This window comes from Mauremys mutica, unplaced genomic scaffold (assembly GCF_020497125.1).
Source record: "Mauremys mutica isolate MM-2020 ecotype Southern unplaced genomic scaffold, ASM2049712v1 Super-Scaffold_100274, whole genome shotgun sequence".
In the NCBI taxonomy this organism is placed as follows: domain Eukaryota; kingdom Metazoa; phylum Chordata; order Testudines; family Geoemydidae; genus Mauremys; species Mauremys mutica.
Genome location: NW_025423301.1, coordinates 204578 through 273341, shown reverse-complemented (window position 1 = coordinate 273341; position 68764 = coordinate 204578). Strand labels below are relative to the sequence as shown.

Below are 68764 nucleotides of genomic sequence, written 5' to 3'. Positions count from 1 at the left end.
CCGGGAGCCTGGGGTATCCGGATTCTAGCTGGAGCTCCACCACCTGCCCAGGGGTGACAGCAAGAGCTGTGAGCTGGGCACAGGGTTCACAGCGGGGATGGGAGCCTACCAGCCTTTCTTGTCAATTCCATGGCTGCAGCTGTGAGCTCCCTGCTGCCCAGGAGCCCTGAACTTGAAAAGAAGAACAGCCACACACCCATGTAAGCCATGCGCTGCCCTAAGTACGCTGACATAAACCCTACGCTTGTCGTGGCGGTGGAGTTATTATAGCGGTGTAGTAGGGCCCTTACATCAGTGGGAGCAAGGCTGTAGTGGAGACACGGACATGATTAGTTTGACGTAAGCTGCTTTACATCGGCTGAACTCTGTAGTGTAGACCAGGCCCTAGTCTTCCCTTTCCCCAAGCTCCTCCACACACCCCATGTGGTCAGGAGACCAAAGAAAATAAATCCATGACCCAAGGTCGGGGTGGGCAAACTACAGCCCGCGGGCCAGATACAGCCCGCCAGCCATTTTAATCCGTCCCTCGAGATCCCCCTGAGGAGCGGGGTCTGGGGCTTGCCCTGCTCCAGCGTTCCATCCAGGGAGCAGGGTCGGGGGCCTCTCCACGTGGCTCCCAGAAGCAGTGGCATGGCCCCACTCCGGCTCCTACACGTAGGGGCAGCCAGGGGGCTCCTGTCTGCACGCTGCCCCCGCCCCAAGTGCTGCCCCTGCAGCTCCCATTCGATCCTGGCCACAGCCAATGGGAGCTGCAGGGGCAGTGCCTGTGAACGGTGCAGTGTGCAGAGCTGTCTGGCCATGCCTCCGCATAGGAGTTGGAGAAGGGACATCCCGCTGCTTCCAAGAGCTGCTTGAGATAAGCGCTGCCGGAACCTGCACTCCTGAGCCTCTACCAGCTCCCCAACCCCCTGTCTCAGCCCTCCAAACCCCTCGATCCCAGCCTGGAGCACCCTCCTGCACCCCAAACCCCTCATCCCCAGCCCCACCCCAGAGCCTGCACACCCAGCTGGAGCCTGCACCCCTTCCCACACCCCAACCCCCAGCCCTGATCCCCCTCCTGCCCACCTGAACCCCTTGATCCCAGTCCGGAGCACCCTCCTGCACTCCAAACCCCTCATCCCCAGCTCCACCGCAAAACCTGCATCCCCAGCCAGAGCCTGCACCCACCCCAGAGCCACCCCACAGCCCTCGGTCATACCCCCTTTCTTTGTTTCTTACATCTCAGTGAGTCAATAAAAAAAAAGATTGAAGAAAAGTGGGTGGCCATATTCCTCAGTTCTTGAGGATCCCCCGCCCCTGCCTGGAAGCGCTTGTGCAGAGAGAGGGAGGAGGGGTAAGTAAAATGGCGGCTGAAGCAAGGGGAGGGGGTGTGGAGCTGGGGATGAACAACGATTGCAGAATCAGTTCAGTAGAGAACATGATAGTGGAGTGAGCCCTTAGGGCAAGGGCCATCAATTCTATTTTGTTTCTTGGTTAAGGTCCAGACTCCAGAGAAAATAATATAAAAAATAACAATATTGATAATAACAAGTACATACAAAGATGCTGGGGTCTCTTCAAAAGCCTCTGGTGGTCCAGATTTGGCCTGTGGTTCTCCTCTAGACTATCCCTGCCTTAGGGCATGGGCAGGGCCGGCTTTATGCGGGGCCCGATTCGAATACCTGGTGGCGGTCCGGGTCTTCGGCGGCGGGGGGATCTGCTCTGGGTCTTCCGTGGCACCGAAGGACCCCGTGCTTTGGAAATGCCGCCGAAGACCCGGACCCCCGGGTGCTGGGTGAGTAAAAAAATTAAAAAGGTGCCTAAGGCGCGGGGCCTTCTTAGGCGCGGGGCCCTCTTAGCCGCAGGGCCCGATTCCTGGGAATCGGGGGAATCGGCCAAAAGCCGGCCCTGGGCATGGGAACCCCTGCAGTCGAAGAGAGGGAAGGCTGGGGGAGAGTCCACCCCCAGCAGATTCAGAAGAGGTCAGAGGGCTGTGTGGTGCCATGAAAGTTAGTCTGGAAGAGGGGGAAGCTTGTAAATCCCAGACCACTCTCATTTGCTTTTCTTTATTAACAAACACATAGCCAAAAACTAAACCCATTACTGTCCACGTGTTTTACCCCCTCACAGTTCTAGCTGGTATATGGGTTTGCCAGTAGGTGGCAGTATGCTTGTCATAGGGCATTGCCTTTTGGAAAGGGTTAATTGAAGGGGTCCTTTTGCAGGCAGCTGATGATAAAGCAGACAGTGGTATATAACTAAAGGGCATCCTATCCTGGGCACATTTTTACTTAACAGATGCTGGGTGAACTTGAGTGTTGTTTTTTTTTAAACTTCTCCCATGCCAAAGCCTACAGTGTGGTTTATCTCAAAATTCATTCATGTGGCCAAATAAAATGCAGCTAATGCAGAATGTATTTGTGCAAATAGTGCATTGCCAAGACAGGAAAAATGTTTTTAGTGTAAAATAATCCTGCCCCTGTATATGGCTTTTAAATGGCTGGGCAGTCTAATAATTTAGCAGGGAAATGTTTGACTTTGGGCTTTTGGATTAAGACACGGAGAAAAATCCAGAATGCTAAAAAAATCCTCTCATGTAGAAAACCCACCTGTAATTGCAAAGAAGCCCCGTTCAGTTCTAAGCACAGTTTCTCAAATGTAAATGAGTGGATCCATATGACCATCATCCTAAACTTGATGACAAGTCTTCTGTTTCAATGTCTCTTTAATGGCTGTGACTGGACAGCTTTCTGTGAGGCAGCACTTCCTCCCAAGAGGAGCTGTCTTCTTGGCAGTAGCCCAGAGCACCGTCTTACTGAGACTCTCACGCTGGAACAGCTTCACATTCCGCATCAGAACAAATCCAGCAACTGTTTACTTTTCTGGCTCCTTTTTGATCAAGCAAGGGAAGAGTTGTGACATTGTGTGTGCGCGTGTGTGTTTGTGCACGCGCCCACGCATGTGTGTTCTGTGCCCCAGTTTGATGGTTAAAGTATAAATTAGGGCATTTTCTCTAATACTGTTTCCTCTAGTGTGTTTATTTGGGTTGCACCTTCATGTGTCCTCCTATTGTACAGCTTGAAAGTGCAGAAAACTGTCTGGTTTAGGGTTCTAAAATTAATTTTGCAAAGATCCCCACTTATTGTGTCTGGGTGTGAGTGTATGCACTATCTATCTCCATCTATCTGTAGATAGTACATGCCACCTATTTTTATCCTCAGTTACTGCATTTTTGCTTTTAGTGCATACCTTGAACACTAAAAAACCTATGGATTGCCGTTTGTCCTGAGAATCCACACAGATATGTTACTAGTTTTTAAATGTCAAGGTCCTGTATGAATATTTTTTGTCGAGAACAACTTACTTTCTTTATCTTATATTTTGTATTTCTAAAGATGAGGAAGAGGATGAAGTGGAAGACATTGAGGTTCTGGCAGAGGAGAAAAGACACTCTTCCTCCAAGAAGACTGTTATGACTATTATTCTAAAGCATTGCACCCCGATTCACCAGCATTATTACTACGCTGCCACTTCCCCATACATTGAAAGTGAAGATGCCCTGCCGCAGGAAAAGCTAAAACATGAGGTGCCCCATGTCACAGATCCCATGATCCAACCAGAGTCTAAGAGTTCAAGTCCTCAAAATGTAGAGTCAGAGGTTAGCAAACGTCTACGCCTCAATTGTCTGGAACGTCAGCGGAATAAGGATCTGCGCTCTAGTTTCCTCACGTTAAGGGATCATGTACCTGAACTGGTTAAAAATGAGAAAGTTGCAAAAATACTCATCTTGAATAAAGCCACTGATTATATCCATTCCCTTCAGGCAGAGGAACACAAGTTATTGCTAGAAAAGGAAAAATTGCAAGTCAGAAAACAGCAGTTGCTAATGGAAATAGAATACATGGAGACGTGTTAACTTTTTTTTTACCTGACCTGGACGGTCACTGCCACTTTGCACATTTTTGATTCTTTAAAAAAAATTGTGTTTTCTGATGTTAATGTTGTTTTCCTTTCGATCCAATCCTTGAACTAGCTGACGAACTGTATTATCCGGGTAGAGAGTACATGGATGTTTTTGCAAGGAGTTCAACAGACTGCCAAACAACGATGCACTGCCCTCGTATTGCTTAAGAACTATAGATGTTCTTTAAAAGTTGTGAGCATTTGGAGCTACTGATGGCACCTAGTTGACTTTAAAAACATTGATTCCTAATTTTGAATGGTGCTTATGTTCTACCAGATGTAACTTCAGGGGTTACCATTTGTACTTCTGTGGGCATTTTCTGTAAACACGATGTACACACTTGCCTTTTGTACATGTCTTGGATTATGAGAGGTGGAGAAGTTCATACCTAAGTTTGGTAATACCTCAATGTTTGAGGAGCATGTTTTTGTATACAAATATATTGTTAATCTCTGTTATACAGGCAGGGTAAGAATTAGTACAGTATGTACTTTAGTATGATGCTGAGACAACTACATTTGATACTTATATTTTCATGTGAAAATGAGTTCTGAAAGTTGGCCGTGGATATTACTGTATCTCTTTTTTGAACTAAGAAAACTTTTGTAAAGGAATTTACTAAATATGCCTTTTCTTAGACTGTTTCTTCCAGTTGATGTATTTGTTAATGTTTGGTGCATAGAACTGGGTAACCGCAAAGTTCCATTTTTAATTTCTTCCAAGGATGTACATTTAGTGTGTTTCTTATAACATTTTGAAATACCTTGTGTTTATGAAAATAAATAGCAGTTACATGATGTGCTCTTCAATATTTATTTTTCAACTTAGTTATTCTTTTTTATTATAAATGCTATTACTTTAATGGTGCCCATGAGACATAAAGACACGATTCCAGCTCCTATGCATTTACAATCACAGGATAGAGCTTATATTACAGGAGGGATGAAATGCCAGCGAATTACCATTTCTCGTAACAAAGTAATTGTAATGGGAACAATTGTAATGTACTCCTGTCAATCCACATTCAGCGCTCTCCTTTGATACAGTGATCTTTCTAGGGCAATGGTTTTCCACCTATGGGCTTGGCTACACTTGCAAGTTGCAGCGCTGGTAGAGGCTTTCCAGCGCTGCAATTAGTAACCGTCCACACCTGCAAGGCACATCCAGCGCTGCAACTCCCTGGCTGCAGCGCTGGCTGTACACCTGGCCGGGTTGGGGTGTAGCGATTGCAGCGCTGGTGATCCAGCGCTGCTCATCAAGTGTGGACACACACCAGCGCTTTTATTGGCCTCCAGGGAATAAGGAGATATCCCAGAATGCTTTTAACTAAATTACTCCCTTTGTTTTGTTATGCAGCCTCTCTTTGTTTTGTTGTGAACCTCCGGAGCTCCGTTTCTACCGGAGCTGTTTATCAGCTCCTGTTTGCTGTGATCAATCTGTGAACAATCAAATGAGATCCTCCTCCCTGTTGTGAACGAGCTCTGTGGAGCTCCTCCGTTGCCGCTGCTGCTATCTAAAAAACAAACAAAGCTCCTGTTTGCTGTGATCATCTGTACCTGGCTGTAAACAATCAAATAGAGGCAGGCAGGGAAACAGTGGGGAGTCCTGTTGCCTGCAGGCTGTTTGCAATTAAGAGTTAAGACTAAGGGGTCGGAAAAATGTTCTGATTTTTCAAGTCAGGAAGCTAACACACAGTGTTGGCTCCAAAAATCCACTCTCTCTCCCCCCGCTCCCTGTCACACTAGACCCCACTCCACCCCCCTCTTTTGAAAAGCACGTTGCGGCCACTTGAATGCTGGGATAGCTGCCCATAATGCATCACTCCCAACAGCGCTGGAAATGCTGCAAATGTGGCCACACACCAGCGCTGGTAGCTGTGAGTGTGGCCACACACCAGCGCTGCTCCTACACAGCTGGATGACCAGCGCTGCAAACTACCAGCGCTGCAAACCGTAAGTGTAGCCAAGCCCTATGGTCCGTGGACCCCTGGGGTCTGCAGACTATGTCTAAGATTTCCAAAGAGGTCTGCACCTCCATTTAAAACTTTGTAGGGGTCTGCAAATGAAAAAAGGTTGAAAACCACTGCTGTATGGGCCTTATGCAAAGCCCATTAGGACTCTCGTTGACTTCAGCAGGGTTTGGGTCAGTCACTGAATGCACAGCACTCTCAGGGCTAGGATGCATTGCTGATTTCCACCAGCTGGTGATCTGGCTCCCATACCTGAGGTATCATCATGAGAGCAGAATATTAGTGGAAATAATTGCCCTAGGAAGGAAAGAGAAGTGTTTGTGTGGTGAACCAGGATCTTAGGAGCTGAGTCTTACTCTTGAATTCTGTTCTTTCTTAATGTATCAAAGGACATAACCCAAAGGTTGGTCACCATTTGTTAGGAGAGTCGGTATAACCCCCTTGCTCATTCCCCATATTTTGAGAAGGATTCATAGCAACAGTTTCCCCTTCAAAACCTGAAGCTGCCTGTATCTATTGGGTTTCTGGGAAACTGGCCGAGCGGAATTCCGCCCAATGCTAAAGGACCCCCCCGCCCCAGCCTAAGGGGAGGATCTACGGGACCTCAGAAACCCACTAATTTCGGGGGACAACTAGTAAAAGAACAGGGACAGGAGTGCAGTCAAAGGGTCATAAGAAGGGAGCCTGATGGGGACACCGAGCAGAGAACCCTGGACAGCGCCCACTGCTCCTCGAAGGCGTCAAGGGAACCAGTGGATGCCGCCCAGAGGAACTCCGCCCGGATACATGAACAGACTAAGGACCGGAAACAAGCCCCACAGTCACAGGAGTCTCCATTGGCCAACTGCCTCTCCCTGGTCACGTAGATGGCCATTAGCGGAGTGGTTACCTGATCCAGCCCTGACAAGGTAGAAGCCATCCCTGGGAGAGGCCTAGGGGCTAGGAGAAAAAGCTCAAGCTGATTGGGGAAGGAGCCATACCTGGGCCATGCCCCAATCAGGGCAGCTGGGCCTTATACGAAGGCCAGGGCAGCCAGAAGCAGAGCAGAGTCTCTCCTCTAGCTGTGGAGGGAGACTGGCCTGGCTGCAGGGGAATAAGAGGGTACCTGGGAGTGAAGCAGGGCTGGGGAAGAGCCAGAGGAGCAGGGGTGCTCCAGTCTGGTGACTCCCCAAGCTGCAGGGCCTGGTTCCAGGCCCATAGAGGTACTGGGTGGTAGAAGAAGGCAGCAGGTCAAACTGCCTTGCCAGTGATGAGTGGCTTTTCTACTGCAGTCTGCCCCAGTGAGTGGGGGCTTGGTAAGGACTGGCAGTAGCCCAGACTGAGGTGAGGTGGGGGGAAGTGGGTGGGGGCTCCCTGGGGAAGGGAGACCCATAGAGATTGTTGGGGTATTGCCAGGGGGCAGCACCCCAGAGAAAATAGGCACCAGAGTCTGGGAGGGACATGGGGTGGCCAAGCTGTGGTGGATCACAGGCCTGCAGAGGGTGCTCCAGGCTGGGAGCTAATTCCCTGAGAGACCAGCAGGTGGTGCTGCAGGGGTGAGTCCACATGCTTACAAGGCCGCACGTTTGAAAAGGGGGAAAGAAGCACAATCTGTGGTTTCATATCAACATTTGAAACCTGTTTATCCATTTATTAGCCGCCCTGGCCAACCATTCACACAGGTGGAGATAGCCCTGGGTGACATGGGTGGCAAGTTTGTAGAAATTTTGGTGGTGCCCAGAACTCGCCCCCCAACTCCGCCCCCCCAAACTCCGCCCCCACCTGCCTAATGCTCTGGGAGGGGGCTCGGGAGGGGGAGGTCGGGTGCAGATGCTGGGCTGGGGATTAGGGTGCAGGAGGGGTGCAGGGTGCAGGCTTTGGGATGGAGTTTGGATGCTGGGTGCAGGCTCTGGGCTGGGGCAGGGGTGGGTGTGCAGGAGGGGGTGAAGGTGCAGGCTTTGGGACGGAGTTTTGGGTTGGGAAGGGGTATGTGGGAAGGGGAGGGGGTGCACCTTGTGGGGAGGGAGTTTGGGGATAGGAGGGAATACAGGGGTGAGGGCTGTGGGGCTGAGGATGAGGGATTCATGATGCAGGAGGGGGCTCAGGGCTGGGGCAGAGGATTAGGGTGCAGGGGGATGAGGGCTCTGGCTGGTGCTGAGGGGTTCATGATGAAGGAGGGGGCTCAAGGCTGGGGCAGAGGATTAGGGTGCGAGGGGATGAGGGTTCTGGCTAGGGATGAGGGGTTCATCCTGTGGGGAGAGGCTCAGGGCTGTGGCAGAGGATTAGGGTGCAGGGGGATGAGGGGTTCATGCTGCACGGGGGGGGCTCGGGGCTGGGGCTGAGGATTAGGGTGCGGGGGGATGAGGGGTTCATGCTGCGCGGGGGGGCTCAGGGCTGGGGCTGAGGATTAGGGTGCGGGGGGATGAGGGCTCTGGCTGGGTCTGAGGATTAGGGTGCGGGGGGATGAGGGGTTCATGCTGCACCGGGGGAGCTCAGGGCTGGGGCAGAGGATTAAGGTGCAAGGGGATGAGGGGTTCATGCTGCGCTGGGGAGTCAGGGCTTGGGAGAGGTATAAGGTGCAAGGGGATGAGGGCTCTGGCTGGGGCTGAGGATTAGGGTGCGGGGGGATGAGGGCTCTGGCTGGGGCTGAGGATTAGGGTGCGGGGGGATGAGGGCTCTGGCTGGGGCTGAGGGTTTGGGGCGTTGGAGAGGCTCAGGGTAAGGGCAGCTGCCTTGCCATTAGTGGTGGGCAGGCACTAGGACCCTGGGGCAGCAGACAGACGTTCTGCCAGGAGCCGCTCTACTCCGGCAGCAGGAGCAGGCAGGGGAGAGGTGCGCGCTGCTTTTTGTCAGGCAGGGACGCGGCACGGCGGGGGGCGGGGGACACGCGGCGGGGGCTGGGACCTGCTCCAGGCAGAGACGCGACGGGGCAGGCGGGCGGGAGACCTGCGGGGGCCGGGGCCGGGGCCCCATCCAGGCAGGGCCAGGGGAGAGACCCAGCTCCAAATATTGCTGGAGCAGGGCACCCGGCCCTGAATATTCCTCGAGCCCGGGCACCGCAGGTCTATATAACCTGCCGCCCATGCTGGGTGATGCTTCTTTAACAGGAGAATGGATGGCATGGAAGAGCCAAAATTAAGACATTTCGGTGCCCCGTGACTTGCACATAATGGCCAACAGAAACCCACCGCAGAGGCGAATACATCTCAGCACTGGGGGGAGCAACCCCTCACAGAGACCATTCGTCATGCGGGTTTGGGATACTGCTGGTGAACATAGCGAGGGGCTAATACATCAGGGTGGGGATTCTCAGCCACTCTGGGCACTGCCTGGGCAGAAAGGAGCCAGTCACAGCTGGGAGACACCTCCCCCCCCACAAAAGGGGGAAGCCTCTGGCTTTGTGTATTAAATATGGGGCAAGTCATTTTCTTCAGCAAACATTTTAATGGAGATAAAGAAATGAGCATCAAATGAGACGAGAAAGTTGACCATTTAAACCCCTGTAACCGCCAAGATGGAGAATGGCTCAAGGCAACACATTCCCTCCAAAACAGGAGAACTTGCTGCAACTAAACGGGAACGTCTCAAAACTCCCAATGCTTTTTAACAGACATTTGATAATTACTCAGAAAAAGGCAAAATCTGACAGCTGATATCAATGTTCAGTCTTTAAAGAGAGAGAAGGGTGGAAATCTGGAGAATTTTGGATCAATTTTCACAAATAAGAGAGGAAAATGGAACAATGTGTGGGACTTTATATCGATAGTCAATAGTAGGTAGAGGTTACATTTGAGTGACTTAGGGTAGGTCTATACTTACCGCGCGGGTCGACGCGGTGAGTTCGACTTCTCGGAGTTCAAACTATCGCGTCTAATCAAGACGTGATAGTTCGAACTCCCCACGCGCTCCGGTCGACTCCGGAACTCCACCACCGCGAACAGCGGTGGCGGAGTCGACCTTGGAGCCGCGGACTTCATTCCCGCGGCGTCTGGACGGGTGAGTAGCCCGAACTAAGGTACTTCGACTTCAGCTACGCTATTTGCGTAGCTGAAGTCGCGTACCTTTGTTCGACCCCCCCCCCCCCCTTAGTGTAGACCAGGCCTTATATTGTTATTTGACAACTCAAGAGAAAAAGGGCAACATCTGCAAAGATTTTCTAACATATTCAAGAATTTGGAAAAGGTCAATCAGATTTTGTTAATATTTTATAATTAGAGAGAGAGGGGAAAAATCTCAGGGAATATTAAATAAGTAACAGATACCTAGAGAGGAAGTGGGGCAAAATTTTAGGATATTCTCCTGAAGAGCTCCATGTAGCTCAGAAATTTGTGTCTCACCAACTGAGGTTGGTCCAAGAAAACATACCACCTCAACCACGTGTCTCTATAAATGCAAAGCAATGCACTATTGGAGGGGAAAAGTGATCATTTAACTATCAACTCAAGAAAGGGAGCTGCATGTTGCTGTAGCCAGCTCAGTGACAAACTGCACTCAGTGCGCGGCTGTCATCACAATGGGGCAAAATCTGAGGAAGAGACTAGAAGAAGGGTCAATAATTGGAGAGAAACCTGACTGGATTTTAAGTATCAGGGGGTAGCCGTGTTAGTCTGTATCCACAAAAACAACAAGGAGTCTGGTGGCACCTTAAAGACTAACAGATTTATTTGGGCATAAGCTTTTGTGGGTAAAAAACCCACTTCTGCAGATGCCACCAGACTCCTTGCTGACTGGATTTTTATGCCCCGTCGGTGACAATCACAGAGACACGAGGGAGAATTTTATATTTTATCACTATCGGAGACAGAAGTGACACTACAGCCGTGCCAATAAAAGGTGAGCAGTGTAGCCCCTCATTGTCGGCAGGAGAGAGCTCTCCCACCGACACAATAAATCCACCCCCAGCCAGAGGCAGCAGCATTGTGACAAAACCAACCCCCCGAATGACAAACGCTTTACTGAGGAAAAGCACAGGTGAGGACAGCGATCTGTCAGCCGGAGAGTTCCCCCAACAACAAAATAAATCCACCCCCAGCCAGAGGCGGTGGCCCTGGCTGACGGTGAGCTCTCCTCCCCCCACCGACAAAGCATTGTTCACACTAGCGTGTTTTGTCGGTAAAACGCTTATCGTTGGGGTGTGTGTATTGGGTGGGTTGTTTTTTCACACCCCTGAACCAGGAAAGTTTTACCCACAAAAGTGCCGCGCGGACAAGGCTGCGGAGAGGATTTCGTATCCCCCGCCCCGCGGCACGTGGAGACCCCCCGCCCCGCCCCCAGCTCCGGCGGATTCCCCGCCCAGACACACGAAGGGGAACCCCCTGAGTCCAGCCCCTCTCCTGCTGCCCCCGGGGCTGAGCCTGGCCGAGCCGGGGGCAGCGGCTCCATCACTAGCCAGGCCCCTGCTCCAGCCCCCGCGCGTCCCGTTTCCCACCCGGGAGTAGATCCCCCCACCAGGGGCTGCGGCCGCCAATCAGAGAGCGTGAGGGGGAAAGAACTACGCTTCCCAGCATGCCCCGGGAGAGGGAGGGCGGGCAGACAGGGTTTCTTCCGCTTCCTGCGGGATGGAAGTGCCCGTTGCTGGGGCAGCCGGTCACGTCACTTCCGGTCCGAGGCGCTTCAGGAACTACACCTCCCAGCCTGCCCTGGGGCACTTCCAGCCTCTCGAGCTCAGGTAAGGGAGGGACCCGGGGTCACCCTGGCCCTCCGCGCAGAGATTCCCCCGCCGGCCCTGCGCCCCGCTGACGTCATTCCGGGAGCAGAGGCCTGCGGCGCCCTCAGCCCCCCTCCCGCCCTGGCGGCCAGTGTTGGCAGAAGCGGGATGGGGGCAGGGCCCTGCCTGCTGCATCTTCCCCCTGCCACCAGCCTTGCGCGCCCCCCCCCCCCCCCCCCCCCCCCCCCCCCCCCGCTGGGCGGCTGCGAGCAGGGATCCAGCCAGCAGCAGGACCCACCAGCACTGGACAATTTGCCTGTTTTTAAGAAAAAGCTGGGACACCTGTGGGCAGTGATGAGCTGCCAAAATCGTAACAACCGGTTCCCTATAAAAAGTTCTGATTTAAGGGGGGGAGGGGCAGGGGGAGATATACTCGTGGGGCTGCGGGCAAATTGCCCCACTTGCTCCCTTGGCAGCCCTAGGGCTTGCAGCCCCCTCCCCCCCTTACCTTGCCGGCAGCTCAAAGCAGCAGGACGACTCCGGAGCTCAGCTGAGCTGCCCAGCAGGTGCCGGTGTACACCGGCCAGAGAGAAGCGGCCCTTTGAAGGGGAAACCGCCGCTTCTCTCTGGCTGTGCGGCTGCCCCTGCTCCTGTTGAGTCCTCCGCCCATGTTTGCGGGGCCACATTCCGAAAGGGGCTGGGGGGGGGGGAAGATGGATAAGGGGTAGGGTCCTGGAAGGGGGCGGTCAGGGGCAGGGGGTCCTGGAAGGGGGTGGTCAGGGGGTGGGGGTGTGTGGATGGAGGGGGGTCGGTTGGGGACAAGGGGCAGAGGGGTTGGATGGGTTTGGAGGTTCTTAGGGGGGCAGTCAGGGGGCAGGAAGTGGGAGGGGGTGGATAAGGGGTGGGGGGCAGGCTGTTTGGCAGGGGGCACAGTCTTCCCTACCTGGCCCTCCATACTGTTTTGCAACCCCAATGTGGCCCTTGGGCCAAAAAGTTTGCCCACCCCTGGTCTATAAGGTGCCACAGGATTCTTTGCTGCTCCTGTAAGACAGAGTCCAGCCTTGGAATTGGTAGCAGCTAAGGAGTTAAAAGCTAGTGTCTGTGTTGATGTAAATTACCTGGCTGGCAGGGAAAAGAAAGACTTGCTAATAGCTGTTAGCACAGAGAGCCCACCCCATCAGCCCGTGACTTCTGTTAGGCAAAAGCAGATCCAATCCACGGTTGTTCTAACCAAGTTTTACCTTGAGTTTGTAAAGAGATTCAATCATGTTATTGAACATGACTTTGATAAACCATTTCTGTTATACACTGGTACGGCCTCTAGCCCAACACTAGCTGCAGTGAGACAGACCCAAGGAGGGGGAACTCTTGAGATGCAGTCAGTGATGTTTGTGTCATCCCTTCCTGCATCAATTTTGTGTTGGGGGTGTGACGTTATTGATGTAAACTGGGACCATATAGAACATGGTTTGCAACCCAGGTCCTGTATTGGCACCAAATCTTATGTAAAGGCTGTCATATAAGGTGTCTAAGACCAGGTTATGGGTTGCTGGTTATGATTATGCTGTCTGTATGCATGTGTCATTTTGTAGTTGAAGTTATGAGTATTGGCTCTATAGTGTCTGTATTTTGTATTTGTGCTCTGCTTCTGGGTGACACCCGCAGACAAGTTGGTGTCAGCTCTGCCTAGCCTGCTTGATGGCCCATTAAGGACCATCAGCTACACAACTGACCCATGGAGAGGAGGCAGACACACCTTAACGTGTTCTACTTTGCTACAAGCTGATGCGAATAATAATAGGAGATTGTTACCAATCTCCTAGAATAGACCTTGAAAGGCCCTGCCTTCACTAGCAGGACCAATTTTTGCCCCAGATCCCTAAGTGGCCCCTTCAAGGATTAAACTCACAGCCCTGGGTTTAGCAGGCCAATGCTCAAACCACTGAGCTATCCCTCCCCACAACTCTGAACACAGGACTGACTGACCCATCCCAGTGGGGGATGTTCCAGAGACTTGATTTAAACATGCAGTTTACTCCATCACTGCTACAAGCCTGAACTAAGGACTTTGCCGGACCACAAAATAACTGTTGGGGATGTGGAGATGCCTACAGTGATCCTCGGGGACCCAGCCTACCCGCTAATGCCCTGGCTCATGAAGCCCTACACTGGCGCCTTGGACAATGACAAGGAACTCTTCAACTACCGGCTGAGCAAGTGTAGAATGGTGGTGCAGTGTGCTTTCGGACGTCTCAAGGGGAGATGGCGGAGCTTACTGACTCGCTCGGATCTCAGCGAAACCAATATCCCCATTGTTATTGCAGCTTGCCGTGTGCTCCACAATCTCTGTGAGAGCAAGGGGGAGACCTTTATGGCAGGATGGGAGGTTGAGGCAAATAGCCTGGCTGCTGATTACGCCCAGCCAGGCAGCCATGCGATTAGAAGAGCCCAGCGGGAAGCGCTGTGCATCCGGGAGGCTTTGAAAGCTAGGTTCCTCAGGGAGCAGGGTAACCTGTGACTGTTAAGTTTGTTTACAGAGAAGCTGAACCTGCCTCCGTTTCTTTACCCAGTTAATGTTGACTATCCTCTGCAGTTACATACCCCGTTCACCCCCTTCCAACACACGTTTAAAAATAAAATACATGGAACTTTGTTAATTAACACCGTTTTCTTTATTACTGATTTCGCGGTAAAGGGTTGAAACTGGGATGCAGACTGTGGTGGGTAGGGTGTGTAGTGATGTAAAGACCGCTTTTAAACTCGAGGAATGACAGGCTCCTGCTCCTAGAGCGGTCCGCAGTGGCGGACTGGTTGTTTCAACGGAGCCTGCCACCTCTCCTTTTTGGGACTCTGTGTGGGGGGGCTATGTGACTTTGTGGCGGGGGAGGACGGTTACAGATCCTCTGCTGCGTGGCTCTGTGATCCAGGATAAGGACCGCTGCATAAGATCTCTAACCGCCCTCCCCCGCCACAAAGTCACATAGCCCCCCCCCGCAAAACAAAACATGAAAACCACCTCCCAGACTGACCAGGGTGCCTAGTGACTGCACTGTGTGTGTGTGACCTGCTGCTGAACCTGCCCCCGTGTCTGTACCCTGGTAAAGGTGACTGACCTGTCCAATTACCAACCCCCTTCCCCCCTTGAAACACAGTCTCCTCTAAAAGAACAGGACAGAAACAGTAATTAACAGAAAAGTATTTTTTATTATCAGCTAGACAGTTAGGGGATGAAACTGGGATGGGGGCTTGGGTGAGGCGGGAAGGAAAGGACTTATCAAAATTTTGGGAATGAGAGCCTTCCTGTAATTGAGCACTCTGCAGGGGTGGAGTGACAGTTTTCACGGCCCCTGCTGCCCCTCCTTCTTGGTACTTTGGGTGAGGGGGGTATGGGACTTTGTGGCGGGGGAGGGCAGTTAGACATAGACTGCAGTGGGGCTCTGTCCTCCTGCCTCCGGACCTCCACAAGGTGCCGGAGCGTGTCCGTCTGCTCCCTCATTAGTCCAAGCAGCGTTTGAGTTGCCTGCTGGTCTTCCTGCCGCCACCTCTCCTCCCGTTCGCTGTGTGAGCGCTGGTACTGCAACATGTTCTCCCTCCACTGGGTCTGCTGGGCCGCCTCGGCTCGGGAGCAGCCCATAAGTTCCGAGAACATCTCGTCCCGTGTCCTTTTCTTTCGCCGCCTAATCTGCGCCAGCCTCTGTGAGGGGGATGCCGGGGTAGGTCGGGAGACAGTCGCAGCTGTGTGATGGGAAAAAGGGAGTGAATTCCTTACAAAGATACATTTTTGCGAACAATGAACATAGTCTAGTCTGTCTCTGCGAACAAGACCATGCACAGCACCTATCTCATGCGCACTCAGGACAAGTTTGAATTTTCGGCCTTCGCATTCTGTAGGAATGTTACACTTCTCAAGCACTAAGGAGGTTGGAAAACCGCCCCCGGATTTAGAGCGGCTGAAGTGGTTCCCACACTCGATCAGGAGACACATAGATTAAGCGCCGACCAGGTGCATACCACTGGAGTACGCAGTGCATAAGGCACCAATCAGGGGAGGGGGCGAAGTAGTTGGATTATGTTAGCACATGCGCATAATAGAATGATTTATGTAACCATTATAATAAAAGACGTGGAAAACCCCCGCTTGGGGCGCGCTCCACGGGAACAGACTGACGGACTTGGCTTCATTCATTGCTACATCTGGTGACCCCGACGTGATTCCCCCTGCTCACCGGCTGGAATAGCCTTCGATGCATCGACCCTCGCTGAATAGCCCCGTTTCGTGAGTATGGGGGGGAAATTTTCAGCTCAGCAGAAGGTTCATGCGAAAGAGCTGCAGGATATCATACAACAGACTGGCAGGCCAGTTTCCCTGGGTCAGTTAGAAAAGCTACTAATTGAAATCATTTGCCAATGTCCTTGGTACCCGGATCACGGGTCACTGTCAGTAGATGATTGGATAAAGATAGGGGTGACACTGCACGCGGAGCCTAGAGCCGCGGTGCAGTGGCTCCTGCTTTGGCAACGATGTACAGAGGCTCTGGAAACAATCAGGGTTGGAGCGTCATCCAGGGCTATCCTTCTCGCCCCCGCGCCTTCGGCCCCCCCTCCTTACCCTCGGATCTTGCCCCCTAAGCCGCCTGAGGCGGTACCCGAATGCCATGATGCATGTCCGGGTACGGATGGCTTTTCACAGCCGACTTCCCGGCTGTCCCCTTTTCAGGCAATGATACAGAGGGAGGAGGGAGAATTGAAAGGCGAGCAGATAGGAGAGTTATTGGCTGCGTTCCCAGTGACACATCGCCCAGGCAACGCAGCGGGGGAAGCTGAAGGGGAGATCACAGCCCTCCCCTATTCTGTTCTCCGAGAGGCGAGACGAGCGGTTACTGAGTCTGGATTGGAATCCACCTTTACCCGAGGCATGTTAGAAAGGATTGCAAATGGGTATAGCATGCTCCCCCAAGATTGGAAGGATCCTTGTAGGATGCTTTTAAGCCCCGCGCAGTATGTTATTTGGGATAGTGAATTTCAACAGGAAGCATTACAACAGAGGCAGGCATTGGGGGGGGGCCTATACTCCCGAGCAATTGTATGGAGCAGGACAGTTCGCTGCTATACGAGAGCAGGCAGATAATCCTGATGCCCAGTGGGAATTAATGAGGAAACTCGCTTATCGGTATCCCCCTTGAGGGACTGGTAGATATTGGAGCTGACGTTACAGTCATCTCCGCTTGGCAGTGGCCATTCACCTGGGACAAATCCTAAGTGCCAGCCATTTGGGGAGTGGGCGGATTGCAGGCTGCTCAACAAAGCACCCGATGGATTGCTATAACTCTGAGAGAAGGGGGAAAGGAGATTCTCCTTAAGCCCTATATCATGGGTATTGCTGTATCCCTATGGGGAAGAGACTTGTTAAGCAAATTTGGATTGCATCTTACCATTTATGATTGAGGCCAGTGCTGTTAGTGCCTGGCCAAGTTTTGCCGCTTTTGCTTGGGTGTAGTTAGGCCCCCCTTTCTTTTGGTTGTTCGCCAAGTTTTAGTAGCTAGTGGTGTTTTTGACTGAGGCCAGTGTTTTATTTTCAGCCTTTTTAGTTAATTTATTTTGTTCACATTTTACCATTCATGACTGAGTTTACTGCCCTTTCCCTTGTGTGGCTAACCAGTACCCCTGTGTGGGTGGAACAGTGGCCACTGCCACAGGAGAAGCTTTTTGCATTGTATCACTTATATGAGGAACAATACCAGGCGCGCCATGTGGAAAAATCCACTAGCCCCTGGAATTCGCCAGTCTTTGTTATCAAGTAAAAATTTGGTAAATGGCGAATGCTCCATGATTTTAGAGCGATTAACGCCTGCATTTAACCCATGGGACCCCTGCAGTGTGGAACCCCAAATCCCAATTTTATCCCATATGATTATTGGCTTAGGATAATAGATTTTAAAGATTGTTTTTTTATAATCCCTTTTTGTTTTAAAGATAGGGAGCTTATTTTCCCCGGGGAGGTGGTGGTGGTTTTTATTTAATTTTTTGGACCCCTGCCCCCGGGCACGATGGGGCTAATCCTCCCTCGTTCCCATGCCGGGAAATATGGCATTTAGATAGTCCCCGGGGTAATAGATAGTGATTATATGGGAAGTATTTATGTTTAAAATAGGGCTCTTATGCCAAAACAGTTGCACCAAGGGGACTCCTGGGCCCAGATGGTGATCCTTCCCTTTTTGACTAACACATTCAGTTAGTGCCTGGCCGAGTTTTGCAGCTCTCATAGTTTTTGGGCCCAGCCAAGCCCCCCTTTCTCTTGGCTGTCCGCCAAGTTTCAGTTGCAAGCGGTGTCCTTGACTGGCCAGCGTTTTTTTTTTTCTTTAACTTTTTCAGTTAACTCATTCTGTTCTTTTCGGATCCCATTGATAGTCGTGCATTTTTTTATTAAAACGCTAAATTTTTAGTGAAGCATTTTAAGATCCCCCTAATCCAAGCCCAACATATTGTTTGAACCTGTAATTATTGTGCAAGTCTTCATCATTACCCCGAACTGGGTGTTAATCCCCGCGGTCTTCAATTCAAATAAATTTGGCAAATGGATGTTACGCTTTATCCCCCTTTTTTTTCCCTGGAAATATTTACATGTTACCATTGATACCTACTCTCATTATATTTGGGCCACCCCGCAACGGGGCGAACAGGCCAAACATGTGATTAATCATGTTCTTGCTGCGGTGGCCGTTATGGGCCGCCCTCGACAGATAAACACCGATAATGGCCCCGCCTACATTTCTCACAGATTTGCGGATTTTTGCACGCAGTGGCAAATAATCACGTTTTTGGCTTTCCGTATAATTCCACAGGTCAAGCCATTGTGGAATGCACCAATAGTACACTTAAAGAGTACCAAAAAAAGCAAAATAAAACAGTGGGGGATGATGGGCCAACCCTGGGCGCCAAGCAAAATCAATTAGCGATAGTATTGTTTACCCTAAATACTTTAAATGCCTTTCAGAATTTTACAGCCACTGAACGACATTTTAAGACGGAAACCCCGCTCCCACGCCCATCTGTCAAATATAGGCAGAGCCCAGACCCTAATTGGTATGGCCCCATTCCATTGATAACCTGGGGACGAGGGCATGCCGCTGTGCTTACTCCCACAGGTCCGTTGTGGGTCCCTGCCAAGAATGTGCGACCGTGGCACAATGACGTGGCATCAAAGCCTCAAGAACCCGATATCCAACTTCAATCTGACCCTAACCGAGACCTTTCCAGTGTGCCGAGCCACAAAGACGGCACCAAAGGTTACCTGGGGGCAGGTGAAACGACTGGCGCAGCAGGCTCAGCAAACGCTGGAGAATAACAAGGCCAAGCCTACCCCCGAGAATTTTACTGTTGCTATCTTTGCTTGTTTGATTGCTAATTCTTTTACCATATTGTTGTGTTGTTTTTGTGTGTTACAGGCTAGGGCCGAACCCGAATTGCATAGCCGCATGTGTTATAATATATGGGCTTGACTTGTGATCCTTGCCAATCAATCCTCCTTTTGTTTACAGCAGGCCCCTGAGATGCATGGCCTGTTGGGCATCTGCCTGGTCCCAGTATGTAAGGCGCCGGGCAGTGCTGCACATGCAACGGGGATGTTTAATTTTATAAATGTTACCGAGATTCAATATTCTTCAATGAGCCTATGGGGCCAGGCCACTTATGTGAAACCCGCAAGTGCCTTGTCCCTTTTTACCCCATGAGTAGCCAATCACCAATAGCTTAGTTGATTGGCATGTGCCTTAGCGAAAAATATTAATTATATGTCTGCCGCCTTGGCCTTGCTGAATTAAGTATAGGAGGAGCTTTGTAATGCCATATTAGATAATTGAGCGGCAATTGATTACCTGCTATTGCTCAGCCATGTGGGATGTGAGGAGGTATATGGCATGTGTTGTTTTAATCTGACAGACAATTCTAAACGGATTCATGCACACATAGATAACCTCCAAGAATTGGCACAACACATTCAGCAGGACAGGAACCCATCATGGTGGGATGACCTCTGGGGGTGGCTGCCATCCATGGGATGGGTCCGAATTGCTTTGCAATATGCTTTGATTGTTATCGCCTGCTTGATTGGTTTTTGTTGCTTTGCTCAGTGTATTCCTAATATAATTAGGATGTGTTTTACACCCTGTCGGCGCAAACCCCTGCCTACATTCCAAGCCGTCATGTATGCACATAGAATCATGAAACATGCGGACCAGGCACGGGTCGACAAAACAGAAAAGGAGGGGATGTAGGAATGTTACACTTCTCAAGCACTAAGGAGGTTGGAAAACCGCCCCCGGATTTAGAGCGGCTGAAGTGGTTCCCACACCCCCACACTCGATCAGGAGACACATAGATTAAGCGCCGACCAGGTGCATACCACTGGAGTACGCAGTGCATAAGGCACCAATCAGGGGAGGGGGCGAAGTAGTTGGATTATGTTAGCACATGCGCATAATAGAATGATTTATGTAACCATTATAATAAAAGACGTGGAAAACCCCCGCGTGGGGCGCGCTCCACGGGAACAGACTGACGGACTTGGCTTCATTCATTGCTACAGCATTCAGTGCCTGGGGTCTTGCAGTGGAGATCAGACAAGCGGGGCAGGACAGCAGAATTCATGTAGCAGGCAGACATGGTAAGCCGTAGACTTTTGGCTGCTTAAAACTTAATTTATAGCAGTGCCCTCCTTTCACGGTCAAAGCAATGCTCCTAGCGTTGGCCAGTTCCTGCTGCCGGCAATCCGGAAAGCATGAACTCTGCCCCTGTCCCACCCCCTCGTGGCTGTCCCCAGGAAAGATCCCTGTATGCTGCCCCTGTCCCGCCTCCACCACATGGCTGTAAACCGCCGGTTATAGTTATGTAAAGGAACTGGCAAGCAGTCCCAATACTAACATTCCCCTAATTCAAAGCAGGTCACCATGAGCGAGATCACCCTGCTGAGGATCAGTGAGACAGATAAAGACCGCATGCTGCGTGAAAGCCAGCAAAAACCAGGGCCCTATGCCGCCATGCTCTGCGAGGCAATGATACCAGATTACCTGCTGATAGCCTGGCGCGGAAAAGTGTGCTACCACAGAGGACGCAATAAGGCCGCTCTCCCCAGGAACCTCGTGCGGAGGCTTTTCGATTACCTCCAGGAGACCTTCGTGAAGATCTCCCAAGAGGATTTCTGTTCTATCCCCGTTCATATTGACCGTCTTTTCAGATAGTTAATATTCCTGTTCTGTTAAAAATAAATGTTTACATGTTTAAAGCACTTACCGACTGATCCTTCTCCTGATTCAGGGTCCGGGTTAACGGCTGGGGAGGGTTGGTAGGGGATCTCCGTGAGGGTGATGAAGAGATCCTGGCTGTCTGGGAAATCAGCGTTGTAAGCGCTGTCGACTGCCTCGCCCTCCTCATCTCCTTCCTCATCTTCCCCGTCCGCGAACATCTCCGAGGAACTGTCCGTCGACACTATCCCATCCTCAGAGTCCACGGTCAGTGGTGGGGTAGTGGTGGTGGCCGCACCTAGAATGGAATGCAGTGCCTCGTAGAAGCGGCATGTCTGGGGCAGGGATCCGGAGCGTCCGTTTGCCGCTTTGGTCTTCTGGTAGCCTTGTCTCAGGTCCTTGATTTTCACGCGGCGCTGCGTTGCATCCCGGCTGTATCCTCTGTCTCTCACGGCTTTGGAGATCTTCTCGTAGATCTTCGCATTCCGTTTTTTGGAGCGCAGCTCCGAAAGCACAGACTCATCGCCCCACACAGCGATCAGATCCAAGACTTCTCGGTCAGTCCATGCTGGGGCCCTCTTTCTATTCTGAGATTGCATGCACACCTCTGCTGGAGAGCTCTGCATTGCTGCCAGTGCTGCTGAGCTCGCCATGATGTCCAAACAGGAAATGAGATTCAAACTGGCCAGACAGGAAAAGGAATTCAAATTTTCCCAGGGCTTTTCCTGTGTGGCTGGTCAGAGCATCCGAGCTCAGACTGCTGTCCAGAGCGTCAACAGAGTGGTGCACTGTGGGATAGCTCCCGGAGCTATTGGCATCGAATTCCATCCACACCTACCCTAATTCGACATGGCCACGTCAAATTTAGCGCTACTCTCCTTGTCGGGGAGGAGTACAGAAATCGAACTAAAGAGACCTGTATGTCGAACTAAATAGCTTCGTTGTGTGGACGGGTGCATGGTTAATTCGATCTAATGCTGCTAAATTCGACATAACCTCCTCGTGTAGACCAGGCCCTAGAGTCATTTGTGGGAGAGAGAGAGAGAGAGACCGTGAGCGTGAGAAGGTCTGTATAGTCATGTGGTTAGAGCACTCACCCATTTTATTATGTATTTGAGATTCTTGAAAATATAAATAAAATGGGGGGAAAAACCCTCCAAAGCCAACCAAAACTAAACCTGTTTTTCTTTTGTTAGGAACAAATTCAGAGACATTTGGAGAGTTTGAAAAAAGAGAGAGACGAGATTCTGTCGTATAAATCGAGTGGGGAAAATACAAGCCAGGAACTACTGGTAGGTGCCGTTCTTACTCAGAGGCAACCGTGCACTGGGACGTTATTGATACTCTGCTTAGTCTAACGGAAGAAGAACAATGAGCAACATCTTCCCTTCCATGAAAGATTATTGCTTATTTATTCTCATTGTAAAGAAAAACTGTTCTGCTTTAATCGAGTATAAACAGGAAAATGGAGCATTAAGGAAAGAGTTTTAATAATCCAAATATTTCCATTGATAATGTGAATGTAATTTGTTTAGCTAACAGTAGTTTCTCCCTTAGTCTTTCAGCTAGAGCTGGTCGAAATTTTTCAATCAAAAAAATGTCGTGTGGCAAAATGGGATTTAGTAGAAAACACTTTTTTTTCCCCTGGGAAACTGTCTTTTGCAAATAAATAAATAAATAAAAATCAGTTTTTTGACAGGAAATTTCAGAATGAACAAAATGTTTATTTTCATTTCAAATTGAAGTTTTCATTTTGGTTGTAAAAAACAACATTTTTTTCAAAATTTTAAATGTTTTTTTTATTCCTTTGTTTCCCCATTTACTCCTTTTTGCCACTGATACAATCACATGAATAATTTCCAGGTTTTTTCTCCTAGTTTTTCCTTTTTCTTTTTGATAATTTTTCTAAAATGGGGGAACTTTTGAAGAGTTCCAGACAGAGTGGAATAAAAGGAACAAATGGGGTGGTGGTGGAAATGGACGTTTATTTTATTACATTTTAGAAAAAAGGGGAAACAGAAATGTGAATTTTTTTCAAGTTATTTCATGATATTTTTCAAACAAATTACAAGTCCCATTTTGAACACTGAAAAATGGAAACAACTTCAAAATTTCAAAATTTTTTGCAAATTCCTCCCCCATTTTTTGGCTTTACTTTCAACAGACAGAAAAGACGGTTACTCACCTGTAGTAACTGGTGTTCTTCGAGATGTGTTGCTCCTATCCATTCCATGTAGGTGTGCGCGCCGCGCGTGCACGGCTTCTCCGGAACTTTTTCCCCTAGCAACCCCGGCGGGCCGGCTGGCGCCCCCTGGAGTGGCGCCGCCATGGCGCCTGTTATATACCCCAGCCGGCCCGTCCGCTCCTCAGTTCCTTCTTGCCGGCTACTCCGACAGTGGGGAAGGAGGGCGGGTCTGGAATGGATAGGAGCAACACATCTCGAAGAACACCAGTTACTACAGGTGAGTAACCGTCTTTTCTTCTTCGAGTGATTGCTCCTATGCATTCCATGTAGGTGATTCCCAAGCCTTACCTAGGCGGTGGGGTCGGAGTGAGACGTGGCGGAGTGCAGTACCGCTGAGCCGAAGGCTGCGTCGTCTCGAGACTGCTGCACCAACGCGTAGTGGGAGGCGAAGGTGTGTACCGATGACCATGTAGCCGCTCTACAGATGTCCTGGATGGGGACATGGGCCAGAAACGCGACCGACGAGGCCTGGGCTCTTGTCGAGTGGGCTGTTACGCGGCCTGTCGGGGCATGAGCGAGCTCAAAGCACATTCGAATGCACGCCGTCACCCAGGAGGAAATCCGCTGCGAAGAGACCGGCTCGCCCTTCATGCGGTCGGCGACTGCTACAAAGAGCAGGGACGAACGCCGGAAGGGCTTCGTGCGGTCTATATAAAAGGCGAGGGCCCTGCGGACGTCCAGGGTGTGAAGCTGCTGCTCCCTAGTCGAGGCGTGCGGTCTCGGATAGAAGACCGGGAGGAAGATGTCCTGGTTGATATGGAAGGCCGAAACGACCTTAGGAAGGAAGGCCGGATGTGGTCGAAGTTGTACCTTATCGGCGTGGAAGACGGTATACGGGGGCTCCGCGGTCAAGGCACTAAGTTCGGACACTCGTCGAGCAGATGTAATAGCGACGAGGAAGGCCGTTTTCCACGATAAGTAGAGTAGGGAACAAGTCGCGAGAGGCTCGAAGGGTGGTCCCATAAGCCTGGTCAAAACCAGGTTCAAGTCCCAGGCCGGGGTGGGGCGTCGCACCGGCGGGTACAAGCGGTCCAGGCCCTTGAGAAAACGAGAGACCATCTGCGAGGAGAAGATGGAGCGGCCGTCCACTGGTGGACGAAATGCTGACACAGCCGCCAGGTGCACCCTCAAGGTGGATACCGCGAGGCCGTGCTCTTTAAGGGACCAGAGGTAGTCCAAGATCACAGGAATAGGGACGAGAAAGGGGTTAAAGCCTTTCCGGTCGCACCAGAGAGCGAAGCGCTTCCACTTCGCGAGGTAGGTAGAACACGTGGAAGGTTTCCTGCTTTCCGTTAGGACCCGCTGCACCGCCTGCGAACAGTCACGCTCCGCGTGAGTTAACCAATCAGGAACCAGGCTGTAAGATGCAGGGAGCGAAGGTCTGGGTGGCGAAGCCGGCCGAAGTCCTGAGTGATTAGGTCCGGCCACAACGGAAGAGGAATGGGTTCTCGGACGGAGAGCTCGAGCAGCAGGGTGTACCAATGCTGTTTCGGCCAAGCCGGGGCCACCAGAATGAGGCGAGCCTTGTCTCTCCGGAGCTTGAGTAGAACTCGGTGAATGAGTGGGAACGGAGGGAAGGCGTAAAGGAGGTGATCCGTCCAGGAGCAGAGGAACGCGTCCGACAGGGAGCCTGGAGAGCGACCCTGGTAGGAGCAGAACCGGTGACACTTCCTGTTCTCCTTGGAAGCGAAAAGGTCCAGTTGGGGAACTCCCCACCTCTGGAAGATTGTAAGGGCCACGTCTGGGCGAAGGGACCACTCGTGGGCAAGGAACGACCTGCTGAGGCGGTCGGCGAGCGTGTTCTGAACGCCAGGGAGGAAAGATGCCGTCAGGTGAATCGAGTGGGTTATACAAAAATCCCACAGGCGTAGCGCTTCCGTGCAGAGCAGGGAGGAGCGGGCGCCGCCCTGCTTGTTGACGTAGTACATCGCCGTGGTGTTGTCGGTCAGCACTGTGACAGAGCGCCCGCGTAGATGGGTGTGAAAGGCTTGGCACGCCAAGCGAACTGCTCTGAGCTCCCTGACATTGATGTGCAGGGAAAGCTCTGGCGGTGACCAAAGTCCCTGGGTGTGAAGGTCGCCTAGGTGAGCCCCCCATCCGAGGGCTGAGGCATCCGTGGTCAAGGTGGCTGAGGGGGACTGAGGGCAGAACGGTACCCCTGCACACACGACCTGAGGGGCTAGCCACCAAGTGAGCGTATCGAGCGTCGGCCTCGGGACAGTGACGATCATGTCGAGTGGGTCGCGGTGCGGGCGGTACACCGTGGCCAGCCACGTCTGGAACGGTCGGAGATGCAGCCTGGCGTATGCGGTCACGAACGTGCAAGACGCCATGTGTCCCAGGAGACGTAGGCAGGACCTCACTGTCGTCGCCGGAAACAACTGGAGCTCCCGAATACCGGCCACCAGTGTCCGGTGTCGCTCGTGCGGGAGACAGGCCCTGGCCAACCGGGAGTCCAGGACTGCCCCGATGAACTCTACCCGTTGAGATGGAGACAAAATGGACTTTTCGAAGTTCACGAGTAGGCCCAGGCGCCGGAAGAGTGCCACGGTCTCGGCTACGTGGCTTGCTACCAGCTGTTGGGATGAGCCGCGGATCAACCAGTCGTCCAGGTACGGATAAACATGAACCCGACGTCGACGGAGGGCTGCGGCCACCACTGCCATGCATTTTGTGAAGACTCGCGGCGCAGTGGATAGGCCGAAAGGGAGCACTGCAAACTGGTAGTGCCTGTCGTTCACCACGAAGCGGAGAAAACGCCGATGTGGAGGGTAGATGGTGACATGGAAATATGCGTCCTTCATGTCGAGGGCGGCAAACCAGTCTCCCGGATCCAATGAGGGAATGATGGTCCCCAAGGTTACCATGCGGAATTTGAGTTTCAGCAGGTACCGGTTGAGCTCCCGGAGGTCTAGGATCGGACGAAGACCCCCTTTCGCCTTGGGGATGAGGAAATATCGGGAATAAAAACCCCTGCCCCGCCGGTTGTGCGGCACCTCCTCTATGGCTCCCAGGCTCAACAGAGACTCGACCTCCTGCAGGAGGTATTGCTCGTGAGAGGGGTCCCTGAAGAGGGATGGGGAGGGTGGATGGTAGGGAGGGGTCGAAAGAAACTGAAGTCGGTAACCGGATTGGACCGTACGGAGGACCCAGGAGTCCGATGTTATGGCGGTCCATGCCGGGAGGAAGCGGGAGAGGCGGTCGGAAAATAAAGGGGAAGGATCCGGTGGAGAGATTGATCGGCCGTCCTCGGGCGTCCCATCAAAATGATTGTTTCGGCCCTTGAGGGGCCTTAGAGGACGTCTGGGGCTGGTTACGCCTGCCACCTGATGGGCGGCAACGGTTCAGGTTTGTCCGGCGGTTGTTATAGGGCCGGAACCTTGCTTGGGCAGAAGGCCGGAACGGCTGCCTGCGGAAAGACTGCCTCTGGGTCGCCGGCGTGTGCATTCCTAGAGTTCGGATTGCCACGCGACCGTCCTTGAGTGTTTGTATGCGCGAGTCTGTCTTGTCCGAGAACAGCCCGAGCGTGTCGAACGGCAGATCTTGGAGCGTGTACTGTACTTCCGGGGCCAAGTTGGACGACTGTAGCCAAGCTATGCGGCGCATGGTAACCCTGGAAGCGAGAGTGCGGGCACCAGAGTCCGCTGAGTCCAGCGCGGCCTGGATAGAGGAGCGCGCAGATTTTTTACCGTCCTCGAGGAGGGCGTTGAATTCCGGGCAGGAGTCGGAAGGCACAAGCTCATTAAACTTTGAGAGCGAGAGTAGCATCTCATAGGTGTAACGTGCCAGTAATGCCATCTGATTGGCAATACGGAGCTGTAGGCCCCCCGCCGAGTATACTTTGCGACCCAAGAGGTCCATGCGCTTTGAGTCCTTCGATTTGGGCGCCGGAGCAGGTTGACCGTGGCGTTCTCGGTCATTCACTGATTGGACTACTAAAGAGTCCGGAGCCGGATGCGTATACAAGTACTCGTACCCCGTGGGGGGAACCGAGTACTTGCGTTCAACTCCTCGGGCGGTGGGCGGGATGGACGCCGGCGTTTGCCAGATGGTGGTGACATTACGCTGGATCGTCCTAATGAAGGGGAGGGCCACTCGCACCGGAGGCTCTGCGCCGATGACATTGGTGACCGGGTCATCGTTCTCCACGACCTCAGCTACCGGGAGGTCAATGGATTGCGCAATACGACGGAGCAGGTCTTGATGTGCTCTCAAATCAATTGGCGGGGGATCCGCCGAAGATGACCCTGCGACGGCCTCATCGGGAGAGGAAGCCGAGGAGAGACCTGGGACCGTAGGCTCCGGCGGTGGCTCATCAGTCTGCGCCGTCTGCGCGCTGGGGACCGGTTGACCCGCCGGTACCGGTAGGGTCGCCTCAGGTGTTGGTGATGGCGGGGGCCTACTGACGGTCGCCTCAGGCACACGACTCTCAGCGCCTGATGGTCGCGCCGGCGGGGGCGGGCCTTGCATTTCATGTTGCGCCCACGGCACCCAGAATCCCCACTGCTGAGGACCATAGCTTTGTCCCGGGGTGTCCGGTTTGTGACCCACTCCACTGCCGCCCTGGGAAATGACCGACGGCTGGCGCGACCACTGGGGAGCAGAGGCGCTTAAAGAGTGCCCTGTTGAAGGCCCTCGTTTGTCCGTCGGCTGTGCTGTGGGCCGGTACCGGTCGTCCTGGTACCGGGAACATGACCGGGACCAACGGTCGCAGCGGTGCCGGGAAGGTGACCGGCTGTGGCTTCGGTGCCGGGAGTGGTCACGGTCGCGGTGCCTGGAGCGGCTGCGGTCACGGTGCCTGGAGCGGCTGCGGTACCCACGGTGCCGAGAATAGCCGCGGTCATCCCGGTGCCGGGAGAAGCTGCGGTCGTCCCGGTGCCGTGACGGGTCCCGAGAGGCGGACCTCCTCCGGTACCGGTGGCTGGGGCTTCGGGAGCGGTGCCGCGACCCCGAGCGGTACCGGGAGTGAGAGCGGCGCCGAGATGGAGTACGGGCCCGAGACGTTGATCGGCGTCGGGATGTGGCTCGGCGGGGCAGCGACCCCGTGCCAGACCGGGACCGAGAGCTGAAGTCCTTCGGACCGTGGTCGACAACTCCGGGGCGCCGCATCATGGCCGGCTTCCCTGCGGAGGGTACAGCCCGCACCGGCGGCGCCGGGGGCCGGAGGCTCGGTGCCTCTGTCAGAGCAATTAGCTCCCGTGCCTGCGAGTAAGTCTCGGGCGTAGACGGGAGTCCAAGCTCAACCTCGGGCGGTGCCGGGGAGCAGGGGGCGGCCGGGCTCAACGGCTTGTCTGGTGCCGGAGCTGCCGGGCCCGTGCACTGAGGGTGCACAACGACGGCCGGCGCCGGAGGTGGCGGCTGCGGCAGGATGGCCGGCGCCGAGGTGGAGGTCTTAGCCTTCACTTGCTCCGCTCTCTTCTTGCGCGTCGGCGAAGGAGAGCGGCGCCGGGACCCGGGTGCCGGTTTCGGAGGTCGGGACGCGTCCGTGCCGTGCTGGCTAGGTGCCGCCGGCGCACTGCGGACCGAGGATGATTTCGGTGCCGTCGGTGCCGGTGCCAGAGGGCGAAGCGCCGATTCCATGAGGAGCTGTTTTAACCTCGAGTCTCGCTCCTTCCGGGTCCGCGGCTTGAACGCTACACAAATGGGGCATTTGTCCGTGCGATGGGATTCCCCCAGGCAGCGAAGACAGGATTCGTGAGCGTCCCCAACGGGCATAAGCCGTTGACAAGCCGAGCACGGCTTGAATCCCGGTGTCTGGGGCATGAGCCCACACCGGGGGCGGAAAAAGGTGGGGCGAACCCCCCCTAATTCCTTAACACTAACTAACTATGACTATACAACTACTAACTATACTAACTATTTACAGAAAAACTTGAAGAAATGCTAGGGACGTGGAGAACTACTGAGCACTCCACAGTTCCAACTGCCGTCACGGGCGGGAAGAAGGAACTGAGGAGCGGACGGGCCGGCTGGGGTATATAACAGGCGCCATGGCGGCGCCACTCCAGGGGGCGCCAGCCGGCCCGCCGGGGTTGCTAGGGGAAAAAGTTCCGGAGAAGCCGTGCACGCGCGGCGCGCACACCTACATGGAATGCATAGGAGCAATCACTCGAAGAAGAACTGTTGGCATATGAGTCTGTTTGTGAACCTGAGAGAGAATTTTTGGTTTGACTTGTGATAATCTGACATCCTCACTAATGTGTGTGAAGGACAAAGACACAGTGGGAGCCTGGAAGGGGGACACGGGATAAACGCTCTGCGGCATCGGGGCCGGGGAAGAAGGGGGCGCAGGGTAAACGTCGCATTTCCTGCACTTTAGACTTTTGGTCTCCTGTTTTCTGGCTGCGTGACAAGAACCAGGGGAGGGCTAAGGGAAACCCTCGAACAATAACCACAACAGAATAGTGCGGGCAGCCGCTATAGAAATCTGCTGCCCCGGAGAAGGCTGGTCACTTAACACCTGACCAAACCCCACTGAAGTCATTGGAGAGACTCCTGTTGATTGTGGTGAGCTTTGGAACAGGCCCTAGCGATATCGCTGCTGGACGTTGCCATGAAGAAGATTTGGGTTCTAAAGATGATGTAAGTTTCTTGCTCCTGGGGTACCAGGCGCTAGAGAGCTCCAGAAAGAGCATGACTTGGTGGGCTTCTGTCCAGTTCACATGCACATTTCTAAGTGCCCTGCAAACTCAGATCTGAACATGCAAACAGGTGTCTTGCCAGCCACCCAGTTTGTGCTCAGAATCCCTGTGTGGGTTAAAATTGGAGATTTATGATATGACCAAATGTTTGTATCCTAAACTGTGCATTCAAAACTCATCAGAGCAATTGTTGGGGCTCTAATCTTGAAGCCAGTTTTAGAAACACGGCCCTATTCGTCTAGGTGTATTTTGTGGGGAGAATCTCTTCCCCAGTTCAAGTCTAGCGCTTCCGAGTTTGGGTTCTACTGTTTGCTCCCCAGAAGTAATCCTTGCCTGTCCCATTCTGGATCCCACACCTGCTGTCCTTCCTGTTATTTGAAGGATCTGGTTTTCTAGAGACCACTGATAACAGAATATTCTAATAATACAAGATAGATTCATATTCTAAACACCAGTTAGGGTTCTTCAAAATCCATTGGAAAATCATCTGTCTACTGAACACAGAGTTTGTTCTCCATAAAATGTCAGAAGTTAAATTCTACGGGGTTGCAATGACATGCTCCCATGTGCATACACAAGGCTATAAAATGTCCCATAACTCACTCCATGGTCCTGTCCTTGACCCATGATTTCTCTTTCTCTCTCTTCATTTCAGAAACAGCTCGAAACTGGGAGGCAAAAGATTGTGGCTGAATTTCAGCAACTGCACCAGTTTTTGGAGGAACAAGAGCGACTCCTGCTGGCCCAGCTGGAAGAGCTGAATAAGGAAATTGAAAAGAGGAGGGATGAGTATGTTGCCAAACTATCTGAGGAACTATCCTCTTTCAGTTCCCTGATCAGTGAGATGGAGCAGAAGTGCCAGCTGCCAGCAAGTGAATTCCTGCAGGTGAGATGGTGTTAGAAACACCCCAGAACCTTTCTCAGGGCAAGAAAGTCTCCTGACCCTTCACTTTTTTGCAGTGTAGGAGTGTATGACGTTCCCCTGGTGTTATCTGGACCAGTGATCTGCTAGGTCACTCCAGTCCTCGACTCTGGGAGCGAGCCTTGCCCTGCTCCACTGTGAGAACCCCCACTCCTGGGCTGTTCACGCACAGCTTCTGGCATGTAAACTGCTCCCAGCTACGTGAGGGAGCACTTTTGGCCAGCCACTGCTTGGATTGTGCAACCGAATGACACTAGCCAATATCTCTGGTCCCAGACACAACCCTAGGAACCTCCGTCTTGCAGTGTCCAGTTAAACTCGCTGTTCTCCCTGTCTCAGAATGCAAGAACAAAGAGAAATTCAATAAAATTACAAGGTGATAAATTAAAAAACAGATCCATTGAACACCTTTTTTTCACACATCACGTAATTAGACTGTGGAACTCATTGCCACTGGATGTTGTTGAGACCAAGCATTTAGAAAAACTCAAAAAGTGAGAGGATATTTCTGTGGATAACCAGAGTGATATTAAACCTCATACTTCATTGCTTCAGCCAGTTGCTTAAAGAGAAGGATGAGAATGTGGGGGCAGATTCTTACACCTTCCTCTGAAGCATCTGGCACTGTCCACCTTTGGAGACAGAATAGTGATTAGATGGACATCCGGTCTGAGCCAGTCTGACAGTGCCTGTGTTCCAAACGCTAACGCCAAATGCTAATGCCAAAAGGTTAAAGATGGAACCAGTCTTTAATTATGGAAATAGCTAAGATTGAGGCTGAGATTCCATTTAAAGCCTGATTTTGCCACTTTTCCTACATATCACAAAAAGGGAAAATATTGGCCTTAAAACTGATACATGGGGTCTGAGGCTATGGTGATTTTCTCTGCCAGAACTGAATTTAGATAGGGAAGCTGTTCGTTACTTATGGTAGCCTGGACGTGTAAGTACTCGTTAGAATTCCAAAAGCCTTCTAATGATTTTTTTTTTCAAAAAAAGGCTCTAACTAGCACAAAAAAAAAAAGGGGGGGGGGGAAACAGGTGAGAAATAAAACGTAGCATCCTGGACGTCTCTAGCTGATATCTAGGGTCAGATTCTCTGTTGCGACCAGTATCTGCTGTGAGCAGCATTCTTCGCTCCTCAGGTCTCCTGTATTGAACCTGGGTTGTAGGATGGTGATTGGCCTTCGGAGTGTTTGTGGGTGAGTGCGGAGAGAGTTTACAGCACGGGGGCATCCCTCCCTCTGCACCCCCTGGAGTCTGCAGGAGGGGATCTTCCCCACATCTGTGAGTGTTAGGAGGATCCTTGTTCAGCACATCGCAAGAATGAGCCCTCTGATTCCATGTGCTGGGTGGTTATGCAAATGTCACTACACGAAGAACCTGTGTGCCTCCTTATACAAACTTCCTGGGACCAGCTCCTGCAGTCAGAGCACTTCTCTGAAAGAGCAAAGGCAGCACATTGAATGTTTTTGTTTGTGTTAATAAATAACCAATAATTTCTCTTTGAATCTCAAACTGTGAAGACAAAGCGAGTCCCCTCCAGAGCAGGAGGGATCCTTAGTGTGAGAGCTGGGACTGAATTTCCTTTTCTCTCTCCCCTCTAGGACATCAAAGGCACCTTGAGCAGGTAGGTGGCTCCTTCTCACTCTCCCTTTCACTTCCCAGGGCAGGGAAGGGATTTTGGACATGAGACCTGGCTCCCCACGGCCCAGCAGTGCAGAGTGTGGGGCTGGTTCCCAATCTCCCGCTGTTACATCTAATCTCGGGGCTGTTGTCATTGTGACCAGACTCCAGAATAGAGCAGCCTGAGAAAAGAGTGATTGACCTACAGACAGGGGTGTTACTTGTAGTGTGGCTGGTGGAACGGAGACTTCAGGGGACTGGGGATGGAGAATGAGTTTTTCATTGTGGGATGCTGTCCCAGGTTGCTGTATTCACCGCAGGTGCTGCCCCCTCCTGGCTGCTCTGGGGATTAGCTCTTCCAGGGCCAACCCCTCCCCTTGCGTCTCTCCCCCGTTGTCTCTCTCTCACTCTGCAGCCTCGTCTCTCCCCCCAGGAGCTGCAGCTTCCTCTGCGTGACTCAGCCCCCAGCCAGGTCACTGAATGGTTCCCCTGCTGGGGGGCAGAGTCTCGCTGGCCCCACTGCCCAGGCAATGCCGCTCCAGCCGGGGCTGGGTGGGGAACTCGAGCCGCCCACTGCTCCAGGGTCCAGCCCAGGGACCCTGCCACATGCAGGCAACGTCTGCTCCCTCCCTGGGCTGCTCCCCGCTCCCCTCCCACAGGCCTTCGTCTCCCCCCTGCTCTCTGACGGGGGTTAGACCAGGTGACCCTGGCAGCCCCCTCTGGCCCTGTGAGTCTAACACTCCCTCCCCCAGTGCCCGGCTCCCAGCAGGCTGTTCTCTGCCTGGGTCCCTCCTGCCCTTTCGAGTGCACAGGGGGGCTGCAGACTCCTCACTGCAGCCATTTCTGCTGCCAGCTTCCTGGCTTTGCACGAGCCCAGCCCCCACCTGCTCAGCTGAGCTTCATCGTCCAGCCAGGGGTCACTGCTCTGGCCTGAACCCCCCGTGTGTGGCCTGTCTCCCCAATCGCCTCGTTCTCTGCTTCCTTCACCCTTTCCGGGGGCTGATGTGGGGTGAACACCCAGCACAGGTGTACTAACAGGAGTGTCAGTGTAAGACACAGGAGGACGTTGTTCCCCCCTTCTTGCCACGGGGAGGCCTCAGCTGGAAAACTGTGTCCAGTTCTGGGCACCGCACTGTGAGAAGGATGTGGACAAATTGGGGAGAGTTCAGAGAGCAACAGAAGTGGTCGGAGGTTTAGACTGGACGAGCCGTGAGGAAGGTTGCAATAAATGGGTGTGTTCAGTCTAGAGAAGAGGAGACTGAGGCAGGGCCTGATAACAGTCTTCAGATCTGCCTGAGGCTGTTCTGCAGAGAGCAGTGACCAGTTGTTCTTCACGTCCCCTGAGGCAGAACAAGGAGGAATCGGTTTAATTTGCCACAAGGGAGATTTACATCAGTGCGACGGGGTCCCGGGGTGCAGCCTGGACTGTGGCACTGCTGAGCCCTCCAGATCCCCAACCTGGGCTGCCTCTCGCCCCATGATGCTGATGTCGAGCTACAAGCCTGACAGGCCCTGCGCTGACACAGACACCTGTGGGCGGGGACCCGCCCGGCCGTGTTACATGGCTCATCTCCCAGCCATTGACGAACCAGCAATAGAAGGTGCCAGCCAGTTCCCCCCAGCTCCAGCCCTGCCCCCCAGAACTGCACCGACTCCCAGTGCTCCCGGCTCCCTGGGCAGTGCCGGTTCATTCAGTCGTTTGCCGTCCCCCAGTGCAGGGTGGACACACACTGGCCTTTGTAAGCTGAGAACCCCGGAGCTAGTGGACTGACCATCGTATGTATCCAAAGAGCTAGATAAGAACATACATTATCTTTGAAATGGGACAGTGGGTCTCACTCCAGGCCCTGGTACGATGGGCATCTACATCACCCCAAGGATTGTCACTAATTATCTCCCTTCAGTGGGGTACGGGATACGTCAGGGGATCCTGCTTCCCACCCTCACAATATCAGCGGGGGAGCCGTGTTAGTCTGGATCTGTAAAAGCAGCAGAGAGTCCTCTGGCACCTTGTAGACTAACAGACGTATTGGAGCAGGACAAAGTGGGGATTCACCCACGAAAGCTCATGCTCCAATACGTCTGTTAGTCTATCAGGTGCCACAGGACTCTTTGCTCCACTCACAATACAAGACCGAGGGGACGTTCAGTGCAGCTGAAAGGCAACTAGTGTAAAGCTGGGGCAGGGGGGAGCGGTGGAAGCTGATCTGTGGGGCTTCTGCTGGGTGCTGAGCACCCACTATTTTTGTTCCACGGGTGCTCCAGCCCCGGAGCCCCCACAGAGTCGGTGCTGATGTGTGTCAGGTCCTTAAACTTCACCCAGTTATTCCTGTGTTCAGCGCAATAATTTCTATTTGACTAAATCCTGACGTGTGTTGACTAAAGCACCTTCCAGAAAGCCAGTCAGTCCTGATTTACCGACATCAACAGACAGTAACACCTGAGGCTGCTTAGAAGTGGGGGGGCAGTGGTGCCCAAACCTCGGCCCCACCCCTGCTCTGCCTCTTCCCTGAAACCCTGCCCCCTGCTCACTCCTCTCCGCCCCCTCCCGCATCACACACCATTCAGGCAGGTACCAAGGCAGAGAGCAGAGCTCGCCCACCTTTAAAAGTGATGGGGCCACGGCCCCCCTATTCTGGTGCCCTGTCAGGAGATAGAGAATCCACCACTTCCCTGGGCAGTTTCTGCCAATGGTTAATGCACCCGCACTGCTAACAATGTCTGTCTGATTCCCATGGGCATTTCTCTGCCTTCAGCTTCCAGCAACTGGTCCTTGTTCTGCCTTTGTTTGCTAACCTGAGGAGCCCTTTAGTGCCAAGTCTGTTCTTCCCATGACAGTTGTCACGGAGTGAGGGGGAGTCAGGGCCCTGCACCCACCACTTCCTGTGATTCCCCGTGACTCTCACCCAGCCAGTAGAACAGAAGGTTTATTGGGCGACAGGAACACGGCCCCAAACAGAGCTTGTAGGTACAACCAGGACCCCTCAGTCAAGTCCTTCTGTGGGGCTGGGAGCTTAGACCCCAGTCCTGGGGCTCCCTCCGTTTCCTCAGCCTGCTCTAAACTGAACCCCGCTCCCGCCGTCTCCCCCAGCCTCCCCCCAGCTCCTCCTCCAGCCTTTGGCCCGTTTCCCGGGCAGAAGGTGTCACCTGGCCCAACCCACCTCCTAGGCTCTCATGTTACGCACCCAGGTATCTTCCCTCAAGGAAAGTCCACCATCCCCAATGCAGACAGTCCTAGTAAAACTCCCCTGCAACATTCCCAGGTCTATACTCCACACTCCCTGCTGCGTCACATCGGTATTTGTACCCCACACTCAAGTGCCAGGGTTCTCTCAGGACAAGGCATTTTCACCAGCCCTCACATCAGATTTGTGGGTCTTCTCTGTGCTGTCTCCACTTTTTCAACGTCCATTTTAAAATGGAGACACCAGAACTGGATGCAGTTTTCCAGTATCGGTCTCACCAGAATGAAGGGGAAGCTTGTAGTGTCACAGCTGGGATTGGACCTGTTCCTGGGGCAACAGAGAATTTAACCTCCAGGGTCTGCTGAGCTACAGCCATTCACTAGAATAAAACACATGTTAGTAAAACACAAATATGAACTAACTCCACACCGAGTAACACTGGGTTGTTCTTCAGATGCGAGAGGGAGAAGTTTCAGAACCCAGTGGCCTTTTCTTCTGAACTGAAATGGAGAAACTGGGAATCTTCTCAAAGAAATGCACCTCTGGAGACCAGAATGAAGGAATTCACAGGTAATAACCAGTCACCTGGGGGATTTTCTCACCTATGTTACACTGATAACTGATAGAGCTGGGGAAATCTCTTGGGGACAATGATTGTGGATGGAGATAGTCAGCTAATCATTTGGAAGCTATGAATTCCCTACCCAGCTCTCAGTACAGCACGCACACACTGGGTTAGGGGCCTGCATTCGGACCCCCTGGGGGTTTCCTTTCCTAGCAGCTGTGAACATTAACCTGAGCTTGAGCTTCCTGCTGAAATCACTGTTTCTGGAGTATGTTTGTTTGGATTGTTTGTCTGCAAGGCCTCCGGTGTCACCACAGTCCCTCTCTTGCTTTAGAGCAGGGCTGGGGAATCTTTTTTCTATCACGGGCCATTGACCCACATTAAAAATCAGTCGCTGACCACTCACCCGCAGGGGGACCAAGAGGGGGTGTGGAGGCTCGGGGCTCCCCCCGCAGCAGGCCGAGCTGGCGTGCGTGGCTCCAGCTGTGCAGGGATTGCAGAGGCAGTGGCGCTGGAAGAATTTTTACAGTGGGGGTGCTGAAAGCCAGTGGTCCCCAAACATTTTACTTGGCACCCCCTACCCCTGGCTGTGCCCCCTCTCCCCAGAGCAGGGACCAAGACTGGACCGTGGCCCTGGGAGGGGAGGGGGCAGGATGGGGTAAGGGGGCTGAGGCTGGGACCACACCTGGGGACTGGGGCAGAGTCCTGGGTGCGGGGCCAGCAAATGGGACCCCCCCGCGTTCCTAGTTCCTGCAGCTCTTCGCAGAGGTAGGTTCCCCACCCCTGCTTTAGAGATTCTCCACCTTTTATCCTCCTGAGCTGGAGAGAATGAGACCCCCAGGGCTGCCAGGAAGGATGAGCCAGTTTTACTGAGTACTAATGATTGAATGCTAATCAGTGACACAGTGTCTGTGTGTTGGTCTGTCTGTGAATGATGTGTTGGTTTCAGAGGGTTTCTCTACACAGCAATTAAACACCTGTGACTGGCCCGTGTCCGCTGACTCCGGCTCAGGAGGTTCGGGGTCGGGCTGGAGCCTGGCTCTGCGACCCTCTCCCGTCACAGGGTCCCACAGCCCAGGCCTCTGCCCAAGCCCCAGCATCTACCCCGCAATGAAACAGCCCCAGTGCCCCAGCCCTGCGAGCCCAAGTCAGCTGTCATGGGCCAGCCACAGGTGTGTAATTGCTGGTAAAACATCTCTGGGTCTGTCATGTAACCTTAGGTCATGTCCTTAGTTTTTAATGTTTGGGGTTATTTTTAGTGACGTGTGTAACGTTTTGTATTGCTCTGAATTGCACTTAACCTCCTTCACTAGAACTTCAAAAAGTTCGTTTTCTTTTCATTTTGCTTTTGTGTTAGAACATTAACAATGTGAATATATCCCTAAACACGACAACCTGACATTTCGTCTTTCACCCATTTCTTCCTCTAGACTCACTGTCGTCTAGACAGCGGTTGGACAAAGGTAAATTTCTCCTATCAAAGGGGGAGTGAAAACTTTCCTATGAATTATGGGGGCTCATTGGCAGCACCATAGTTCAGGTTTTGTGTCAATTTTGCATTTGAAAGGAGCTGAGCAACATATTCCTGGTGGCTGCCCAGATCTTTCCTAAAAACAGAACAGTTGATTCTTTTCTCTCTTAGAATTTAGAATTTGTAACTAGTGGTTGGGTTACCCAGATGGGCCGGGGTTGCGGGCGAGGGGGCGAGCAGTGTATCTCCGCAGAGATCTAAGAGTTTAAAAATGAGCCTTTTGGAAAGTCAGAGAGGAACATCTCACCTCGTTCTCAGAACTCTTTATGCGCATACATCACATCCCCTGGCCATATTATTAGTATTAGCAAATGCACAAGTGGACAGATGGGGGGTGAGAACTCCTGCAGCAGGAGCCAAAATCCCCTTCTCCAGGACATGCGGGAGAGTGGGCAGCACTGACTGTCACATGCGTAACCCTGGGGAGGGGCCAGGGGGGTTCAAACACCAAGAGACAGAGCTAAAACCCACAACAGAATCCTTTAAAATGTCCTGATTGCTGGGCCCTGTGATCTGCTGGGAGCCGCCTGTGCTGCCAGGGTCTAAGATCACGTCTGTGGGGAGAGGTGGGGGCAGGTGGGGAAAGGTTCCAGGGCCTGACTGTCAGGCCCTTTCGTGCTGCTCTGTCAGAGCAAAGGGGCCTTGATGTGCCTGGAAACAGTCCCCAGAAAATAGCCCCGGTGCCAGGGTGCCCCCCCCCCCCCCGTCCGTGTGAAGTTGGCACAGAGGCTCCACAGCAACTCTGCCCCCAGCCGTTATTGTAGCAGTGTCTGGGGCCAGGCTGGGGGCCAGGGCCGGCCCTAGGGGGGTCCGGGGTGGAAGTGACGGATTAGTCTCTTCTGGGACCGACTGCGCCAGCCAATCGCACCAGCCCGCGGGCCCCCCCAAAGCGCAGAGCCCGGCGCGGTCGCCCCGATTCGCCCTCCCCAGGGGCGGCTCTGCTGGGGGCACAGACAGGAGGCATCACACTCTGGCTGCTCTCTGCTTCACAGCCCTGAGGCCCCTGGAGCGAGGGGCCAGGCAGACTGAAGGAAGGACAAAGGTGGCTTAAAACCAGCTCCCTCTGACCCCCCTCGTCTTCCCCCCCAGCACAAGGATGGAATCACTGAGACTCAGACTCTGGGTCTGGGGCCTGGCTCAGCCGAGCGGATCCTTTCACTCTGTCCCTGAACTGGCTCTGTCAGGGTGTGAATCCCCCCGGCCCATGGCTGAGATCTCAGCGCTGCTCCCCGTGCAGAGCTGGGTAAATCCGGGAGCGGGGAGGTGTCCTGGTTCACTCCCCAGCTGGGGCAGGTTCTGTCACTGACACGATCAGACCCTGCCCCAGGGCTAAGCTCTGCCCCTCACGCTCTGATTCTCTCTCTGCAGCGAATGTGACTCTGGATCCAGACACGGCCCATCCCCGACTCATCGTGTCTGCGGATCGGAGAAGTGTAAGATGGGGAGTCCCGCGGCAGGACCTGCCCGACAACCCTGAGAGCTTTGACACTGTGTCCTGTGTGCTGGGCTGTGAGGGATTCACCTCGGGCCGACACTACTGGGAGGTGGAGGTGGAGGTGGGGAGCGGGGGAGTCTGTGATGTGGGGGTGGCCAGAGAGTCTGTGAGCAGGAAGGGAGGGATCAGCCCTAACCCTGAGCAGGGGATCTGGGCTGTGATGTGCTGGGAGGATCAGTACTGGGCTCTCACGTCCTCTGGGCAGAGCATCCCCTTGTCCCCGACCCAGGCACCCTGCAGGATCCGGGTGTATCTGGACTATGAACGGGGGCGGGTGGAGTTTTTCGATGCTGGTACCGGGGACCCGATCGTCACTTTCCCGCCGGCCTCTTTCGCCGGGGAGAGAATCCGCCCGTTCTTCCTCTGTGCTGTTGGGAGTGTGCGGCTCCTCTAGCCCCCACCCTCCTTATCTCTATGGCCTGGAGGACTCAGCCTCCCCCCTTGCACAGACAGGGCTTTAGGGGGGTGACACTCTACTCGTAGCTCTATGGCTGTGGAGGTCTGTGGGAGGCTCTAGGCTGGCTCTCTATGCTCCTGGGAGACCAACTCGGGGGGTCTCCCACTGAGGAAGGAGGGAGCCCCCCTGTGGGAGAGACCCCTCAACTGGGGGGGAACAGGGGGGCAGGCATGGCTGAAGGGGCTGGGGGTGGGGCTGGAGGGGACAGACCAGAGGGCAAACCAGGCGCCAGGCGGGAGAGGTTCCCAGGAGACCAGGGGCAGGTGTCTCAGGGGAAGCAGAGCTGGGCAGGGAGGACCCAGCTGCACAGGCAACGTCCTGCCCCTTGGCTTGGGGTGCACAGAGGCTGGGGACCCGTTGGGCCCCCCAGGGTTCCCCCAATCAGAGCCCAGCACTGGAGTCTCTGCTCCTCTCCAGCGGCTCTTCCAGCTGCGTTAGCAGGACACTGGGTGGGGGGTTCGGACTGACGAGCTCCTAAGCGCCCTCGGGGCCAGCGTTTGAGTCTCGCCAACTGTTGAGAATAGGCCATGTAGCAGGGTGCTGGTGCAGAGGCACCTAATTAGCCCCTGCTCAGCCAGCCCCAATCAGGAGAACTAGATTGGGGCTGGGGAAAGGCTGGTGCCTGGCCTCTGGATCTCGCTGCACCTGTGGGCCTGCTAATAGAAGAGCTATAAAGGCTGGCTGGCAGCCAGTGCAAGGGGGGGGGGAATGGCCAGGGAAGGGGCAGTCTCCAGGCTGAAGGGAGACTCCCTGTAAAAGAGGAGATAGGAAGACCTGGGTGTTTGTAAATAGTATTGCTGGTGGTGGGAACTGTCTGTAAATAAAAGCCACGGGTGCTGCAGCAAGAAAAGCCTCACAGTGCTTTATTGGTAGAGAGAAAGAGCTCAGCAGGGGGGCGGCCCAGGAAAGGACCCGGTTATAGGCCACTTCCACCTTAATTGAATTGGCTCGTTAGCACTGACCCCCCACTCGGTCCGGCAGCTCCCCTCTGTTCACGTGCCGTGTGTTTATACCTTCCCCCTGTATGTTCCACTCCATGCAGCCGATGAAGGGGGTTTTAGCCCATGGAAGCTTCTGCCCAATAAACGTGTTGGTCTCTAAGGTGCCACAAGGACTCCGCAATGTTTTTCCTGGGACACACTAACACGGCGACCGCTCTGAAACCCTCTGAGATCTCTGGTTCCTGACACAAGGGAGGATCGGACACTGATCTGTGGGCCAGGGGGTGGGGGTGCAGGCTCTGGGAGGGAGTTTGGGGGTGGGAGGGGGTATGTGGGGTGGGGGTGCAGGCTCTGGGAGGGAGTTTGGGGGTGGGAGGGGGTATGTGGGGTGGGGGTGCAGGCTCTGGGAGGGAGTTTGGGGGTGGGAGGGGGTATGTGGGGGTGGGGGCAGGCTCTGGGAGGGAGTTTGGGGGTGGGAGGGGGCATGTGGGGTGGGGGTGCAGGCTCTGGGAGGGGGTTGGGGGATGGGAGGGGTATGTGGGGTGGGGGTGCAGGCTCTGGGAGGGAGTTTGGCGGTGGGAGGGGGTATGTGGGGGTGGGGGTGCAGGCTCTGGGAGGGAGTTTGGGGGTGGGAGGGGGTATGTGGGGTGGGGGTGCAGGCTCTGGGAGGGAGTTTGGGGGTGGGAGGGGGTATGTGGGGGTGGCGGTGCAGGCTCTGGGAGGGAGTTTGGGGGTGGGAGGGGGTATGTGGGGTGGGGGTGCAGGCTCTGGGAGGGAGTTTGGGGGTGGGAGGGGTTATGTGGGGTGGGGGTGCAGGATCTGGGAGGGAGTTTGGGGGTGGGAGGGGGTATGTGGGGGTGGGGGTGCAGGCTCTGGGAGGGAGTTTGGGGGTGGGAGGGGGTATGTGGGGTGGGGGTGCAGGCTCTGGGAGGGAGTTTGGGGGTGGGAGGGGGTATGTGGGGTGGGGGTGCAGGCTCTGGGAGGGAGTTTGGGGGTGGGAGGGGGTATGTGGGGGTGGGGGTGCAGGCTCTGGGAGGGAGTTTGGGGGTGGGAGGGGGTATGTGGGGTGGGGGTGCAGGCTCTGGGAGGGAGTTTGGGGGTGGGAGGGGGTATGTGGGGGTGGGGGTGCAGGCTCTGGGAGGGAGTTTGGGGGTGGGAGGGGGTATGTAGGGGTGGGGGTGCAGGCTCTGGGAGGGAGTTGGGGGGTGGGAGGGGGGATGTGGGGCTGGTGGTGCAGGCTCTGGGAGGGAGTTTGGGGGTGGGAGGGGGTATGTGGGGATGGGGGTCCAGGATCTGGTATGGGGTTTCGGGGTGGCAGGGGGTATGTGGGGTAGGGGTGCAGGCTCTGGGAGGGAGTTTGGGGGTGGGAGGGGGTATGTGGGGTGGGGGTGCAGGCTCTGGGAGGGGGTTGGGGGCTGGGAGGGGGTATGTGGGGTGGGGGTGCAGGCTCTAGGAGGGAGTTTGGGGGTGGGAGGGGGTATGTGGGGTGGGGGTGCAGGCTCTGGGAGGGAGTTTGAGGGTGGCAGGGGGTATGTGGGGTGGGGGAACAGGCTGTGGGATGGGGTTGGAGGGTGGGAGGGGGTATGTGGGGTGGGGGTGCAGGCTCTGGGAGGGAGTTTGGGGGTGGGAGGGGGTATGTGGGGATGGGGGTGCAGGCTCTAGGAGGGAGTTTGGGGGTGGGAGGGGGTATGTGGGATGGGGGTGCAGGCTCTGGGAGGGGGTTGGGGGCTGGGAGGGGGTATGTGGGGGTGGCTGTGCAGGCTCTAGGAGGGAGTTGGGGGCTTGGAGGGGTTATGTGGGGTGGGGGTGCAGGCTCTGGGGGGGTTGGGGGTGGGTGGGGGTATGTGGGGTGGGGGTGCAGGCTCTGGGTGGGGGTTGGGGGCTGGAGGGTATGTGGGGTGGGGGTGCACGCTCTGGGAGGGGTTGGGGTTGGGAGGGTATGTGGGGAAGGGTGGGGTGCAGGCTCTGGGGGGGTTTGGGGTGGGAGGGGGTATGTGGGGTGGGGGTGCAGGCTCTGGGGGGGTTTGGGGGGGGGAGGGGGTATGTGGGGTGGGGGTGCCGGCTCTGGGTTGGGTTTGGGGGCTGGGAGGGGGTATGTGGGGTGGGGTGCAGGCTCTCGGGGGGTTGGGGGTGGGAGGGGGTATGTAGGGGTGGGGGTGCAGGCTCTGGGAGGGTGGGTGGGGGTGGGAGGGGGTATGTGGTGTGGGGGTGCAGGCTCTGGGAGGGGGTTTGGGGGTGGGAGGGGGTATGTGGGGTGGGGTGCAGGCTCTGGGAGGGGGTAGGGGGTGGGAGGGGGTATGTGGGTGGGGGTGCAGGCTCTGGGAGGGGGTTTGGGGGGGGGAGGGGGTATGTGGGGTGGGGGTGCAGGCTCTGGGAGGCGTTTGGGGGTGGAGGGGGGTATGTGGGTGGGGGTGCAGGCTCTGGAGGGAGTTTGGGGGTGGGAGGGGGTATGTGGGGTGGGGGTGCAGGCTCTGGGAGGGAGTTTTGGGGCTGGGAGGGGGTATGTGGGTGGGGGTGCAGGCTCTGGGAGGGAGTTTGGGGTGGGAGGGGGTATGTGGGGTGGGGGTGCAGGCTCTGGGAGGGAGTTTGGGGGTGGGAGGGGGTATGTGGGGGTGGGGGTGCAGGCTCTGGGAGGGAGTTTGGGGGTGGGAGGGGTATGTGGGGATGGGGGTGCAGGCTCTGGGAGAGAGTTTGGGTTGGGAGGGGGTATGTGGGGTGGGGGTGCAGGCTCTGGGACGGAGTTTGGGGCTGGGAGGGGGTATGTGGGGGTGGGGTGCAGGCTCTGGGAGGGGTTTGGGGGTGGGAGGGGGTATGTGGGGTGGGGGTGCAGGCTCTGGAGGGAGTTTGGGGGTGGGAGGGGTATGCGGGGTGGGGGTGCAGGCTCTGGGGGGGTTGGGTGTGGCAGGGGGTATGTGGGATGGGGGTGCAGGCTCTGGGAGGGAGTTTGGGGGCTGGGAGGGGGTATGTGGGGGTGGGGGTGCAGGCTCTGGGAGGGAGTTTGGGGGTGGGAGGGGGTATGTGGGGTGGGGGTGCAGGCTGTGGGATGGGGTTGGAGGGTGGGAGGGGGTATGTGGGGTGGGGGTGCAGGCTCTGGGGGGGGGTTGGGGGTGGCAGGGGGTATGTGGGGTGGGGGTGCAGGCTCTGGGAGGGAGTTGGAGGGTGGCAGGGGGTATGTGGGGTGGGGCTGCAGGCTCTGGGAGGGAGTTTGGGGGTGGGAGGGGGTATGTGGGGTGGGGGTGCAGGCTCTGGGAGGGAGTTTGGGGGTGGGAGGGGGTATGTGGGGGTGGGGGTGCAGGCTCTGGGAGGGAGTTTGGGGTGGCAGGGGTATGTGGGGGTGGGGGCGCAGGCTCTGGGAGGGAGTTTGGGGGTGGGAGGGGGTATGTGGGGTTGGGGTTCAAGCAACGGGAGTTTGGGGGTGGGAGGGGGTATGTGGGGTGGGGGTGCAGGCTCTGGGAGAGATATTTGGGGTGGGAGGGGGTATGTGGGGTGGGGGTGCAGGCTCTGGGAGGGAGTTTGGGGTGGGAGGGGGTATGTGGGGTGGGGGTGCAGGCTCTGGGAGGGAGTTTGGGGGTGGGAGGGGGTATGTGGGGGTGGTGGTGCAGGCTCTAGGAGGGAGTTTGGGGGTGGGAGGGGGTATGTGGGGTGGGGGTGCAGGCTCTGGGACGGAGTTTGTGGCTGGGACGGGGTATGTGGGGGTGGGGGGTGCAGGCTCTGGGAGTGAGTTTGGGGAGGGAGGGGCTATGTGGGGTGGGGGTGCAGGCTCTGGGAGGTGGTTGGGGGCTGGGAGGGGGTATGTGGGGTGGGGGTGCAGGCTCTGGGAGGGAGTTTGGGGGTGGAAGGGGGTATGTGGGGTGGGGGTGCAGGCTCTGGGAGGGAGTTTGGGGTGGGAGGGGGTATGTGGGGGTGGGGGTGCAGGCTAGGGGAGGGAGATAGGGGGTGGGAGGGGGTATCTGGGGTGGGGGTGCAGGCTGTAGGGAGGGAGTTTGGGGGTGGGAGGAGGTATGTGGGGATGGGGGTGCAGGCTCTAGGAGGGAGTTTGGGGGTGGGAGGGGCTATGTGGGGTGGGGGTGCAGGCTCTGGGGGGGGGTGCAGGCTCTGGGAGGGGGTTGGGGGCTGGGAGGGGGTATGTGGGGTGGGGGTGCAGGCTCTGGGAGGTGGTTGGGGGCTGGGAGGGGGTATGTGGGGTGGGGGTGCAGGCTCTGGGAGGGGGTTGGGGGCTGGGAGGGGGTATGTGTGGTGGGGGTGCAGGCTCTGGGAGGGAGTTAGGGGGTGGGAGGGGTATGTGGGGGTGGGGGTGCAGGCTCTGGGAGGGGGGTTGGGGCTTGGAGGGGGTATGTGGGGTGGGGGTGCAGGCTCTGGGAGGGAGTTGGGGGCTTGGAGGGGGTATGTGGGGATGGGGTGCAGGCTCTGGAGGGAGTTGGGGGGTGGGTGGGGGTATGTGGTGGTGGGGGTGCAGGCTCTGGGAGGGGGTTTGGGGGTGGGAGGGGGTATGTGGGGGTGGGGGTGCAGGCTCTGGGAGGGGGTTTGGGGGTGGGAGGGGGTATGTGGGGTGGGGGTGCAGGCTCTGGGAGGGAGTTTGGGGATGGGAGGGGGTATGTGGGGTGGGGGTGCAGGCTCTGTGAGGGAGTTTGGGGGAGGGAGGGGGAATGTGGGGGTTGCTGTGCAGGCTCTGTGAGGGAGTATCCAGTTGGGAGGGGGTATGTGGGGTTGGGGGGCAGGCTCTAGGAGGGGTTAGGGGCTGGGAGGGGGTATGTGGGGTGGGGTGGGGGTGCAGGCTCTGGGAGGGAGTTTGGGGGTGGCAGGGGGTATGTGGGGGTGGGGGGGCAGGCTCTGGGAGGGAGTTTTGGGGGTGGGAGGGTGTATGTGGGGTGGGGTGCAGGCTCTGGGAGGGGGTAGGGGGGTGGGAGGGGGTATGTGGGGATGGGGGTGGGGGTGCAGGCTCTGGGAGGGGAGTTTGGGGGTGGGAGGGGGTATGTGGGGTGGGGGTGCAGGCTCTGGGAGGGAGTTTGGGGGCTGGGAGGGGGTATGTGGGGGTGGGGGAGCAGGCTCTGGGAGGGGGTTGGGGGCTGGGAGGGGGTATGTGGGGTGGGGGTGCAGGCTCCGGGAGGGAGTTTGGGAGTGGGAGGGGGTATGTGGGGGTGGGGGTGCAGGCTCTGGGAGGGGGTTGGGGGCTGGGAGGGGGTATGTGGGGATGGGGGTGCAGGCTCTGGGAGGGAGTGTGGGGGTGGGAGGGGGTATGTGGGGTGGGGGTGCAGGCTCTGGGATGGGGTTGGGGGCTGGGAGGGGGTATGTGGGGTGGGGGTGCAGGCTCTGGGAGGGGGTTGGGGGGGCAGCGCTTAACTGGTGGCTCCAAGCGGGGGCAGGGGGGCCTCCTTGTGCTGCTGCCCCCAGGCACAGCCCTGCAGCTTCCCACTGGGGTGCAGGGGCACTTGGGGTGCCTCATACCGGGGGCCTCAGGCTGGGGCCAGAAGACGCATGGAGCTGGGGCCCCCGGGGGCGGGGGAGGAGCACTGGGTGGGGGGCAACGGGGGGGGCCACTTGGCCCCGAAACTGCTGGAGCCCCACGGGGCAAATTGGGGAGGCTCGCGGGCTGCGGGTGGAATTTGAGCCCCTGAAGTAGAACATTGGTGGGGGGGGGGCGATGGGACGAAGAGGGAATGCAGGCTGGCCCCACTGGATTTGGTGGCCACTGCCTATGGGCCACCTGGGAGAAGAGGGGGGAGAAGAAGTGATGGGAGTGGTGGTGTCAATAGGCTTAATTCTAGGTAACTCGGGAGAATGGCTCTGGTATATGTTGATACCCAAGTACCTCTCTGTGAAGCGCGTCTGTTCGCCTCACTATACATTTGTAAACCTCCGTGCTCTGTGATGACTGCTGGCAGCTGCTGCAAGGCCGGTTGGCACTAGATGCAGCCAATACTAGATACGATAGGCGGAAAAGCAGATGCTGTCATCAAGGTTTTATGCATGAGAAAAATACTCCCCACAGTGGGAAAAGTACAGAGAAAAAGATAAACAAAGGCTGTTGAAAATAGCAATTCCAGTCCTGAGAACCCCTGGGAAGGCATTTCTTGCATAGTATTTTATCCTACTTTTTCTACAGCAAGTTACAGTGGATCAGTGCATTTGATTGGGGAGAAATGAAGTAACAGCTGCCGGAACTGAGCTTGAGCCTCCTGAATTGTGAGGGGTTCAAACCTGGAAGGCAGGTCCTGGGTGTGTGTGGGGGGGGCGGGGGGCTGTGGGTGCCGCGGGGGAGCACAGCAGCATGTATGCAGCAGCGTGTCTGGAGCTGCACAGAGCCAGACACGCTGGTCTGAGTGGCTCTGGGAGCTGTAGTTCCCTGGTTAGCTCCCTGCCTATAGAGCCAGCCCTGGAGCAGGGTAAGAACTACATTTCCCAGCATTCCCTTGGCCACGGCCCACTGGAAAGGAAGGGGAGGACCTTATGCTGCAGCCCGTGCTGTGAATGGAGAGTCGCGCTGTGAATGGGGAGGGATACAATATTTTAACATTAAAAAACAGGACACTCGGGGGGGGGGAAGCCCCACCCTGCCACCATCCACTCCTCCAACTGCCCCCCACAGAAAGACAACCCAACCAATCCAAAACTCCCACCTTCCCCTGATCACCACCTCCCGGGACCCCTGCCCCCAATCTTCCCCCCAGACCCCAACCACTATCTATAACTCCACTCCGCCCTGTCCCTGAATTGCCCCTCCTGAGACCCCCCAACTTCCACCCAGGACCCCACCCCCTACCTGTCCCCTTTGACACACCCCCTGGAGACTCCCATGCCGATCCAACCTCTTATTGCCTGGCCCCTGACTGGCCCCCCTGGACCCATCCAACCACCCCCCCATTCTCCCTGCCCATGTCTGCCCCCCGAACACCTCCACTCCCCATCCATCTCCCCCCTGCTCCTTGTCCCTTGACTGTCCCCCTCCCCGTATCTCCCTACCCCTTCTCAACCCCCGAACCCCCTTACCGTGCCAATCAGGGCACCCCATGGCCGTAGGAGACCTGGATGGTGCTCTCGCCCTGGCCTGAGACAAACACCAGCTGTTGCCCCTCGTGCGGGTCACCAGCCAGGCGTTCTCCTGCAGGCAGCCGGCCTCCCGGACTGAACGCAAGCAGCGCGTGGTCCAGACACTCCTCCATGGGGCGAGAAAAGGCCACCCAGGAACGCCAACCGATTCCGCACCTTGGCGATGTTCTTCCACGCTCAGCACCTCCGGGCGGGTGGAAATCAAGGCCTCAGGGATCCATCATCGGTCCCTAGTGACGGTCCAGGTGCCGGTGGGACACTGGGTGTCGATGGAGGCTTGGTAACAAACTCACAAGCTCTGAAAGTGGGAGAGGAAACAGGTCATGGGGTTCTGAGATCTCCCTTTGAGGCACAGCTGAGATGAGTGTGTGGAGGACTCAGCCTTGTTGGGGGAATGGAAGCTGGTGGAAAATGAATACGGTTGGGTCTGATTTCAGCTACACTGGAGGGCCCCCCCCAATTCCACTGGCTTCTCGGAATTTACACCAGAGTCACTGAGATCCGAATCTGGCCCTGATCTCCATCCCTAGGACTCCCGAGTTCTAACCTGTCTCTGGAAGACCAGGGGGGTATGGTGGGATTAGAGCAGGGAAGGATGGGGGGAGCTGGGAGCCAGGACTCCTGGGTCCTGTTAGGATTTGGTCTACACCAGAGGCCCAATATGAATTAAGTCCGGGTGCAATCGTGAAAACGCAGTTGCTCTTCCTGGACTCCGCCCTAGGCCCGTCCCTGCAAGAATCGACTCCACGGTTCAACAAGCCCGTTTCTCCTCCCCTGCCCCGACGGGCGACAGAGGACCTGGATGGAGTCTGTTACCCTTGACTAAGGGTGACCAGGGGAGTGCGGGGGGGGCTGGCTATACCCTGAGGGATTTAGAAAACAGCAACCGCTTGGCCAGTGGTCACTGTGAGATGATTCCTCCGGAGCACGGACTGAACCCGGCCCCACATGCGTCCATCCTGTTTCCTCCTAGCGAGGTGTGACGTTATTGATATAAATGGGGTCCATATAGAACTTGGGTTGCAAACCAAGGTCCTGTAGTGGCCACCAAATCTTAGGTAAACGGGGGGTCATATAAGGTGTCTAAGACCAGGTTATGGGTTGCTGGATATGATTATGCTGTCTGATATGTCTGTTGTATCATTTTGTAGTGGGAAGTTGTAAGTATTGGCTCTTGTACTGTCCTGTATTTTGTAGCGTGTTTCTGCTGCTGGATAACACCGCAGTCAAGTTTGGTGGTAGCCCTTCCTAGCCAGCTTGATGGCCCAGTTACAGGACCATCAGCTACACAATTGGACCCATGGAGAGAAGGCAGACACGCCTTGTGACTCAGCAAGGTATGCAAGAGACTTGTCCATGTGTACTCCAGACTCCATTTTGTTGTGATTTTCCACAGTAAGAACCAAAGAGGTTCTTACACCTGGAAAAGCCTATATAAGGCTGATGCATTCATCTCCCATCTTGTCTTCAATCCTGCTTGTACCTCTGGCGGACTTTGCTACAAACTGAAGCTCTGAGCAAAGGACTGAGGACCCAGTCCAGCGGGGGATGTTCGCAGAGACTTAATTTGAACCGGCAGTTTACTCCATCACTGCTGGCAACGCCTGAACTAAGAACTTTGCCATCACTGTATGTAAATCGATTTCCATTTAACCAATTCTACCTCTCAGCTCTAACCTTTTTCCCTTTGTAAAATAAGAACTTTAGATTTTAGATTCTAAAGGATTGGCAACAGTGTGAGTTGTCGGGTAAGGATCTGATGTGTATATTGACCTGAAGGTCTGGAGCTTGGTCCTTTGGGATCGAGAGAACCTTTTCTTGTATTGGGGTGTTGAGTTTTCATAACACATTCATCCCCAAGTAGTGAGTGGCACTGGTGGTGATTACTGGAGACTGGAGTGGCTAAGGGAATTGGCTTGTGTGGACTTGTGGTTAGCCAGTGGGGTGAGGACCAAAGTCTCTTTTTGTCTGGCCTGGTTTGGTTTGCTCTTAGAGGTGGAGAAACCCCATCCTAGGGCTGTGACTGCCCTGTTTAAGCAATGGGTCCTAATTTGGCACTCTCAGTTGTGTCCCGCCAGAACCGCATCGCCACACGAGGTTTCCTGGCTCCCGGCCCTGGAAAGCGGCCCCAGCTCTCACCGACAGATCTGGGGCTAGTCCCGTCCCAGCCCGGGGGTCCGGGCACGAGGCTCCCTCCCCTGGGATCTGTGTCCGGAGGGGCTGGGGCTTGGGGGGGACGGTCACAGCCTGGGGAGGGCTGCTGGTGCTGGTTAGCCCTCGCGTAGGAGCCAGCCGAGCCTCCCCCCCCCCGCAGCTCTGAGCGCCGGTGAAACGCGGTGATGATTTTATACCACAAACGAGCCACTGTCTACACTGGACTCTGCTACTTCTGCGTACATGGAAGATCAGTAGTCCCAGCGGCGTGGGGGGCGGCTCCTGCCTGCCCGGCCCCCAGGTCCACAGCCGCCGGCGCTGCTCCTGCCTTCCCGGCCCCCAGGTCCGGGTCCAGCCGGGGGGTGGGGGTGAGGGCGGCTCCTGCCTGCCCGGCCCCCAGGTCCAGCGGGTGGGGGGCGGCTCCTGCCTGCCCGGGTCCGGGTCCAGCCGGGGGGCGCGGCTCCTGCCTGCCCGGCGTCCGGGTCCAGCCCGGGGGGGGCGGCTCCTGGCCCGGCCACCAGGTCCGGGTCCCAGCCAGGGGCGGCTCCTGCCTGCCCGGGTCCGGGTCCGGGTCCAGGCCGGGGTGGGGGGGCGGCGGCTCCTTGCCATGCCCCAGGTCCGGGTCCAGCGTGGTGGGGGGCGGCTCCTGCCTGCCCGGGTCCGGGTCCAGCCGGCGCGGCGCGGCTTTCCTGCCTGCCCGGCTCCCAGGTCCGGGTCCAGCGGGTGGGGGGCGGGCTCCTGCCTGCCCGGCGTCCGGGTCCAGCGGGTGGGGGGGCGGCTCCTGCCTGTCCCGGGTCCGGGTCCAGCCGGCCGGCGCGGCTTCCTGCCTGCCCGGCTCCCAGGTCCGAGGTCCAGCGGGTGGGGGGGGCGGCTCCTGCCTGCCCGGGTCCGGGTCCAGCGGGTGGGGGGCGGCTCCTGCCTGCCCGGGTCCGGGTCCAGCCGGCCGGCGCGGGGCTCCTGCCTGCCCGGCTCCCAGGTCCGGGTCCAAGCTGGGTGGGGGGCGGCTCTCCTGCCTGCCCGGGGTCCGGGTCCAGCGGGTGGGGGGCGGATCCTGCCTGCCCGGGTCTGGGTCCAGCCGGCCGGCGCGGCTCCTGCCTGCCCGGCTCCCAGGGTCCGGGTCCAGCGGGTGGGGGGCGGCTCCTGCCTGCCCGGGTCCGGGTCCAGCCGAAGGGGGGTGGCTCCCTGCCTGCCCGGCCCCTGGGGCATGGCTCCGGGGCCAGGTAGGACGGTAAAGGGAAACAGGGAGGGTGTGTTGGATAGAGAGTTCAGGGGAGTTTGGGGGGGGGTGGATTAGTGTCCGGAGCGGTCAGAGGGCAGGGAACAGGGGGATTGAATGGGGCAAGGGGGGTCTTGTCCGGGGGAGGCAGTCAGAAAGGAGCAGGGGTTGGATGGGGCAGTGGGGGGGCAGTTAGGGGTAGGGATTCCAGGGACAGTCAGGGGAGAGAGAGAAGGGGTGGTTGGATGGGGTAGGGGTCCCAGGGTGCCATCAGGAATCAGAGAAGGGGTTGGATTGGGTGGCAAGGGGCAGTTGGGACAGGGAAGGGGGTGGATAGGGCATGGGTGGGGGCATGTCAAGGAACATGGGGGGGGGGGGTTGGATGTGAATGACCCATCCCAGCGGGGGATGTTCTCCAGAGACTTGACTTGAACCTGCAGTTTACTCCATCACTGCTGCAAGCCTGAACTAAGAACTTTGCCATCACTGTATGTAATCGATTCCATTTAACCAATTCGACCTCTCATCTCTACCTTTTTCCCTTTGTAAATAAACCTTTAGATTTTAGATCTAGAGGATTGGCAACAGCGTGATTTGTGGGTAAGATCTGATGTGTATGTTGACCTGGGTCTGGGGCTTGGTCCTTTGGGATCGAGAGAACCTTTTTCTTTTATTGGGGTGTTGGTTTTCATAACCAGTCATCCCCAGGACGAGTGCACTGGTGGTGATACTGGGAAACTGGAGTGTCTAAGGGAATTGCTCGTGTGACTTTGTGGTTAGCCAGTGGGGTGAGACTGAAGTCCCTTTTGTCCGGCTGGTTTGGTTTGCCTTAGAGGTGGAAAACCCCCAGCCTAGGGCTGTGACTGCCCTGTTTGAGCAATTGGTCCTGATTTGGCACTCTCAGTTGGGTCCCGCCAGAATCGCTCCGTCACACTGGGCTTGGTGTGAAACCTGGGGTGGATGCTGTCCGGGCCGGTCTCTTCTTTGCTCAACCCAAAGACCTGGTCAGGGACCTGGAGGTGGCGTCCCAATCACAGGGTGGGCTGGGAATTGGATGCTTTACTGTGAGCTTTTCCCAAGTGAATAGTCAGATACAAAACATAAGTGTCACCTGTGATAGGAGCCGCCCACCTACTAGCTGATCATCCATTTAATTAAAAAACAAAAAACAACAGACTCTTGACAGGTCCATAGATGTTCTGTATTTCCCCCTGGGCTGTTCCCTTTCCTCTGCTCCCCCCCCCCATTCCAGCTCGCGTCTGCATTCCCTCAACTGCGCCTCTTTATTTCCCTTTCTCTCTTTCGTGCGAGTGCTGGCAAGGTTTCGGCTGAGCACTCAGCGGTAAAACCAGCCCTGCATACAAGGAGCCGGCAGTGGAGCAGAGCAGAGTGGGAAAGAGGCAGCTTTGGAAGACAAATATTCCAGCTGGGATGGATTGAGAATCTGTGGGTTGCTGGGGCTGGCCTTAAAGGGGGAGGATTGCAGTGCCAATAGCAGGGCCGCCCAGAGGATTCCGGGGACCCGGGGTCTTTCGGCAGCGGGGGGCCCCCGCTTCAGCAGTAATTCGGCAGCGGGGGGCCCTTCCGTTCCGGGACCCACCGCCGAAGTGCCCCAAAGACCCGCGGCGGGGGGCCCCCACCACCGAATTACCGCCGAAGCGGGCCCGCCGCGGGTCTTCGGGGCACTTCGGCGGCGGGTTCCCGGAACGGAAGCCCCCCCCCCCCCCCCCCCCCGCCAGCGAAGACGGGAGAGGAAGAGTTTTCCGGGCCCCCTGGAGTGAGTGAAGGACCCCACTCCAGGGGGCCCGAAAAACACTCATGGGGGCCCCTGCGGGACCCGGGGCCTGGGGCAAATTGCCCCTCTTGCCCCCCCCGGGCAGCCCTGGCCAATAGCACTCAGCCCTGCCTTCTCTCTGCTCTGTCTGTCCTTACCACTCATTTTTTCCCTCTCTCTTGCTTCAGCTCCGCTGCTACCGTTTCTGTGCACTGATCCCCTTGATACGTGTCCAAGCGACTGGGGCTTCCCCAAAGTCACTGACAAATCCATCACGGTTTCAACTGAAAATCAGCCTGGGTGGGTGGGTAGAGGGTCCAGCATGACCTGTCATTGGAAGTGTCTACCTTGGCTGTAGCACGTTCCTGCTCTTCCCCGTCAGCTCCTCTTGCAGGCAAGAGGAATGGCAGGGTGAGGCTGCGGCTTTCCAGGGCTTGGGGAAACTTGAGCTCCTCCTCTTCCTCGCGAGGAAGGATCAGAATGGAAACTTGCCCAGTTTGTCCCAGCTTGGCCTTGGGGTGAACCAGCATTCAGTGCTAGAGGGTAGTGAAAGTGGGACTCTCCCTCCAAACTCTCCCAGGCCAGGAAGGAGAGGTTCCTCCAGCAGGCGCCTCCCCTTACCCTGACCAAGCCCAACAGGTAATGGCAGTGTTTCCTGGGGTTTTCAGAACTCCCAACAAGGGCATCTTAACTATTTCACTCCAGGAGGTGTAAGGAATAAATCAACAGGAACACAGCACTTCCCTTTGATAAGATTCATGCAAGTAAGTGTGCTCTATCTAAAACTGCAGTTTATTAGATTTAAGCACACACAAACATGAGCATTAGGCTTAGAACATTCCAGATATTTACCTGGAACGGTCTTGAGTAATTAAGAGCAGGTTCGCAGTGGCCTGTTGCTCACCACTGGGGAAAAAGGGTGTCAGGGAAAATGTCTCTCAAGATGGCTTCAGAGGACTGCTCCCAAATACACTCTGTTAGCAAATCTTGTATAACTAACTTCTACAAAACACATAGGTCATAATGACTCCTACCGTGTCATCACTTTTCTAACTTTCAATAAACTTTTCATATCAGAGGCATCTAGAACCAAGGTTTTCTAACCACCAAGGTTTTTAGTCTTCAGTTGTTTACTTCTGTCCTCTCCTCCCATTCTGATTAGCAGAAACTGTCAGCTAGAGATGACCTTGCGTCTGAAAGCCTGTCTCCAAATTAACCCTTAACTATGTGGTGTTCTGTTTCATTACTTAAGGGTGGCCGAATGCACATAATACACCTCTACCTCCATATAACGCTGTCCTTGGGAGCCAAAAAATCTTACCGCGTTATAGGTGAAACCGCGTTATATCGAACTTGATTTGATCCACTGGAGTGCGCAGCCCCGCGCCCCCGGAGCGCTGCTTTACCGCGTTCTATCCGAATTCGTGTTATATCGGGTGGCGTTATATCGGGGTAGAGGCATATGGTTACCAATTAACTGGATCGCATTCTGGAGTATACGCACCCCTCAAATCCAGGGCAAGGTCTTAGCACAGCAGAGGGGTGAGAGGACTGGCCCTTCGTCTCACTGCACCAGCCGCAGGGGCTGGCTCTACAAATTTGGCCGCCCCAAGCAGTCATGCCCGTGAGGCGCCCCCGAGCCGCGGGAGCAGCGGACCTCCCGCGGTCATGACTGCAGAGGGTCCGCTGGTCGCGCGGCTCGGCGGGACCTTCCGCAGCTGGGGGCGGTTCGCGGGCCGGGCGGCTCCGGTTGCGCTGCCGCAGTCTGTCCGGCGGAAGGGCCCGCCGAGCCGCGGGACCAGCGTCCCCTCCGCAGTCATGCCTGCGGCAGGTCCGCTGCTCCGGGGGCTCGGGTGGACCTCCCGCTGTCATGACTGCGGCAGGTCCGCCGGCCCAGCCTGCCGCCCCCCCGGGAAAGGGCCACCCCAGGCAGGTGCTTGCCCCGCTGGGCTCTGGAGCCGGCCCTGACCAGCCGGTCACTAGCCATGCAGCTGGGACTCTGTATCTGGTCATGCCAATCAGAGGGGGCAGCCTGCTGTGCGTCCTTGGGTGCCCCTCACCCGCCTGTGGCATCCAGAACATGCAGGCGGCTGAGGGGGAGAGGAAGCAGTTGCTCTGATGGCTCCATAGTAGGGAATGCTGGGAGGGGCAGGGGCTGAGTCAGCTGGGCTCCAGACTGGGACGCTGCGCAGGGCGGGGTGAGCTGTGAGTCTCTTCTCACAAGTCCTTATTCCCAATGGCCCTTAGTGCACCTGGCCTGGAAGTTTCCCAGCACTTCCCAGTTCATGGCTCACGGGGGCGGTAGGGCCTGGCCGTGAGGCGGACACAAGGCAATCCCGCCCTCGTCGGCTTCACGTTCCCCTCTGAGAGGGCCCCGTGTGTGACGAGTAATGAGCCGTTGCAATGGCCAGGTGAGTGAACACACAGCAATTGCACAGCACGTGGGGCTGCAGGAAGCCTGGGCACCCCTACCTGCCTCAGGGCAGAAGCACAAGGCGAGGGGATGTCGGCATTCCCAGAATCCCACCTGCCTTGGGGGAACAGTAACGTGGGGTGGGGGATGCAGGTATCCTGAGACCACCATGTGCCTTGGGTCTGTAATATGAGGCAAGAGCATCCTGTGTGCCCCACGTACCCTTGAGGAGGGCAGTAGCATGTTAACAGAGCCTGCTGGGTGACCTCTGACCTGCTCTTCCTCCCGCCCTGCAGATCGATTTCCCAGCCTCTGCCTTCAACTGACGTTCACGAGCCCACCGGCTGCCGAGTGCAGCCCCAAGTACGAGTTCCACAGCTTGGGCAAAGAGGACCAGTGCAAGCTGAAGGAGGTGATGCAGAAGGAATCGCTGTACTGGTGAGAGGCCGTGCCCGCGTGGGGGGACGCACACACCATAGGGATGACTCACGGGGAGGCGAGACCTTGGCCCAGATGCTGTCTCCAGCTCTCCTGCCCTGGACTGTAGCTCGCCAATGGGCACTGCACAAAGAAGCAGTCACATGTGGGGGGGCTGGCTGGTGTGGGTGGATCTCCATTGGGTTTTCTCCTCAGAAGTCTGTCGGTGGGAGAAGGGGTCTCTTGGGCCCTGATCCAAAGCTGAAGGCAACAGAAAAACTCCCTCTGCTTTAATAGCCTTTGGATCAGGTCTGTGGCCAGGCAGGTTTGTGACTCTCAGGCCAACCCGATCTCACGCTCTGCCCCCGTCCCTGCCCTGCACAACATGTGCTGTCTGTCAGCAGCAGGACCAGAGGGGAGTCATGTGAGGGCCTGACCCTCATCTCTGGCAGGCTGGGGCCCCAATAGTGGCAGTGCTGGTCCTGATGCTTCTGCCCCCCATGCTCCCTGTCTGAAGGCAGCTGTTTTCAGGCTGTTCATCTGTCCTTCCCCTGATCTCCCCGGCCTCGCGCTCTGGCAGATGGCTGAGCGGGAAGAAACTGCCTTCTCCAGATGTGTGTACAAAGAAGGTGTCTCCAGCCTCCTCACCCCCGCTTCCCCCTCTGCCCAGGGCAGCTGGCTAGCCCAGCCTACGCCTCTTCCTCTGCATCACAGACATGTCTATAAACAGGAAGGCTCAGGTGTCGCTGGCCACATGCAAGGCAGCTCACTGCAGGCTGAGCTGACTCCTAGGGCATGATCCCGACCAGCAGGGCAGGGGGTAGTATCTGTCCCTCTTCTCTAATAGACAGTGGGAAACGGAAAGGTCCCAGGGGACCTGCTAGGGCCCAGTCTCTTGGAACCAGCTGGGAAGAACCAGCAAGCAACATTCCCCCTCTCACTCATTCAGCCCCACACATGGCTCCACAGGGCATCCGTACCTCTTGCCAGGCTGCCCTGCATGTGCCTGCTGAAGCGGGGAGGTCCACCCCCAATCTAAGGTTCATTACAGCCTCTGTCTCATGTGGCACCTGGCCCACCTCACCCTCCTTCTCCTCCAGTTCTCCATCTCTAAGCACCACAGAGCCCTGGCACCCCCACCCCATCTCATTTCTCCTGCCCCCCCAACCCCTGTGGTTTTGGGGAGCTGACTCTTCTCCAAGCTCAGGGGCCATTCTGCATCCTCGCCCCCTCTCCACAGTCTTATGTAGACATGTATCCCTGGCTCCGGCTCCTGCCCCTGCCTTTGTGTGCCCTCTATAATAGCCCCACCCCCTAAGGCCAAATCCAGAACACAGGCACATCCCGGTCACCAGGTGTGATATCTGCCCTACAGCCACACACTCTGCTTCTGGGGCAGAGAGTGCCCCCTGCTGGCACCTGCAACAAACTCTCTGTCAGCTGCTCCCATGCTGGGTACAGCATCTGCTTCAGCATTCTTCTTCTTCTCCGGAATGATCCTTATTACCATCGCTGTATCCGGCGTGGCAAAAGTGCCGGGTGCTCTGCAAACAGAGAGACGCTCACGGAGCTTCTGGTCTAAGCAAGGCCCGGGAGAAGTGGGAGGGGGAGGCAAGTTCTACTTCTGCCCTGTTCCCCAGCTGTTGGGTGGATTGGGCCTTGGTGCAGGGATGAGCCTCCCAGAGCCGCTGGGTCTAGAAGAACAATAAAAAGCCAGAAGTGGGCAAGCTCAGTCCTCCATCTTGGTCACTCCCAGCTGGGGCTGCGGATCTGGGTCCCAAACCCACAGGCAGAGCACTTCCCACCCCAGCCCCTGCAAAAGACCCCCGGAGTCCCGACTCCAGGTGGCACTGGGAGCTGCCCCTCTGGCAGAGGAGAGAGACAGAGGCTCCGCAGAGAACAGGTGGCGGGCTGGAGAGGAGGCGTTTGAGCCCACTCCTGCTGGCCCGAATGCAGCCAGCCAGGTATGTTCCAGTCTCGGTAGAGTGGGAATAAGGAGCCTTGCTGTCCCTGTTCCTTTGCCAGCTGATCCAGGCCACGTGGTCACCTCACACAGGCTGCAGCTGTTGGCTTGAAACGTGACACTTCCTAGAGGGACAGGGCGCAGTGCTGGGAACTGGCAGGAGGCACCCAGCTCTTCCTGGCATTGTGCTCTGGGAGGGCAGTGTCTGGCCCGCCTGCTCCAGAGCTCGTCAGGTTCATTGCCAGGGTGGGTCATTCCCACCTTCTCCTACGCAGGCAGCGCTTTCGCTTTCCTTTGCCTTTGTTTGTTTTGGGCGAGCTCTGTAGTAATCGTGAAAGGGAGTGTCTGGGAATGGACCTAGGCCTGGGAGCTGGGTGGGTCGGCTTCCCACACACTCAGCTCTGCTGATACCCCTCAGTACCGATCTGCAGCCCTGCTATTCCAGCCCTGAGCTCCTCCCTACCAGCTCTGCCAACAGGGCCGCGCCAAGCAGGCGCGTGGGGCGGCGTTGTCGGGGCAGGGTGGCATTTGGCTCCGGCGGACCTTCCGCAGTCATGCCTGCGGGAGGTCCACCGGAGCCCGGGAGGAGCGGACCTGCCGCAGGCATGACTGCGGCGGGTCCCCTCTTCCCGCGGCTCCGCTTGAGCTCCCGCAGGCATAACTGTGGCGGGTGCGCTGGTCCCGCGGCTCGGAGGGAGCTCCCGCAGGCATGCCTGCAGATGCTCCAACCGGAGCCGCGGGACCACCACACCCGCCGCAGACACTTCTGCCCCGGCCGCGGGACCGGGGAAGGGCGGCGCAGCGCGGCGCCCTGCTTTGGGGCGCCGTATTTTATAGAGCCGCCCCTGTCTGCCAATGCCACCTCAGTGCCAACCCAGCCTCCCCTATTGCAGCTCTTAGATCTCCGGAGCTGCCAAGCACATTGAACTGTGCACTGGTCTGTGATGTGGAGAAATGTGCCGCTAGGCACTAAGGTTATGTCTACAAGCTAGCTTGGGTAACAGAGCGCTGAAGCCACAGCAACTGTGGAAAATGACTCCGGTGGCTAGCCCGGGCCAAAGCCCACGCTGCTGCAGGTTCACTGCTCCAGGACCCAAACTAGATCAAATCTAGCTTGGGAAAATCTACGAGAGCTGCAAGCACACCCCATGATTATAGTGTAAGCACACACCTTAAGTTGAGACCTGCCAAACTCAATTCACTGGGGCTACAATGCACTAGTGTCATTTTGCCTCTGTAAGAGCCAGGCCCAGGAGTGAGGGATTGTCACTCCCTGCAGACACTGGAATGGAAAATCGTGTGCAGCCCAGGGGCTCCAGGTTGCTACAGTGCTGATCAGGATTTTCAGGGGGAGAGAACGGAGTGGGGGCGTGTTTGAAATTCTCCTTGCCTCATCTTCCTCAATTTCAATCCATGCTGAAAATCAGCTAAGATGTGTCCAGAGGAATCAAAGTCACTTGCCTCTGCCCGGCCAGCTGACCCCCTGAATGTGTCAGGCTTGAGGTGGAAGGGTTTATGCTGCTTGATCAGGACTTGATCCAGCTGCCTTCCTCAGAAAATGGGATTGATTCATAAGCCACTACGTCACATTGGTCCCAGGATACTAGAGAGACGAAATGGGTGAGGTAATATCTTTTATGGGACCAGTTTCCATCGTGAAAGCGACAAGCTTCAGGTCTTCTCTTAGGCAGCCCTACCCAGTTCTAGTAACAGGAGCCAAAGTGGGTGTCCCAGGATTGACTTTCCTGCTCTCTTGTGGCCATTCAGAGCAATGACCCTTTTATTTCTTGTCCAGCTCCTGAGATTCCTAGAGCCAGACCCTGTTCCCAGTAACGCCAGTGTCAAGCCCTCTCTTCAGGGCTCTTTGATCCTGGGCAAGTCATGCCCCCACTCTGGGCCTCAGGGCCCCCGTATGTACAGCAGGGATGGAAACGCACTGCTCTCCCAAGGGACTGAGGTCTGTGTCTTGTGACCTTTGCTGCCCTAGGCTGACGGACACGGACCGGAAGAGACTGTGGGAGAAGCGCTATTACTGCCACGAGCAGCCTGGATCGCTGCCTCTGCTGCTCACCAGTGCCCCCAGCTGGGAGTGGGCCTGCCTGCCTGATATCTACGCCCTGCTGAAGCAATGGACTTACATGAACCACCAGGATGCCCTCGGGCTCTTGCATGCAACGTAAGCCGCTGCCTGGGGAGTCCGTCCTGGGGGGTGGACGTGTGGTGGGCAAAGACCGCTCCTTTTCCTCGCCCCAGCCACTCACTGGGGGCTGTGGCTTCTGCCTCTCAGCCAGTCGCCGCATTAAGATGCATCCAAATCCTATGAACATCTGAACCCCAAACAATCCTAAAACTGCGCTGTGTCACCGTGGAGGGGAGGGGGAGGAACAGGGGCACAGGCTGGGCATACGTGGGTTTAGAATCTTTGCCCACAGGTTGGGCATGGGGGAGGTGGACATAGACTGGCTATCGCCTACTAGTATTCCCTTTAATATTGCAACCACGACCTACTGCCTGGTAGTGAGCACAGTAGGGAGCTGGGGGAACTGATCCAACAGGAACCCACCCAGAAAATAAAAAGAGTCGATAAGGGAACCAGGAGACTTTCTGGAGACAGGACAGACATCTCTGTTCCCATGTTTTGTGGCATTCCCAGGGGGATGATGTGGTTTGCCTGGGAGGCTGCAGCTGTGCTTTTCTCAGCACCTCCGCAGTGCGCCTATGAGAGGCTGTGATGGCGGCAGCAGCAGCAGACCCTCTGCAGAGAACCCGGTGGTCTCGTCTGCAGGCAGGTGGGCTGGGTTCCTCTGGAGAGAGCCTGCTGGTGACCTCCTCCCAGTGATGTGTGGCTTGTGGCTGTAGGTTCCCGGATCAGGAGGTGCGGAGGACAGCCATACACTGGATCGACTCCATGTCAGATGCAGAGCTGCTGGATTACCTGCCGCAGCTGGTGCAGGTGAGGCACGTTGGTCTGAATGATTCAGTGAACAGCATGGCCTATGGTTAGTGCCAGGCCTGTCCATCTGTCCGGCCTGCTGATGGAGAAATGTCCTTGCTTCTCTCCTCCCAGGCCCTGAAGTATGAGTGCTACCTGGATAGCCCCTTGGTACGGTTCCTTATGAAGCGAGCCATCTGTGACCTGAGAATCACCCCACTACTTCTTCTGGTAATGTCGGTGTGTGTGCTGCAGCCTTTGGGAGGGGTCTGTGCTCAGCTGGGGCCTGCCCAAGAGATGAGGGGTGCCGGGGGAGTGGGCATCCCACCATTAGCATCACCAGCCATGACTTGTGCCCCTCTTAGCCTGTGAGGTACAAGCCTCAGCTCCCCGCCCTGGAGTTCCTGAACCGGGGACAGTAGGAATGAGAAGGGTTGGAGGCCCCTTGTCCTGACCTCTCCATGCTGCCCTCCTCCCCCAGGCTGCTGAAGGATGGACTCAAGGACTCCCAGTTCAGCATCCGCTACCAGTACCTGCTGGCGGCCCTGCTCTGCTGCTGCGGCAAAGGCCTGCGAGAGGAGTTCGACCGGCAGTGCTGCCTGGTCAACACCCTGGCCAAGCTGGCCCAGCAGGTTCGGGAGGCTGCTCCGTCCTCGCGACAGGTTGGTGCTTAGCCTGTACCTGTGGGAGGGGCAGGGGAGTCAGACTGAAACTACAAAACTCAAGGGGCTGCTCGCAGGGCCGGCTCTAGGTTTTTTGCCGCCCCAAGCAAAAAATATTTTGGCTGCCCCCCACCCCAGCCCTGGGCACTCCTCCCCCCACCAATGCCCTCCCCCACCCGCACCCCTTGCCACCCAGCCCTGGGCTCCCCCCCACAAACGTGACCTCCTCGTTCACCACAGCAATCCCCGTTTACACTTGCAGTGGGGATCAAAAATGTTTTCTCCTATTTTTATTTCACTTTAGTATAAATTTCACCCCCCTCCGTTCCCTGCAACCCCATCTTTAGTGCTCCAAATGCACATGGAAGGCATAGGGACTAACCCTCAAACCTTGTACCCAGAAAGGGATGGGGATCTAGTAAAGAGGGTTCAGGCAGAGGAGCGGGTGTGGGGGTGCTTGGGGGCTCTACACTGGCAGAGAAGTGGGGTGTGATGTACTCGCAGAGGAGGGTGGAGGAGGAGAGGGGGTATCAGGAGGGTTGCGGGAGAAGAAGTGCAGGGGAAGGGGAAGGTGCGGGAGGACAGGGCTGGGGGAGGGTACAAGGGGAGAGGTGTGAGTGAAGGGAGAGTACAAGGGGAAGGGGCTGCGAACGGGATAGGAGGTGCAAGGGCTGAGAGGGGCAGGTGCTGACAGCTGCTTCCCCAGCCCCGTGCAGGCAGAGCCGAGAGGACGGACACTGACCCCCAGGTGCCCGACCTGCGGGGTCCCCTGGCGGGGCAGTATCCCCGCTGCCCCGCTCGGAGCCGGGCTCTGCCTCCCCGCCCAGGGCAGGCAGCGCGGGGCTGAGGCGGGGGAGGTGCGCAGCTGGCTGGGTCCAGGGGCAGCGGCAGCTCTCTGCACAGCCCACTCCTGTGGGGAAACGCCACGCCGCCCTGGGGAGACTCAGAGCAGAGCAGCAGCGGCAGCAGGACCCTTCCCCCACCCCATCTCTGCATCCCCAGGCCCCACTTCCCTCCCTCCCTGGCTCCTCACACCCAGGCTGGACTGCTGCTGGAGAGCCCAAGCATCATCCCCCGGAGCTGAGCCCCTCTCGCCGCCGCAGCCCAGGCCCAGCTCCGGGGGATGATGCTCGGGCTCCCCAGTGGCAGGGCAGCCTGAACTGCAGTCCAGCCTGTGCAACTCAGGCTGCCATGATTGCCATCTACTGAAGCCATAACTGCAGTGTCAGTTCCCGCTCAGTCTGAAAGCCTCAGCTGACGGGGAACATCTTGGTTCAGGGCCAGCTCCCGGCTTTTTGCTCCCCAAGTTAAAAAAAAAGGGGGGGGGGCGAGAGTGCCGCCCCTTGGAAAGTGCCGCCCCAAGCAACGTGCTTGGGAGCGCTGGTGCCCTAGAGCCAGCCTTGGCTGCTCGCTTTGGTTTACGGACAGTGCTCCTCTGTCTGCAGGGAGCAGGCCACGAGCGCTGGCTGTCAGGGGACCTCCCAGCTGCTCCAGTTCCCGCCTGTCCAGTGGAGGCGCTGTTTGGGAGCCATGCAGGAGTGCTGGCTGCACTTCAGGAGTTGCTGAAGGGCCATGGAGGAGAAGGGGGAACAATGCTCCTATCCCAACTCCCATCCCCCACTGAGGGGCCTTCCATACCTCACACACGTGCCGAGGCTCCCCCAAACCTCCTCGCCCATAATTCCTTGAGGTCACGGGACACTTCCCTCCAGCTGAGGGTGACCAGGCAGGCCTGCCTAGTGCTGTTTTCTTCAGGGGTCACTGAGCAAGGCAGGGTTCCCAGGCATGCATTGCAGCTGGAGAGTGAGAAGCTGCCGTTGGGAAGGGATTGCAGCTCCCCCTCAGCCAGGTCGAACCCTCCCGGGCAGTGGGTTGCTGGCAGGGCTGTGGGTGGGGATGTGCATGCGAGGCTGTGACCCACCCCTCCCTGCGTCTCCGGCAGGCCATTCTCCGAGACGGGCTGGTCGACGTGAAAACAGTTCTTCAGCACCAATGGCTCCTGCCGCCTGCCGCTTAGCCCCAGCCTGCTGGTGAAGGGGATCGTGCCCAGGGTGAGTGACCGAGCCGGGGCGAGAAGGGAATCGGACCAGGACTGCTGGTCCACCTGCTGTAGTAGGCTAATTTCCCCCGGGGCACAGAATGCCAAGACGATAGGATTCTTATGAGGAGACCTTTTGCATCGTCCATACCATCAAGACTCCCCCTAATCTACTTGCCACCGCAAAGAGCACCCCGTGCTCAGCCTGCGTACCTCGGACCCATGTGCTCCTGACCCCCCAGCCCTGTCTCCTCTCCACCTGCCCCAACACTCCAGATTGCTCCTGATCTGCACCCCATCCCCATGAACCCACCTGCACCCACCTTGATGCGATGGATCCAGCTCCCTGCCTCCCCTGAGCTGCAGTGCCTGTCTAGCTGAACTTCGGCGTGGGTTTGGGGACGTGAAGTCAAATGCCCCCCAGGGCCTTGCGTGAGCTAGGCAGAGAGAAGCCTGGTGACTGGCTAGTGCACAAATCCCCTGGCCTGAGTGTTGGGCCTGGTGGCTGTAGCACATCCCAAATAGCCAGGGCCCAGAGCTGGTGATCCCTGCAGGGGGCAGGTTGGTTGATTGCCGCTGTCGCTACTGACAGGGAATTGACCAGAGGGGGCCTGTGTCCCCTGGCAGACTGAGATCATAACCCTAGGATGCTCAGGCCTGCAGCGGTGTTCATATCCCCGGGTAGCTCTGGTTCTTCCTGACAGTCTCCTCCTTCCCTCCCTGGTGGCAGGACTGCTCCTATTTCAACTCCAAGGCCGTGCCCCTGAAGCTCTCCTTCCAGAACGTGGATGCCCTCGGGGAGAACATCCGTGTTATCTTTAAGGTGAGCCCGGCTGCTGCTGCGGCTTATCTGGTTGGCTCTGTGCCTGCGCCTCTGGCACAAGCGGTTCTGATCAAACAGCCATTGCCGAGGCTTCTGGTTCAAAGCGGGTAGGAGTTCATTGCAGAATATTAGCCAGTAGGACACTTCCTCCTCTCGGGCTGCTCCCATCTCTGCAGCAGCTGTGAGACCAGGTGCTTGTCAAACAAAAAGTGAGCAAAAGTCTCCGAACTGTGATGGGAACCAGCTCCACTGCAAGCCATGGCTGCGTGACAAACCCTAGTTCCCCTAGAAATGCTCTCACTAAATAGCAGGATGGGGGGGCGGGAGGCCATCAACAGAAGGCACTTGAGTCCAGTTCTTCACCCACAAAATCCCTGCCACAGAAGCTGAAGGTTTAAAAAGCCAGTTGGATCATGTAGCTCATGGGCAGTGTCGTTCTCTACAATCTATTCCCCCGGTCTGGTGCTCAGTTCCACTTTCAGTGTCCCAAGTGAGGAGGCTTCCACCCCTTCCCTATTCCACAGTCCAGACCTGACTGTTGGCACCTCTCCCATGATGTTCCCACTCCCTCGGCTCCCACAGAATCGCATCTGTCCCCCCAAAAGTGAGCCCCCTTTAGCCCCAGACACATTGTGGAAGAGACCCGTCCTGCATTCATGAATTGTGGGGTTTGTGAAGGCTGTGCTGGGCAGAGGCAGAGCTGGCAGTGCCCTCTTTAAATCTGAGAAGAGCCTCTGTGGGGAGGGTGTGCGAGCTCTCCCCTGGGAGAGGGAACCATGAACTGTTGGCTTCATGGAAATGCCCCAATTGTGACCATGCGCCTTCCCTCCTGTGACTGCCAGTGTGGAGACGACCTCCGGCAGGACATGCTGACGCTTCAGATGATCCGGATTATGAATAAGATCTGGGTGCAGAAGGGGCTGGACATGCGCATGGTCATCTTTCGCTGCTTCTCCACTGGCCGGGGACGGGGTAAGTCGGAGCCCGGGTGTGACGGTCTCCCATTTTCCTCCCAGGAGATCTCTTGGGGGGGTTCCTGCTCCTCTGGGGCTGTGATGCTCTCGGCAGGGGGACACTGTAGGGAACTCAGTGGCTGCAGAGCTAGGGTGAACAGCGCGAACCCAGCGACTGTCCCTTTGGGTATGTCTCTGCTGCAGTGTGGATGCGGGCTCTGACACGTGTTTAAGCCCAAACCCCCTTTTCTGGAGGAAGGTGAGGCAGGTGCTTCAAGTAGCACTTTCTGGAGGTAGCATCCATTGGCTGCTGTAATGGCGTCCCTTGAAGACCGCTGTGCAGCTGTGGCCAGAGCAGGGGCGGCTCTAGGCACCAGCTAAACAAGCAGGTGCCCAGGGCGGCGAAATTTAGGGGGCGGCGAAATGACGGGCGTGTATGTGCCCGCTTACCGGAAGAGCGGCGGGAGCTCTTCCCCGGCTGCAGAGGAGAGGCCGCTCCTCGGCTTGTCCCCGCGGGTGCACACCAAGAAGCGGCCCCTCCTCTGCAGCCGGGGAAGGGCTGCGCTACCGGCTCCTGCCTTTCCAAGGTAAGCAACCCCCCTCCCCTCCCCCCAAGGCGGAGCTGGTAGCGCGGCCCTGCCCCGGCTGCAGAGGAGGGGCCGCTTCTCCTCCGCTTGTCCCCGCCGGTGCACTCCGAGAAGCGGCCCCTCCTCTGCAGCCGGGGAAGGGCCGCGCTACCAGCTCCCGCCGCTCTTCCGCAGTAAGGCCCCCCCCCGGCGGAGCTGGTTGCGCGGCCCTGCCCCAGCTGCAGAGGAGGGGCCGCTCCTCAGCTTGTTCGCGCTGCTCTCCTGCGGGCAGCGGCCACCCCCCACCCTCCAGACCAACCGGTAGCCAGCTGCGGGCCGCCTCCCTGGGGGGGGGGCTAGGGCGGCGCTGCGCTGCTCGGGGGGTGGGGGCTCGAGCTGCGGTCGGCGCCGCTCGGGGGGGGGCGGCGCTCTTCTTTTCTGCCTGGGGCGGCAGAAAAGCTAGAGCCGGCCCTGGGCCAGAGAATATCAGCACAGGCTAATATCAGTCAGCAGGTGCAGGGGGTGAAGAGGGTAGCTCTGCCCCCTGGACCTGTTACTGGGTGTGCCCCGAGGCATCCCACAAGGCAGGATGGCAGCACAGGTGGCTCGCTGCCCCTCAGTAGTCAGAGCTAACTGGATGGTATTTAACTCCGCCTAGAAACCCAGCTTCTGCAGAGGTCTGGGGCATCGGTGCCTGCACATCCATCGCCTACTGAGCCGCTGTCAGAGCCACCTGACATAGCCAAGGTCCTTGGCCTCCTGCGAGGCAGGGACTCAAGGCTTCATAACCCTGCGCCTCCGAGCAGGCTCTAAGGGATGTGCCACGGGAGCTGGTAGATATACCCTGGGCTTTCCGCAAGAATTGGATAATCCCAGACTTGAGCTGTTTGCCCATGTACCAGTTCATGAGTGGGGTAAATTTGGCATAAGGGCTCAGGACCCTCTGGCCTCCTGTATCTCTCCCCACCCAGTTAAATCTATAGGGATGTACCTTGTCAAGGACTGTCCTGCCTTCCCAGAGTCTTTCCTATCCATGGGAGTTGCCTTACATCCCTGCCACCAGAGGAAGACGCTGTGGAAGACTCTTGCGGCCTGATTTTCAGAGGCGGATTTTGGTCAGTGCAGCTGCACTGACCTTCAGCTCCTCTGGAAATCAGGCCCAAGGTGCCTCAAGTCAGGCTCTTCAAATTGAGGCATGCAAATCGGTGACGGCTGGCCCCTCAAGGGGCTGCTGAGACCTTGGGGACCCAGGCTGGGATCTCTCTGCGCCACCCAGGGCAGGGGGAGGGGCTTTGAATGGACAGAGCGAGTGGCAATTCTGGTGCTGACCCTATACCTGCTGCCTCCATTTCCAGGCATGGTGGAGATGATCCCCAACACAGAGACTCTGCGCAAGATCCAGGTGGAGCATGGGGTGACGGGCTCCTTCAAGGATCGCCCCCTGGCAGACTGGCTGCAGAAGCACAACCCCACGGAGGATGAGTACGAGAAGGTAGTGAAGTGGGATGCAGCGGGGTGACTTTGGAATGGAAAGGGGCCATACAAATCCCTCTATAGGGCAGGGAGCAGGGGTCCGAGGGAGGCAAATAGCCTCTGCAGCTTGAGATGATGCACAAACGAATGCCTCAGCCAATATGCTTCACTTCTTGTAAGCCCTCCACGTAAACAACGGCCAACAGATGCATCTGAGCCTGGCTTGGCCACACGCTTAGCTTTGTTTAGGACCTTCAGTGAGTGAACTTGATCTTGACCTTTTTGCATAAACCAAGCCAGCCAGGTGCACCTGTGCTCCTGAATTGTGCCTACATTTAAGGACAAGCTGGACAACCCCCTGTCAGGGATGGTCCTAGATATACTAGGTCCTGACTCAGCGCAGGGGCCTGAACTAGATGGCTTTTTGAGGTCCCTTCCAGCCCTGTGATTCTGTACCCACAGATTTGTTTATGTGTAGGACCTACAGCAAGAGTGCAAGGTTTTTTGTTTTTGTTTTTTTTGGTAATGCTTTGTTACTGGTGAAGGCGGGTGGGGGCGCTGAGCATCGTTTAAGTGCCCTCCTCCACCCCACAGACCAGGCTTGCTCCTGAGAGTGCGGGACTAAACATTCCCATGCTCTCTCCCCTTCCTCTCAATTCCTTTTTGAAGTCTCTCTTCCCCCCTCGCCTGCTCTAACCCCTTCTCCCTCTCCCAGGCGGTGGAGAACTTCATCTACTCATGCGCCGGCTGCTGTGTGGCCACCTACGTTCTGGGGATCTGCGACCGGCACAACGACAACATCATGCTCAAAACCACCGGCCACATGTTCCACATTGGCTTCGGCAGGTTCCTGGCCATGCCCAGATGTTTGGCAACATCAAAAGGTGGGTGTCACCCACAGAGCATGGCAGAGGGGTGAGATTGCTCCCATTGTACTACATGCTGGAGCAGAGCTTAGTCCTGGTTCCCTTGACCAAACATCATCACCCTGCAGCTGTTGTGCTGGGGACGGCCAGGTTTCTGTGAGACTACAGGGCTAACAGCTAGTGTACTTGTGGGCAGAAACAGCGGTATTTGTGAAGGTCTGCTGTGCGTCTGCCAGGGAGCCTGGCTGTGTTGTGATGGATGGCAGGAACAGACTGGAGTGGCTGGTCTGTCTTCCATTTCCCCCGTGGTCGATCCCCTATGCTCCACTCCCTGTGCTGATCTGGGCACGTGTCTCTTTTTCTAATGGTGCACGGGACCGATGAAGCCCCGTTCGTCTTCAATCACCTCGGACATGGCTCTATGTCATTAATGGTGGTGTACAAGTCCCTCCAGCCGCTTCCATGACTTTGTGGATCTCTGCTGCCAGGCGTACAACCTGATCCGCAAGCACACCCACCTCTTCCTCAACCTGCTGGGCCTGGTGAGAACACGGGGGGGCTGCCCTGATCCAGGCACCGGGGCAACTTTGCTCTCGCTGGATCTCCAAAGAGTGGGCCACCCTCCACGCCCAGGCCTTGAGATGCCTCCCACCCCCAGTGGTGGGAAATTCCCTTCCCCCTCGGAGTCTGCAGCTGCCTCTTGGCCTCTCTGGTTCTGCCCCCTACTCTGGGCTCTCGTGTCCCATCTGACAGCACTATGAAAGCAGCGTGCTCCACCCTTGGGGGGAGGCGTGTGCTTAGTGTCACGCAAGCGCCCCTCTGGCTGTCTGAAGTGCAGCACTGACTGCCTAATCATACGGCGCTCACCCAGCCGTCCTCGCCCATGTGGGTGACTCGGATCCAGGCAGACACACCCAGCGCTGGGCTGGGCTCGCGAAGTACATCTCATGGGGTGTGGATGTGTGTTATGGGGAGAGGGCCCCCGTCCCTCTCCGCTGGAGGAGTCTTCGGGGGGGATGCTGGACAGGCCATCTTGACCCGCACCTGAGCCATGTTTACGGTAGAGGCCCCAGGACTGGCTG

The 68764-nt window shown here is 56.4% G+C and overlaps 3 protein-coding genes across 3 annotated transcripts in view; all 3 read left to right on the top strand.

Annotated features, from left to right (window-relative positions):
- The window catches only part of LOC123360574 (N-myc proto-oncogene protein-like), a 6592-nt gene extending 2697 nt beyond the window's left edge, over positions 1-3895 (top strand). Inside the window, exon 3 of the mRNA XM_045001225.1 lies at positions 3375-3895. Coding sequence (XP_044857160.1) covers positions 3375-3895 — 521 coding nt within the window. The remainder of the gene's footprint in view (positions 1-3374) is intronic.
- Positions 3896-21916: 18021 nt separating this feature from the next.
- On the top strand, positions 21917-37548 carry LOC123360590 (tripartite motif-containing protein 15-like). The gene is made up of 5 exons (XM_045001234.1): positions 21917-22069; positions 30319-30549; positions 32193-32215; positions 35851-35966; positions 37392-37548. Exons 2-5 carry the CDS (start codon positions 30508-30510, stop codon positions 37451-37453), a joined length of 243 nt encoding a protein of 80 aa, XP_044857169.1. The 5' UTR covers positions 21917-22069; positions 30319-30507; the 3' UTR covers positions 37454-37548.
- A 1599-nt stretch (positions 37549-39147) lies between these two features.
- On the top strand, positions 39148-60723 carry LOC123360582 (phosphatidylinositol 4-phosphate 3-kinase C2 domain-containing subunit beta-like). The gene is made up of 6 exons (XM_045001230.1): positions 39148-39280; positions 55286-55427; positions 59357-59545; positions 60229-60322; positions 60437-60532; positions 60667-60723. The coding sequence occupies exons 1-6, from the start codon at positions 39148-39150 to the stop codon at positions 60721-60723; spliced, it is 711 nt and encodes a 236-aa protein (XP_044857165.1).
- The last annotated feature ends 8041 nt before the right edge of the window (positions 60724-68764 follow it).

Excerpts from the sequence above, each read along its gene's own strand:
- LOC123360582 (XM_045001230.1), top strand. The coding sequence starts at position 39,148 with ATGTGCTGGGAGGATCAGTACTGGGCTCTCACGTCCTCTGGGCAGAGC. Across the intron at positions 55,428-59,356 it reads CAGAAGGAATCGCTGTACTG|GCTGACGGACACGGACCGGA; the intron begins GTGAGAGGCCGT and ends TTGCTGCCCTAG. Across the intron at positions 60,323-60,436 it reads ACCTGCCGCAGCTGGTGCAG|GCCCTGAAGTATGAGTGCTA; the intron begins GTGAGGCACGTT and ends CTCTCCTCCCAG.
- LOC123360590 (XM_045001234.1), top strand. The coding sequence starts at position 30,508 with ATGGAGCAGAAGTGCCAGCTGCCAGCAAGTGAATTCCTGCAG. Across the intron at positions 30,550-32,192 it reads CAGCAAGTGAATTCCTGCAG|GACATCAAAGGCACCTTGAG; the intron begins GTGAGATGGTGT and ends TCTCCCCTCTAG. Across the intron at positions 32,216-35,850 it reads ATCAAAGGCACCTTGAGCAG|ATGCGAGAGGGAGAAGTTTC; the intron begins GTAGGTGGCTCC and ends GTTGTTCTTCAG.